We start from the raw sequence: 72,089 nt of genomic DNA on the forward strand, positions 1-72,089 counted from the left end.
AAGCGCTGAAATAAATTTATTGTGGCACTATTCCGACGTAATTTTGCGAGAGAAATCGATTGGGCGCAGTCTCAACACGCTGCGATCAACGCATCGAAAGTTACAGCCAAAAAACAAAAACCTGAATTTTCGACATTTTTCAGCAGGTGCTTTTTTCCTCGTATCTTCTCTCCCGTTGATCCCACGCTCCTTTTGCTGCGTTTTCTGGGTTCCTTGGGGTCCAATTGGTCGGGAAAGAGTCATACGAATCAATTCTGAGACGAAAAATTTTTTGGTCAAAAAAAAGAAAGGTTAACCCCTTTGTATTTTTGGCGAAAATTTTCGCGATTTCCAAAAGTGCTGAAATGAATTAATTGTGGCACTATTCCGACGTAATTTTGCGAGAGAAATCGTTTGGGCGCAGTCCCAACACGCTGCGATCAACGCATCGAAAGTTACAGCCAAAAAACAAAAACCTGAATTTTCGACATTTTTCAGCAGGTGCTTTTTTCCTCGTATCTTCTCTTCCGTTGATTCCACGCTCCTTTTGCTGCGTTTTCTGAGTTCCTTGGGGTCCAATTGGTCGGGAAAGAGTCATACGAATCAATTCTGAGACGAAAAATTTTTTGGTCAAAAAAAAGGAAGGTTAACCCCTTTGTATTTTTGGCGAAAATTTTCGCGATTATCAAAAGTGCTGGAATAAATTATTTGTGGCACTAGTCCGACGTAATTTTGCGAGAGAAATCGATTGGGCGCAGTCCCAATACGCTGCGATCAACGCATCGAAAGTTACAGCCAAAAAACGAAAACCTGAATTTTTGACATTTTTCAGCAGGTGCTTTTTTCCTCGTATCTTCTCTCCTGTTGATCCCACGCTTCTCTTGCTGCGTTTTCTGAGTTCCTTGGGGTCCAATTTGTCGGTAAAGAGTCATACGAATCAATTCTGAGACGAAAAATTTTTTGGTAAAAAAAAAAGGAAGGTTAACCCCTTTGTATTTTTGGCGAAAATTTTCGCGATTTTCAAAAGCGCTGGAATAAATTAATTGTGGCACTATTCCGACGTAATTTTGCGAGAGAAATCGATTGGGCGCAGTCCCAACACGCTGCGATCAACGCATCGAAAGTTACAGCCAAAAAACAAAAACCCGAATTTTCGACATTTTTCAGCAGGTGCTTTTTTCCTCGTATCTTCTCTCCTGTTGATCCCACGCTTCTTTTGCTGCGTTTTCTGAGTTCCGTGGGGTCCAATTGGTCGGGAAAGAGTCATACGAATCAATTCTGAGACGAAAAATTTTTTGATCAAAAAAAAAGGAAGGTTAACCCCTTTGTATTTTTGGCGAAAATTTTCGCGATTTTCAAAAGCGCTGGAATAAATTAATTGTGGCACTATTCCGACGTAATTTTGCGAGAGAAATCGATTGGGCGCAGTCCCAATACGCTGCGATCAACGCATCGAAAGTTACAGCCAAAAAACAAAAACCTGAATTTTCGACATTTTTCAGCAGGTGCTTTTTTCCTCGTATCTTCTCTCCTGTTGATCCCACGCTTCTCTTGCTGCGTTTTCTGAGTTCCTTGGGGTCCAATTTGTCGGGAAAGAGTCATACGAATCAATTCTGAGACGAAAAATTTTTTGGTAAAAAAAAAAGGAAGGTTAACCCCTTTGTATTTTTGGCGAAAATTTTCGCGATTTCCGAAAGCGCTGGAATAAATTAATTGTGGCACTATTCCGACGTAATTTTGCGAGAGAAATCGATTGGGCGCAGTCCCAATACGCTGCGATCAACGCATCGAAAGTTACAGCCAAAAAACAAAAACCTGAATTTTCGACATTTTTCAGCAGGTGCTTTTTTCCTCGTATCTTCTCTCCTGTTGATCCCACGCTTCTCTTGCTGCGTTTTCTGAGTTCCTTGGGGTCCAATTTGTCGGGAAAGAGTCATACGAATCAATTCTGAGACGAAAAATTTTTTGGTAAAAAAAAAAGGAAGGTTAACCCCTTTGTATTTTTGGCGAAAATTTTCGCGATTTCCGAAAGCGCTGGAATAAATTAATTGTGGCACTATTCCGACGTAATTTTGCGAGAGAAATCGATTGGGCGCAGTCCCAACACGCTGCGATCAACGCATCGAAAGTTACAGCCAAAAAACAAAAACCTGAATTTTCGACATTTTTCAGCAGGTGCTTTTTTCCTCGTATCTTCTCTCCCGTTGATCCCACGCTTCTTTTGCTGCGTTTTCTGAGTTCCTTGGGGTCCAATTGGTCGGGAAAGAGTCATACGAATCAATTCTGAGACGAAAAATTTTTTGGTCAAAAAAAAAGGAAGGTTAACCCCTTTGTATTTTTGGCGAAAATTTTCGCGATTTTCAAAAGCGCTGGAATAAATTAATTGTGGCACTATTCCGACGTAATTTTGCGAGAGAAATCGATTGGGCGCAGTCCCAACACGCTGCGATCAACGCATCGAAAGTTACAGCCAAAAAACAAAAACCTGAATTTTCGACATTTTTCAGCAGGTGCTTTTTTCCTCGTATCTTCTCTCCCGTTGATCCCACGCTCCTTTTGCTGCGTTTTCTGAGTTCCTTGGGGTCCAATTGGTCGGGAAAGAGTCATACGAATCAATTCTGAGACGAAAAATTTTTTGGTCAAAAAAAAAAGGAAGGTTAACCCCTTTGTATTTTTGGCGAAAATTTTCGCGATTTTCAAAAGCGCTGGAATAAATTAATTGTGGCACTATTCCGACGTAATTTTGCGAGAGAAATCGATTGGGCGCAGTCCCAATACGCTGCGATCAACGCATCGAAAGTTACAGCCAAAAAACGAAAACCTGAATTTTCGACATTTTTCAGCAGGTGCTTTTTTTGTCGTATCTTCTCTTCCGTTGATCCCACGCTCCTTTTGCTGCGTTTTCTGAGTTCCTTGGGGTCCAATTGGTCGGGAAAGAGTCATACGAATCAATTCTGAGACGAAAAATTTTTTGGTCAAAAAAAAAGGAAGGTTAACCCCTTTGTATTTTTGGCGAAAATTTTCGCGATTTTCAAAAGCGCTGGAATAAATTAATTGTGGCACTATTCCGACGTAATTTTGCGAGAGAAATCGATTGGGCGCAGTCCCAATACGCTGCGATCAACGCATCGAAAGTTACAGCCAAAAAACGAAAACCTGAATTTTCGACATTTTTCAGCAGGTGCTTTTTTCCTCGTATCTTCTCTCCTGTCCATCCCACGCTCCTTTTGCCGTGTTTTCTGAGTTTCAGGGGCTCCAATCAGTCAGGAAAGGGTCATCCAAATCGAATCTGAGACGAAAAACTTTCAGCTCCAAAAATGAGGAAAAAGTAAGGCTAACCCCTTTGCATTTTCGGCGAAAATTTTTCGCGATTCTAAAAAGTGCTGGAATGAATTCTTTCATGTACTATTCCGACGTAAATTAGCGTCAGCCTGATTGCGCGCAGTCCGAATCCTACGTTAGGCTAGTCGCTCAAACTTCCGGATCAAACCTTCTCAATTTTTAAAGGATTTTCAAAAAGGTGTGAATGAAACATCGTAAATTTGTATCCTTCAAGTTTTCACCATTTATTCAATATGACTCATTTTTGTACAAGTGTGCATGTGTCAGTGTGTATTAAATCAACAAGTCCAAACATAGAATCGAAGTGAAAAACAAAAAGGGGTATGAAAGTATGATTCAAACTCACATAAGAAATCTATTTTGGTTTGAGGGAATGAGCATACATCATACAATGTTATCAACAGACTATAAATAATCCTGCGATAGCTGTCAATGTAGGTCCAACACATAGCTGAAGTTTCAGCCGGCGTGTAGCACCCCTGCAGAATTGGATAGATGATGTATGATATTGTAATCTGTCTGTTTCATGTCATCTGTATTAAAATGATTAAGAAGTTAATATACATCATATTCTGTTTGTATCACATTAACTGTTATACGTTTGCTTCTCTAGATCTTATCCATACATTCTGGGGCGTCCAATCAGTCAATGTAGGGCTATGCAAATCAATTCTTGGACAAAAGATTTCTGCTGAAAATAAGTGTGTCTCCGAATTATCTCGAAAATTTTGATGATTTCGAATATTGTTGGAATTAATCCTCTCATGCACTATATCGACGTTCTTTTACGAGCAATATCGATTGCCCACTGTCTCAGAATCACAGCGAGCATCGGATTCCCATGGATTGCCAAAAAACCCTCAACTCCTGTATTGCCTTAGCTGTCTATTTAACGATGTTTTATATATCTTCGTTGGCTTTCCCAGGGTCTACAATTTGTCTTATAAGGCTGATCGTTCAAATCGATTTCCGGAGGACAAATTCTCCCCAAAAATCGCATAAAAATCTTGGCTTATCTGTTTTCGACATCTTTCAAACAATAAAATCGCGAAGAACGTAACGCCAATTAACTCTTGTATTTTTTTAACGTCGAGCAATCTCGACAATCATAGAATTTTCATTCAAATCAAAACAGTTGGTTATTTCTACGGACCTAATTCGCTTCAAGCAGTTACAAAACGCTGTCGACGAAATGATCAAATTAACCCACACACTGGACATCATAGAGTATTTGTCAGGATGCACAAAGTCTTATTCATCACATATTTCCATTCATCATTCATAATCATTTTGTTCAAAGGCAGAAAGGCTTCGAAGTAATTGTTTAATATTGACTTATGATAGGTATCACAGTTTGTCTTCCTTCATTTTCCATTTATCCTTTTGTTACAGACTTAACTACTCACATTCCAAATTCTGCCGCACTTCGATCTTAAGTAACGGTTTTTCCCCCGCAATATTAGCATATTTCTATATCCTGGTGTACGTTTACCAAACACGCGTTGCTGTACTTCAAGTTGTCTGACATCAGGGGGCTTACGTCCGTGCCTTCCTTCAACATGGCGCTATAATCACATCTTCCGAATCCCTACAGCGCCACTAGTCTCAATGCTTGCGGTACTTCGCAGGTTATTGGTCAATCGTGCTTCTGCCCTTACTGAGGCAGGTCACGGAAGGAGGACCTTGACCCCATCCTTGAGCAGGTGCCGCAAGCACAGCAGCCAACCGCCGTAGCTGCGCGCGCACCACGCGAGGGTTCTAATATATTGAGCAAATGTCACGACTGAGCGCGAAGTGAGGCGAATCACGTGTCGAAGGCCGGCTGAACGATCGTAACGAACGGACACGTCCAAATTCAATGAGTCTAGTCGTTTCGAAATGACCGAACTGAATAAAATACTTGAAATGTACTCCTAGTTTCACCAATTACTGTCGCTGTTCATCGATCACCGAATCCAACGTCGAAATGTTTCACGAGGACGCAAAGATTGCCGGCAGCATCAATTCCAGGAACGTTTTTTTTTCCTCGATGATCGTAAGTAATGATGAAATTTACAATATTCCTTTTTCAAAGCGATCTCACGTTCCTTTCCACGTTTTTACAATTCACAAATAATGTCTCTGCGTCTCATTCCACGTAGTTATAACCACGAGCCGTCCAGGTTCTCATCCCGATTTCTGATTTCAAAGTAACATCTGATAATTTATTTAAGTTATGCCACGATTCACGTAGGAAAAAACCTGCTCTTTCAAATTTACCTCTAAACACCTTGAAAACTAGTTTTCAATACGCATGCTGCTAGTTGCAACGGATTGTTAACGTACAGGAGTACGGAGTCCCTAACAAATATTAACTTACTTGTCGACTATTATACCTGTGATAATACCAAAGATAAAAGAAAATTATTGCTTTAACGGTCACAAATTCTACATGAATAAATTTAGTCCGGAGGAGTCGCTGGCACCGTTTGCGACTTGACGTTTTTCCCCCTGGATACGTTAAAGACAAGGCTGCAGAGTCAACATGGATTTAATCAATCGGGCGGCTTCAGGAGACTTTATCAGGGGGTGATACCAGTTATGGTTGGCTCCGCACCAGCAGGTGTGTCAGAAAAGCTCACACTATGTACATGATTTATGAAGAATGTGCATCACCATTCAATGCTTTTTGATTATACCTTGAATCGTTCCTCTTTCAGCCTCCTTATTTTTCATTACTTATGAAGGGATTAAAGAATTTGCACAGCCTAAAATACCTCAAACTTATCACCTCTTCATTCATATGGGTGCTGCTTCTTTGGGTGAAATGGTAAATAGTTCTACATAGTTGTATCATGTAAAATATATAATTTCTTTAAATGGAACTGGTGGCAAGTAACTTCTCTCAGAAAAGTATATCGATTGGCTTTTTAGACTTACCCCCATTTTACTACTTTCATTGTTAAAACTACATTTTTGGAATCCAAATACCTGGCTCTCAAGTTATTACAAAATGATTTTAATTAATCTCGAATCATTTTATCAGTGAAACTTGTGTGTTACAAAATGTAGAAATTAACACACTAGAAAATTTCTAAAGTAGTTGAAGAGACATGACTGAAAGTGAGAAAAATATAGCCTGTTATCAGCCCTAATTGATACTACAAAGAATTTCCTTACATTATTGAGAACAATCTGACTAGGTTGTTATTTTTTTCACTTTAAAAACCAATTCACAAACAGGTTGCATGTCTTGTTCGGGTTCCGGTGGAAGTGATGAAGCAGAGAAAGCAGGCGCTCCTACAAGACAAGGGAAAACTGAAATTACGAACTTTGTATCGTGGTTACGGTAGCACAGTATTAAGAGATTTGCCTTTTGGTTTAATACAAATGCCGCTGTGGGAGTATTTCAAACTATGTTGGAAACGCCAGGCGTGTAGAGATTGCACTCCTCTGGAAGGAGCTATATGCGGTGCTGGGTCTGGTGCGTTGAAAAAAACTCACTCTGTGATTGATCACATTGCTAAATTGCTTCTAAATTACAGTTGCGGTGGCGGCAGTGATAACGACCCCCCTAGATGTTGCGAAAACTAGAATTATGCTTTCCGATACTTCGGCAGAAAAGGATGAAGTAAAAATATCGACCATGCTGAAGGAAGTCTATAGAGAAAAAGGCGCTAAAGGGTGAGTCATTCAAATTGTTTGATGGATAACATAACACAGTTAGTACAATGAGTCAGTAAATGTGAAAAAATAATTAGGGACAAGACATCTGAATAAAATGCAAGTGTAATGTTACCAAAAATTATGTACAAGTTATTATTTTATTAAATATCAGTATTATACATTTTTCTTAATCGAATCGTTCATTCATTCGGATTTTTTTCTTTTTACAGACTGTTCGCAGGTTTCGCGCCAAGAGTATTTGGTTTCACATTAGGAGGCTTTGTGTTTTTTGGAGTTTACGAACAGGTTAAGGCGACTTGTAGCACGATTTTTCCATACACCAGCATTCCTAGTAGCTAAGATTTTGAAAATTTTTATGAAAATATTTTTATCTTCAATCTTTTTATTATCTTCACCGAAGTACCTATCAAACGCTAGTTGTCTCAAGTTAGTATGCTGGAATTTTCAGATACTTTTATAAAATATTATTACTAAATATTTAAATAATTAGAATAATTTTTAAATTAATGCAATGACAATTTTTACTCAAGTTTAAAGTATTTATACCGTTTAGTCAACATTTGCCGAATAATTATCAGATCTCAGTTGCACATATCGTTAATTCTCGAACTTACTGTAAAAATCATTGAATACTCTATTAATACCTGACACATTGAAAATAAATACAATTATTGGTATTGCATTCAATAAAGATTAATAAAGCTATGTCATTAGTAACGATATATTGCTTTGCCTTCTTTGACACCGAACTTACCTACTCGTAATTATTACGTATAAAATAATGCTTTTTCTCAATTATGCTGCGTTACTTTAACACACAAGTATTAATGACATTGTTTTTCCATATTTCGCAATTGGTTTTTCATTAACAATAAAATATAACCTAATCAAAATTCATTAGAACAAAAAGGGTTGAAATTATTATGCCGCAGTCTCATATCACATTAGTGGTATATAATAGTGGTTGACTTGAATTACTTACTATCACCATTATTGGTACTGGCAGGTCTCAGGTTTCTCTCATTAGTCTTGTCGAAGTTTTCTCGCAGATCAAAACTATTGACTAATGAATTTTCATTCACCAGGCTCTGATCAGATAAGTAGGAATTCGTTTTAATTAATAATGACTCTGTCGATGTTGGTTTCTCAGGATTTCCACCTTCCTTTTGATTAGTAACTTTTTTATTTGCGTCTTGCAGAGAGCCATCCGTTTTAGCACACTCTTGTTTATCATCTGTCTGTGCAACTTTGTTCAAGAAAGACTCGATCTTCTCTGCTTCTAAGATCACAGGCAATACATCCGATTTGATTACAATACCCTCATCAATATCTCGTTTTTTTCTGTCTGGACTCTCAAGAATATCTCGCCTGATCTCGAGATTTTCATTTTGTTTTTTTGAGAGCGTTCGTTCTTCGTTTACTCCATTCACCCTAGTTTTCTCACTCATAACTAGAGCAATCGGAACTGGAATTTTCTTTTTATTATCGTACAATGTTTGTACACCACTGTTGGATGGATTTGGTTTACCAGGCTCTATATTCACGACGTTCGTTTCAGGTGAAATGATATTGTCGTGATTTACGTCTGCAGGAATGTTATTTGCGTTACTCGAATTCGGGGTTTGCTTTGTTAATGCACTAAGAATCGGCCCACGCAATTTTTTATCAGTTTCACCTACAACAGTATTGAATAAATCTTTCTCTGCATATTGCTTTCCATCACCATCTACCGCAAATTCTACATTATTAGCTTCAGTATCCCTTAACTTATCCTTCTTTGTATTCTTATTGCTCTGTCCATCAACAGAAACGACCTCCTCTGGCTGTACATTTTTCTCCACATCTTTGATAATTAAATTATTATTTTTAGCACCAATTGGAGTATCAGCATCGATACTCTTGTCAAGCTCTACTTCCTTTTCTTTTTTTTTCATCGCCTCTTTTTCTTTCTTTTCCCTCTCAAGCTCTTGTTTACGTTGATTTAAATTGCCTATAATCTTTTTTTGTTCCTCAAGTAATTGTCTTTGTTCGAGTTTATGCATCTCCAATGTTTTCTTCAACTTTTCAACCTCCGATGGGGCTGCCAATTTCGTGTCCTCTGCCAACTCGGCTTCCTCCTTTTTTATAGCGTCAGAATTAACGTAATTATCGACTTTCTGCACAACAGCGTCTCTATTTTCTTTCATTTCAACATCTCCGATTTTCTTTTCCACACTTGACGCGACCATACCTTTTTTCTCTTTCTTGTCTCTATCCTCAAGATTTTCATTTTTATTCTGATCCAACTTCTCTAACTTTTCAGCCATCTCTTGCAACACGGGAGCAAGCGTGGGAATCAAGTTAATGTCAGGTTTTTTCGTTTCTAAAGTCAATTTCTCATTAACCACAGCTCTTTCAACTGGAATTGGCGGTTCTTGACGTACGTCTTCCTTTGAAACTTTATCTTGAGACTTTTCTGCTTCAAATGGTTTGAATTCAGGTGCTGAAAATATACAAACTAGTAGTTGGTTCTTGACTTTTCTCAGTGATGATAATTCTACTGAATTGTGAGTACTCACCATCAATGATATTTGGAATATCATTTATTTTTGCAATTGGTGGGACGACTTGAACATCCCGATCTTTGATAAAATCAATTGGAATGTTGTTTAATCGGTTGAAGGAATCTACCGGGGTCACGACTTTGATATTAGCAGATTCCTCTATAGCGTAAAGATTCGCATAAGTGCCCAAGATCATTATCCACACGCCTACGAAAAGAATAATCTGAAAGTAATAATAGGTTAGTGTCGTGACGAGATTAGAGCAGATTATAAAAGCAAAAATGGATTGATTTGCAGACAAACCTGAGCCATCAATCTTTCGCTGGTATTTTTACTGCTGATGGAAATGAAGAACGCGGCAGGAAACATGAGACAAATCATCACTCCGATCGTCGATCCCACCAGTCCTAGTACAAATTCAATGTTTGGAATCAAAATTCCGATAACCAGAGAAACTCCAACTATCGTGAAAGTGAGACACTTGAATCGAGCTTCTGGAATGTAGTTGTTTGATGTATCGTGGGATTGAGCCTAAAAATGGGTTCATAGTTGTGAAATTTTGGATTGTGTCATTATTATGTATACATCTAATTCGTTTCAATTTGAGCTTACCCAACGAAATAATAGAGAATTCAGACTCGCTCTGCATGGAAAGATAACAAGTGGAAAACTAAATGCGACTGACAGTACGAAGCCAATTTTTATCACATCTGACGATAAACTCGGTTCAAAACTCATCAATATATTTCCTGAAAATTAAAAGACATATTTTTGAATTGCACATACAAATGATGAATTGGAGAAACGAACCGGCCAAATAAAGAAAAAAAACTGCAAGATAAATTTTTACATTTCTTCTCACCTGTGAACGGAAGAGTGCAGAAAGCCACATACCCAAAAAATCCAACACAAACATAGACAGTGGTGCAGATATTTAGTGCATTGTCTACGACCCGATTCATCTTTTCAAGAGAGACATTTGGAATTGTTTCATAAATCTCAAACAATTGCGTCTGGCAGAATAAAGCCATGGAAAATATTGGTAGACATTGTAAAATGCCGTACGGACGCCAATAAAACACTTTATCGTACCAGTCGGTAGCAAAAATATGCGTCATGGATTCAGTCATCACCTGTATTTGAAAAAAACGAAGTTTAATCAAGTTGAAATTTGCTTAAACTTATTGACTTACGGTCTGTGAAATTTCAATGATTAAACAAAATGAATTCCAAGCATTGAATTACCTTCAAAACAAGGCAGAGGTAGAAGCCAATGGTGACGGTGCAAATGCTTGACAAGCTATCGACGTTTCTGAGCAGTCCAAGAGGTAGGATGATGAAAACACCCATTGTGACTAAAAGACTGGACCTGATATCCTCCGGCGTTTTGTCGATAAGTTTTCCGACGATTTCAGGTCCGAGGTCTCCGACGACAACAAAAAACGCTATGCAGGTGCCCATGAGAAAGCCGATGATGAACAATTCGGCTAGGAATTTTCCGGTCCTACCAAACGCGTGAAAGGCGAGAAACTCGAAGTTCCGCCTGCGCGACATGACTGCGGATTTAACAAGGAAGTGGCAAGCCAACTTGGACAAAATGCTGCTCAAAAATAGCATCAGTACCGCGAGAACGATGCCGCACTGCTTAAAGCAGAACGGCATTGCAAGAACGCTGACGCCGATGACGCTGTTCGCCAGCGTCATTACATGCGATAGGTTAGTCATCATTTTGAGAGCGATCAAGCTCTTTGATGCGAACTTTTAGCTCATAGACTTTCACAAGCCTCGCATCGCCAACAGAAATTGCAAACGAAACGGCGCAGCGAGTGTTGGAATTTTCAGGACATTTAATTACGCCAGCTAATCGCAGTGGCGATTCCTTAATTAAGGGATGCAGAGCGATGCGATGAGACCAGGGGATTGGGTCACAACCTTTCGAACAAAGTTCCACGGCTGTATTATTGTGCAGACAATTTTAAGTGAGGTTAGGAAATTGGTAGCGATAAATGCGGCTTTTTAAGTTACTGTTCGAGCGGACAAACAAGCGAATAAACGCGTGGCAGTACGTCGAAGACACTGAGCCACGTCTGATTATCATTATTAACTTTTTATTGACAAGTAAACACTGTCACACCGTTGCCGTTCCGAAGAGACAAGGATTGTTTATTTATAAGTTAGCCTGTGATTATTAGGAAAGCGCAGCAATTTTCGAACACTTGAATACCGACGTGTTTGATGTGCGTTGCACAATTACAGGCATTTTTTATTCAGCTACACATAAACCATGTAAGTAAAGAAAAACAACTTTCTCCTCACTAGTTTTCCACACGTCACCAAGTGACGGACACGACACATAAGGTTGTTTATCCACGCCACCTCGTGAAATAATTATATTCTCAGAAAAACAATGACACGTGAATCTTGGATAACTCAGTCGGTAACCTTTTACGTTGGCAATGTCTCGGTCGGCAATGGATGGTGATGTTCATTTGAATTGAACAGGGTTGCAAATTTTTTAATGAACAAGTAATGCATCAACCATTACTTTTTCAATTCATAATGGAAATAATTTCTGATCATGTTCAGTGATTGGATTATAAAGAAATTAAGAAAATTAACCATCAGATTTGTCGAATCCTTCCATGTAATAGAAAGATATTCAGTACGGAATACACAGTACCCGTAATCGCCCTTTTGAAACAAGCTCATAGAGAAATGTTCGTCCAGAAATATCCTGAATAGAAACATTTTGGTTCAGTGTAGCCACTAGCATAATTGTAATTTGGTATTCCTCGAACGCTGCAGCCTGATGCAGTAATGTTCTTCCGAATTTATCTTAATCGTTAACATAAAATATGAAACTCATTGTTCTCCAACCATTGCACAAATTCTGATGATCCTTCCTTTGCAGCTTCGAATAATGTCCTCCTGTCAACATCCTGTGCAATGGCGTAAACGGATAGTTTTTTAACCAGGAATTTCGCTAATGCCGATCGTCCTTTCACAGTAGAATACACCCTATTCAAGTAAAAAGCGTGGTATACATTAAATCATCAACGGTTGAAACGGATGGAAACTTGCTATCAATCCGAATTCATTAATGACTTTCGAAAATCATAATGGTGTTGGCATTTTGATATTCAAATAGTTCGCATCGACGCTTGGAAAAGGCGCAGGTCACTACTCGTGATCAAAAGATATTATCAATAATATAATCGTGCAAAAATAACAGCAAAAAAAAAAAACATCAAAAAAACAAAAGTTAATTTTTCTCCCAGTCTAAGCATAGCATATTACATCTCGTGCTAAGCATTAGGATTTTTTTTCGATGACAATCAAAAATATCAATCCGTCAGCAAATGATGTTCAGAATTTTAACTCGTGATTTCTCCATTATGAACTTGTGGATATTTGGTGTGTTGATTTTGAAAAAGTGCATTTCATCACAATTAATTAATGCGAATCGTACGAACTCCTTTCCTGGTGAGCCAATTTGTCGTTCGGAAGTTCTAGTGAATTGAAAATATCAATTACTTGCTTTTGTCAAAGCTAATTGCATACTGAATTACGATGCTCGCTTCTCGAATCGTCGATGTTGAACCCACAAGTTCGTATCAGACTCATTGTCAGTGTGGATTTGAGACTACATCTTTTTGCAGTATCTCAAAACGGGACTGACGCTTGTGTATTAAATGCAAAACCTTAAAGAGTTATAAGAGGAGTCTAAAAATATCTGATTCTTTTGTTTCCGATGCTGGCTTGATTTGAGGTGTCTTTATCTCAAGTGAAAAATATAAATGTTTCGAGAATTTATGCAATTGATTTTATTAAATGAAATCAAACCAAAATGTTTCTCAATTGCAACTCAGCCATTTAATTAAATCCAATGATTACGGACTAACTGAATCAATAATTATCTCACGTTTCATACTTTGTACAATTTTTCTCCCGAATTTTACCGAAGCTTATAAAATGGTACTGATTTGGCTACAGGATAAAAATTCTAGTTTTGCAAGATTACACATCGAATTTATCGGCGAATCCTATATCTCATTAATGTAATGGTCCTCACAAATTTCGACGTTATCGTAACAATTATCTCTGCTGAAAAAATAAAATTATTACCAATTCAATCTTACCAGCAGCGTTGACTAAATATACGTGTCTTCAATCAACGTCAGCAGTATCAAAAGGCGAATGCACCGATTAAAATCCCCGTAACACAGTGAACACGATATTATTGTGTTGGGTTACATGTCGCGGCTTGGGCTTAAAATGGAAACTGAAAGAATGGCGGAAAGACTTGTAGGAGCGAATAGAACGTGCATACTATATATTCAAAAACTGGCTTACAAAGCCGGAATTCTACGAATAGAGTCTAGACAATTTCCACGGATCCAAGTCGGTCTCTATATTATCCCAGCTAAAGCTAAAGCTCGCATCGCGACTCGTCCGCAGTGTCGTATCTATTGTTCCCGGCGCCCCGAACAATCATTGAATCGCCAATTTGACTGCCCAGATTTAGATTGACCGCAACTCGCACCTGTGACGCATATTTCTTCGGTTGAACTCCTCCTTCGTCGAAAATGCCTCCGTCGATTACTTGCAGTATTTTACATACTCTGCGGAATTTCGAATAATCGTGAGAACCTTGCGGCCAGACGAACGAAGTGGAACTCGGATTTGCAGCTCACCAATTTTCACAATAGTTTCTTAAATACTGAGACAAAAGAGCCGCGGTGAAAATATTCTGGAAAAAACGCATCGCGTCGCTAGTTTCCGACGCCGTTGGTGGCCAGACGACGGCTGCGACGACGCTGAGACGTCTGTTTCGGTACACGGCCAAGCCGGCGAGACGCCAAGATCAGCTCAGTCGCTTTCCGGTCGGCATTTTATAAATACTGCAAGCGAGAAGCTAAAGTTGAGAAGAAAGTGAAAATAAAAAAATTACGCGTGATAAATATTTGTGTATTTTGCGTGAAAATTGCGTAACAAATCGTTTCACGCGGCAACTTTGATTTTCGGTCAAAGTTAATTCGCATAGTAGTTCGGGGGCGGTTTTGAAATGGGATGAAATCAATGGAACCCGGGAGTTTTTCTATGCTGTGAATATATGTTCGAGAGAATCTTCGTTTCATAAAAAATCTTCAATGTGATCGTTGTGCAGCTGGAACGTGCTGCGGGTTGATAAATGCAATCAGTTGGTGCGAGGAGGATTAATAATCTGTTTTGAAATTTATTTTATACTCATTTTACGTAGTTTGTTTTGTCCTTGTCAGTATTTTCACTTAGCTAACAATGGTTCGTATGAACTAGATGAAAGTGCAGCAGCTGCAGATTCGAACATCGTTCAACTCTGACGTCATCTTCATCATCGCACGTTTTGAAGAATTGAAATGTTCGTAAGGCAGTTCTATACGGATTTTCATTTCGTCTTAACTCCGTGTACACACGTTTTTTGAACGCAAATCTGACATCTCTGCGAAAATTACCACGTTTTAAGAGTGATAAAAACGCGTGTACTAAATTTCTTTCGTCCTATCGATCCAAGAATAAGGTTTTATTTTTTTAATAACAGAACAATATGCAAATATTAGGTAACTGCTGTAATTGAAATGTAACGGTTTGAAAGGTGAACTTTAACGTGACTGTAACTTGGCACAAGAAAACGAACGAAGAAAAGAATTTTCTTGAACACTCGAAGAGATTAGGCGCTTTATTTGACGTGTTACAATCTTGATATATTTATTCAAACCACGTGAAAAACACGTCAATAATATATTTGACAGAAAAAATACGAAAGAAGCAAGATGAAAATGAAAATTCATTACTCGACTACATCGCAAATCGTTTTGTGATCTACAAGATATATTTGTTTGACATCAGTTCTATTTAAATTAAATCGTATCGGTTTGTTATAAAAATAATATCTGTAAAATATCGTAAGTGCACGCGAAATCACGGATAAATTGTGTATCGCGGTTGGCGGTTTTATTAAAAATAACGTTGTGGTTTTGCGATGTGCTTTACACACGTTTCAGCAAAAATTAAACGATAGATTTCGCAATGCTCATATCGCTCCACATGGTGCTGTAATTATTTTTACATAAACTGTCATTATTCTGTATTTTTATCCAGTGGATTCACTACAATACTTACCAATATGACTCAAAGGGTTAAATATAAATGTACAGCGCAAACTTCATACTCGAGTTATAGCTGCATGACATAGATGAATAATGGGTACATCAGTTACATTCTCTTACATTCAAAAAATTTTCTAAATTTATTTATCCATTCATTCGGTTCACACTTACAACGTGACGAAACTGTAATTCTCAGAATATTAAATTTTTTTCTTCAAATTTTGGATTCGTCAATTCCCATACGATACATCGATACAAAACTTTTTTTTAAACGCAATAATGTACATTCGACAATAACGTGTCTTTTCAATCATCAATTCCTATTTCAGTGAGAATATATTACAATATTGAATTGCCTCAAGTTTCGATCGACGATGTATTTATCATAAACGACTTTTCTGTTCCAGAAATTTTCAATAACATTGTTGCTCATTTTGCAGAGAAACATGATTGAAACTATGACTTATACAGATCAAAAATATGACAAATTCGACGAGTGATCATTGATAAAATTTAAACGTATAAAATATCGAAATTTGTATCGCATCTTTAATAATTGTACGATTCAAAATTGGCACAAGAAGATCGAGTAACGTGATTAAATCTCGTCGATGTGTTTTTCTATTCTCATACTTGGCAGAAATTTGCGTTAAAGATTTTTCGCTGCAGTCCGAAAGTGTGAATCTTCCACTGAATTCGTATGAAAAACAGTGCAGGGCCCTTGAATTATTCAATGTCGCGCAGAAAGAAGCCTGATCGTCAGCATCCAATGCCGACATGCGGCCAAGAGGTTCGATGCTAGTATCGGTACAAGCAAACAATTTGGTACTTTGGCCAAGCGCCGCGAATACTTTCGAAATCTATTGTTTTGCACGATGCGTGACCGCGCAATGATCAGCGGCCTCTGAATTCTTGTAGACGATTACACGACTAGAATAAGTAGCAGCGACGAACAAGCGGCTAATTTCTAAATGCAAAATGTACACTTTTTTTTTCGCGGGGATAATATTTTGATTCGATTTTATTTATTTATTTACTTATTTATTTCCCGGTCGAAAAAAAGAAAATTGCAGCCGTTTAGGAATTTTTATTACCCTATTATTTATTGGCCTTAGTCCAGGTTTATCAGGCGCATGTTTAACACAGGCGTAATGCATGGTCGTATAAACAAATCGCAGCCGTAGATCCTTCCCGAGATTGTTGATATTACACTGCTAGTTATCCATAACTCCGACGATGGTTTAATAAACCGTGTATTATTCATCTCCGCAGAAATACGCAGTGCCTCCAGAGGCCAACCGCTCGAAAATTGGTGAACGAGCTAAAATGAGTTTGATGAAGAAGGCCATCGGGGGATCGATTCACAGGATACGAGAATTTGAACTCGAAAAGGTAGTCAATTTCACGATATTTTATATTTTATAAAAACAAAAAAAATTAAAATAAAATAAGAAACACAACTTGAAAGTCCAAGAAATTATGAATATTCAAAGGAGTGTACGGATTCTAAACAATGTTTGAAGTATGAAATATTAAACAATGCCTGCTCATTTTTCACGGAAAACAGAAATTAGAACTCTTGGAAATATCTTACAGTTAAATTCATTTTATTTAAAGTCACAGCGTGTTTTGAGGTTCCCTGTATTGTATAAAATTAACAATAAGACTAATACAATTCTTTTTGCTTTGAGAACACTCCGGCATTTCACCGATTTCACAATCCACACGTTTTATCAAGCGCAAGAAAAGCTCCGAACTGATAATCATGTCAACTGTTAGACTTACGGTTATTTTTCACTATATAATAATACTCAATTTTCAATGGAACGTCGCGATAATTTTCACGATGACAGAAAAATTAGCATTCACTTGATCTGCAAATAACTTTTAAGTTATCTAGATTTGTTACTGTCCCAAATCGTTTGTAATATTTTTTTTGCATACCGTTAATTTCGTGAAAAAATTATCGAAGTATAGGATCTTTCGAGTTCCCATTTCATAACCGAAATCATCTCGTACCCGAAAGAGAAAATGATTTCTTTCCGAATACTGGCAAACTATCAGATATTTTCATCCATTATGAATAAAAATTGTTTCACCTGTTCTTTAATCTGAGCAAAAATATATTTGAATCGATTCCGTGAAATTGGATCTTCACTAATAAGCAATTTAACTCCTGCTAAGGAAATGTTTTTCTTTACTGGAAAGATTGTTTATTTATGACAAAGCAAATTTTGTTATAGTTGCGAAGAGAGTATCTATCAACTTTACGATCAATTCAAGAGAATTTTTCCGGGTGAATTGATCAAATTTTTAGGGTCTCGTACAATAAATTACACAAAGACTGAATAAGAATCACCAAAAGCACCGGAAACCTTACTGAATACATAGATTAAATTGATTATCAGAATTATTGTTGATTTGAAATGTAATGATGAAATTAGAAATGCACGTTTTAAAAATAAGCTTTAAAAAAAAAAGAAAAAAAAAACGGCGCAAAAATGTAAGCAAAATGTATAAATTGTGTTCGACAACTGGTTTAATTCATTTTGTCTGGTACAACCTCGTCGTTGTCAACAGGACGATTTATAAAAATTATCGTGACTCATAAAGCTTGCAAAATACAACTATAAAAGTTTTCTTAAAAAATAGGAAAATGAAAATTTCATTCAATGTTGACGTGAATTTTTTCACACTGTTAAGAATATCGCGTGCTCTTGTTTGTTGGACGAAGTAAAATATCGGAGGTGCCTTAACAGAGGAAACGAGAGAATATTATTTCCGATTTATTTTCGCTTTACGAGCGGACAATTCATTCCCCCACATCGCGTCGTCTCAGCGATTTTTCGAGACAACTCGAGCTGTGTTTTTGAGTGGGAAAATTATGTCTGTAACCGCGGTGTGGAATTCTTGTTTCATGTAGCTGTCGTGTCGCGGCCGATGAATCAACTTGCCACTTTAAAAAATTCAACGTCCGAACGTAAATATTAAGGATGATAAAATTGCCCAAGTCACTAATCTAATCTGGAGCTTTAAGCTTTTCACGCCGCTTTCCCTCACTTCGTAGACATTTTCCCTCCGCCCGACGCGATCTTCCTGCATTGCTCTTGCTTTACTTACGACGATGCTGCGAGACTTGAGTGTCACAGAAATAGAACCAGAAATAGAGCCCCGCCTGCTGCAGACTTATGGCTGCGGTCTCGTATCGGTCTCAGACTCGCGGTCCTCCTACGTTCGGACTAGCTGGCTCCAACGCATACCAAAAACGTCCTAGGAATACGAGAATCACTGACTCAAACTCCTCTTTTTGGCTCAAGTCGATCCAGTTCATTGGAAGGTTTAACAACGAGTCTAGGCGGCAGTTTCTTCAACGAAAGAACATAACGCCATTTGGTCATCGTTTTTATGTATTTCCCAATTTTTCAGAATCAAATCGAAAATTTATATTGACTGTAGTAATTAAGGATTCAAACTTTCATTAGCATCCAATATATCTTGTTTTTATTATTACACATTGCACGATTTCCTTGAAATTCCAATTATAAGATGTACCAGAAGTATACAGCTTAGTGAAAGAATTATCAAAGTGAGAAACTATATCACAATCCAAAAAAGAAAACTGAATTCCTATGATACGTCTGCGTGTTAATTAAAAAAAAAAAAGAAAAAAGGAAAACAATCAATGTTTATACAGACAAAGTACTAGTTTAGATACCATACGGCACGAAACACGTCTTGCTTCAAAGGATCAGGACGATCAGTTGTAAAATTCGTAGTTAAAACTCTCTAGGCGTCAATTCAGGGGTTTGAAATATTATTACAGATGATATTTGTGATCTTTGAAAATAGGTAGTATAGACGTGTAACTAATCGTCACAACGCCTAGAGAGCTCTGCAGAATTTATTTTCAAACGAAAATAATCACGCGGTGCCGACGGTTTACAATTCCGTCTTTGTAAATTGGACGTCCGCTCGTTTGGGTTCTGATCTATTTTGCTTGAACTTTGATATTTCAAGAAAGTTTGATTAAGACGTGCGAATCAAGGTGACTTGGAAACTCGCAGATTTGATCCTTCCTTCAACGAGATTATTTTTCATCAAACAACAATAAAATTTCCAAAAATCCGTAGCTCTGTGGTGTCAGTTTCCGAATTGCTTGAGCACAGATAAATATTTTCCCGCGTTTTTAGAAAACGGGGTCAAAACTCTCTCGTCGTCCGGAAATCGGTTGCTCGGTTATTACACTGCAGAGTGATGAATAACTTGAACTGAAAGAGTAGCAGACTAATCTGAATCTGCAGACTGTATACTAATGCTGGTTGTGAAATATTGACCACTGACTATCTGCAGTTCAGATATTCTTGCAGATAACCAGGCGGTCGAGATTATGGATCGTGGCCAAACTTTACTCGATTATATCTGCTGCAGAATGGCAAATGTTTTCAGACTTACTGTGTATAATAATCGCGCATATGTAATGCACCTGCTAGTCAGTAAAGCTTGTATTGTCGACGTTCGAATTTATGCAGATCCAAAATCAGTTGGATAAAATAGACTCAACCTTATCGTAGTATTCGGAGAATATTTCAGATTCAAAATGTATTTGAGAAATCGGGAATTCCAATTTTTTCACAAGTCTTTGACTGATTGCATAAGCGCGTTGTTGAACTATTCGAATATACTTGGTGCATATTTCAGTGATTTTGATCCATGCCGTTGTATGTTCTCCATGATTCCAGGTAAACCTTGGGGATGAGTTTGACATACTACAGATCGTCGGTGAGGGTTGGTTCGGAAAGATTCTTCTGACTGAGCATCGAAGTACGCAGACTGAAATGGTGCTAAAAGCACTGCCCAAACCGTACACAAGCATATCGGATTTTTACAGAGAGTTTCACTATGGCCTTCATCTTTCGGCTCACAGAAACATCATTACAACTTACGACGTGGCCTTCGAAACGGCGGGGTTTTTCGTTTTCAGTCAGGAATACGCGCCATTGGGTACCTGAAATAATTAAAACACTTTTTCCAAGCCACGAATCTGGCAACCTCAATACATTTTTTTCCTCCTAGGTGACCTCACATCCAACGTGACGGAAACTGGACTAGGTGAGCTTCACGCGAAGAGGGTGGCGAGGCAACTGGCTGCTGCTATTCACCACATCCACAGTAGAGAACTCGTGCACAGGGACGTCAAGCTGGACAACATCCTTGTGTTCAAAAGTGACTTCTCGCGAATAAAGCTCTGCGATTTTGGTGAGACTCGTAGAGTGAGCACTGTGGTTAGACGGCACAATGAGTGGCTTCCTTACTCACCCCCGGAAGTACTTCAGATCGACACTGACGATGCCTACAAGTGAGCAGTATAATACAGTTTTCAATGTGCATTGGATAGTTATTGGTAACCCAGAATTGGAAGTGATACTGCGAAATGAGCACAAAGAATATTTTCTTTTTCTTTTCTTTCAGGGCTCTAACGGCCCATGATGTCTGGCAGTTTGGAATAGTGATATTCGTATGCCTCACCGGCTGTCTGCCATGGCAGAAAGCAGCTACTGATGATCCGAGGTATGCAAGGTACCTCAATTGGCACTCGGCTACCCTGAACATCGCTAAGAAGCCAAAACTGTTTCAGTTAATCAGCTCGAGAGCGCAGAGGCGAGTATTTGAATGGCCCATATTCACTTTCAAGTACATTATGCCTGATACTGAAACGCTTGACAGTAATTGTCACGTTATTTTTCAGAATGTTCAAAAGACTGTTAGATCCTAAGCAAGAAAAACGTCCAGCTAGTGTATTTGAAGTAAATAAATACCTTGACGACAGATGGCTAGCGAAACTCGGCGCAGAGAAGGCGTTGAATGGTAAGTGTAACATTTTTTGGCCTATATTCCGTAAGGTTAATTAGGCCGCATGAGCTGAAAATCCTTGCAGTCCAGTACACACTTAATACGATGTACGTGGAATTCACTCAAAGACGTGCAAGATTTTTGAAGTTCGTTTTAACCGTGAAACGTCACTGGAAATAGCTTGCAGTTTCTCTGAATTTATGAAATTACGTCAAGTTCTCGAGTCGTAAAGTCAAACGAAAAGTTCGTTGTAGAATGATATGTAGAACTATGAATACTGAGTTTTGTGATCACTGAGAACAGTAAGTCAATAAAAAACATTGTTTGTGAAAACTCGTGACAACATGCATTCATTATACAAGGAAGACTATCGACTACTTGACGGAAGTATTCCTTTGATTGATTGTGATAAATGATACAGTAAACGCATTCATGATTCGTTGTATAAGAGTCTGGTACGAAATAAGTTTACCTCTATGTGTTGGATTACCACAGTATTGATTATGAAACGGTTCGTTGAAAGTTATAATTCCACTTCGGCAGGCGGAGCGGACGAAAGAGACGAGTTGTGTCCGTCAATGTACAGTTTCCACAGTTCGCTAGAAGAGAAAAATCAGTTGTTATTCACCCTGACGCAGTACGGCATTGAGACGACGGTGGACAGATCTCGAAAAAAGGACCGTATTCGGGAATGGATCGAGTCAAGTGCAATAATGGAGGAGAACGAGGAAGAATCTGAGGGTGAGGACGCATCGGATACAGAGGAATTGAACATGCGAGGAAAGCACTTTCCGGAAAGACGAGAGAGCGCCAGAAGCCCGGAACCAGTCCAGCCGAAGGCGAAGCGTTCCAATAGCAAGAGGAACAGCGTGCAGCAGACTAAGCTTCAGGGCTACGCAACACCAAAGCCGATAGAGAGAAAGAATCCATTCGCTCCAAAAGTGGCGAAGGAACGCCAAGCGATAGCAAAAAGCGCAAGCTTTCCAAACGGGGATCCAAGCCTGGCGGTGAAGCTTTCAGGTTCGGACAACTTCGCCCTTCCGGAAGTGACTGACCTCCACAAACCTCCGGCAGAGATCTATTCGAGCTCTGGTATATTTGACCATTATAACGGTAAAATTGGCCACCAAAACCCGATCAATAGTCCCCAAAATGGCGCTGAGAACTCGCGGCAAAGTCCAGCCAAGGTCGTCTCGGCACAGCGGAACAGAACGGCGGCCGGTGAGTCGACCAACGATAACAGATCGTCGCCGGTCGATTCGAAAATCGGCGGAAGATCGGGGAACAATAGCGTCAATGGCAGTCCAAGCAGCTCAACTAACGTCTCGCGTGCCAGTCCAACAGCCTCCGGCGTTTCTCAGACCGTTGTAAATCCCACGAGCATCGCGATGTCGCCCGAAAATGGGGGTCAGACTCTGGAAGCGGAGGGCGCCCCGCTCGAATCAGCTTCGTACAGGTCCCGGAGTCCGCAAGCCCCGGCACGCAAGCACCGCTCTCAAACGGCAACGCTTCCGGTGCTGCAGCCGACCGCCGCAAGTCCAAAATCCGTTCAACCTAGGCGGAGCCAAACTACCGTACTTCCAGCAATACCCAGCGTTGCTCCTCTTCAGCCCGTGAATCCTTTGACAATGTCGATCGCCTCCCAGCTGGTAATGCAGAGCTTCAACTCTCTCCAGGCGATGAACATCGCTTTGCCGGTCATACAGCCCGAGGATCCTCAGTCGGTAACGTCGGACGGTAGGGCCGAGCGGCAGACGGTTGAACAGACCACCAGAACCTACGGCAAAGACGTTTATGAGCACTATGGTATCGCTCAGGGTGTTGTGATGAAGGTTATCTCCGACGCACCCAGACACAGAGGGTCTACTGGCAGCGGGAGTAGATCCGTTAGTAATTAATACCAGCTACGTTGTCCTGGCGGCGAGCCAGGATTTTCGAAATCGGAAATCGGCCATCGGTTTATCTGGAAAATAAGTGTTTCTGCGCAATACTCCCACGGAATGGATATGTTCTCTTCACTGTGATTATTTGACAGTATTTGGAGATAACGGAATTGACTCATTCTTGAATTAGCTTTTGACAAACTACTTAAACTGTTTTTTCAGAACAACAGAAACTGTAGAATAAATTTCCAGTACGTTGAAAATTGAGATAGATATGCAGGCATTTTGTACGTAAACAGATGGTACTTAACAGTTCTGTGTCCATTTGACGCGAATCTTTGCAAACGATTAAAGATCGTTGCATCTCAGCATCGAGGAACGATCTTTACGTAGATGGTATTACGATATAGAAACGAAAGCTTCAATACTCCAGATCAGTAAATTAGTATACAGTACCATTGTGCTACAAGGTAAAATACTCTACTCAGAAAATCCAGTTCTTTGAAGAAACCCTTATTCCAGATGAATCTACCATCTTAATATTGTCTTTGCGGATAATCACAAATGCATCGAGCAGAACGATAATATATATCGATATTATCGAAAACATTGTCACGAAATTTTTACTGTAATATACTCAATGTGCGATGAACATTATATTTCTAAAGGTAACGATCAGACTTATTTGATATTCGAATGAACAATTACTATTTATTACCATATGATTATGGAACGGAATGTACGGTAGAATTATTATATTTCGTGAAGTTAAATATTTGTAATAAAATTCATAAAATGAATTTGTTTCCATATCCATAATTATTCCCTTGTAAAAACATGAATCAGGACTCAGATCCTACCGTGCATCTTTCAGTAAGCTGTTTATTTCTAATAAAGCGAAATGCATCGTCACCACATTAATAACGAAGAGTTCTTCAGTGTCCGATGTCAAACTCGACCCGACAACTGAGGTCCTCTGGCGAGAGGCTGCAGCAGCACCGAGCAATCGGGCAATGGCGTAGGCGGTGATTTAGTGATAAATTCATTTTTATTACATCGTGGGTGGCGGCATTTTCTATTGGCGGGTATCCAGCTCCTCCCACTTAGTAGCGATCATCCGATTCCCCGCGGTTATGCGCGGGTATACATACAGTTTATACACCGCGATGATATCATTCCTTGATTGAACCGGAATGGCATAATATGTACACAAAATAAACCATCCTCCGAATATCAATGAAAAGACCCCTCGTCGTAATTCACCCGGCGACATTGCCAAATGCACCTTTTTCGCAAGTCGCGACGACGAAGTTGAGGTAATTTGAACATCGTGAAAACTCTCTATAACCGCGACGTTCGGTGTTCAGGGGAAAAGTAACGTTTTCTGCAGGCATGACAGCCGAGAATGATACGCTGCGACGAGGCACTTGAGACTTCCCGATTCACAAATCATCGCGTGTAAACGCGGTGGTAGCCTAAGACGACTCCGCCTTGCAACGAGATGTAGATAGGCAATTTGACATTTAGTGCAGTTGATTAGCCTAGCCATCCGGGTATGGATGCAGGCGGATAGTTGACCGTTACGAATGCGGACTTGACTTACGGCTGACCGACTATCTTTGATGAACCGTCGTGCTTCAACCCGTGCGAACGACACACGTTGACGTCTTTCGAACACGTACAAGGTACCTTCGGGTTGTAGGTACGGACGTGAGAACTCTGGTGCATAATATCGGGTGCCTTGGTCGTTTGCTCCGCACAATCCACGCCACAAATCTCGCACACCGTTGCAGCAGAGTCGTATGAAAAGTATTTATTATAATATCTCCGGGGAGTTCGCACGCTAACTTCAAGGAGAAGCATGGCCACATATTGTGATGCCTACTGCCTACCATACCTACGTGCGTGTCGATCATCCGTGGCGAATACCGCAGAATTTATTCTTTTCCAATCGTTGCGGCGGCGGCTCCGTCTCGCCGATATTCCTCTGGGTAGATTCTCGCGTCACTTCGTAGCTGCACAGTTCATTACCTTTCAGGTATATTACCTCCCTATAGGCGGAGAGGTGGGTATAGGTAGGTTCGTGTTTCTGTAACTAGGTATCCACGATTTTACACAATTATGATGTATCTCGGTGAAGCAGTGATGTTTCATATCGAAATTATTCCCCTGGTGGAACAATATTCCTGACTTACAGTGGTCGATAATCAGACGTTGATAGACTTCTCAAAGAGTTTTTCACATCTGTTAAGGAATATTCCGAATAAAGCTCAGTGACTACAAAAAAAAAAAAACTCTGTAAAATATCGGATTATCTCTGAGAATATTCGGATTTCTTTCATGTAATTGCAACATTGTGAGTCGGAAACATTTTCACAGCAAGGTCTCAAAGCTGTATTACTTGTACGGCTGAGAATCACGCTTCGCTCAGCTCTGATGCATGTTCTTCTATCCACGTTCCCAATACCGAGAGACCTTTTTTCTACCCTCTTCCCACCACGCGCTTTTCGTTTCTGATATGAAGAAGACATTCGCACGTGTACTGACACTGATGCGCATTGTGAATGGTAAATGTAGCGAAAGTTCGTATCACCGTTTGAAATTCACGATCTGTAATGTTTGGGTCTTTTCTTCCAACCGGCATCCCATACCATGGGCTGTAAAATTTGGGTTGTATTAATCAACACCAACCTCAACGCGACAATTGTATTACAAGAAAGATGTAAAATCGATACAATTGAGACACCATTCATTAGTTTGTTCGTGTATTGATTGTTTGACGTTCATTCGAGGGAACGACTTTATATCTTAAACTGATGTTAAATCACCGCGGATTGAAAACTTACTTCAAGAGAACTTTAATATGCATTAAATCTGAATCAAACTACGGTTACATTCAACATCGAACTTTGATTAGTAGGGAAAAAATAAGCAAAATAGTTATACAGAGAGATTGAAGTGAAATTGACGGATGCATGTTTCATCATGAATGTTTTACCATCAAATGACGTAGATTTTTGCTGACGATGTTAGAAGTTAAATCGTCGAATGATATGGATAATATTTTGGAGTGAACTGTAGGTGATCTTCTTTACAGTTTCAAAATTCACATATGCTCCACCCTGGAGCAGAGTTCTCGGATCAAAACCTCCGTGGTTAAATTAGTTTTCCAAGGTGATCAAGCACGCGTCGATTGCTCGAGTCTCGTGTTGACGTCGAAACGTCGAAATAATCGACGTCAAGGATCCGTCTGAAAAGTGTATTGCGCATCTACGCATCAATCCGCGGACCATCCGACGCAGTTTAGAGCCTTTCGTCCCGGCTGGGAGTGTCCTGAGTCTGAACCACTGGTTGAACCGTGTCGCAAAGCTCACGTCTACGACGCCGGCGTGCCTCGGAGCACAGAGAGAAGAGTGGGCCGCAGGGAAGGGAGAGGGGCCGTGGGGACCCGAGGCCCAAGGAGGGGGGTGACCGCGGGGCCCGGCATAGAGCGCGGTGGGGGGTGGGAGGCAACGGCATCTCCGAGTCTGAGGTGAGCGTGTGATAAGGACGAGCGGACAAACCGTGCCCACGGAAGGATGGACGGGCCCTGGACCGGCGAACGGAGCGGCTGAGGTAGGGGCTCAGTCTCGCGACCACGTGCTCCACGGACGCACGACGCCGTATTCACGTTCCCCGCGCTCACCCCGTTTCCGGAAAAACGATCGAGATCGTCGCCTCGCCAGGAGCAGTCCGACCTTTCGCAAGCTCTTTATCCAGGTGCCGAAGAAACTGAGTTCACAGTGACGTGCTGCACAACCACCGGCGGATAATCGTTGATTCAAAAGTGACCGAGTTCTGCTTTCCGATCGCACCCGCCAACGTACAAGTGTAAAGTGGAAGCCTTGATTCTTGGGTCTGGCCACGATGCGACTTTGCAAACCTGACCAGACGCCGGGAATCAGCTACGTTTAGCAGTGCGAACGTGTGCGGAGCGACGACCGAGGCGCCGATGGCGTTCTGCTGACTCCTATTACCTACTCGCGTTTAAACCCTGGGACAGAAGTTGCTCGGGAAGATGATCCGCTCGAGGGTTAATCGAGGAACACCGAGCCCCGGGGAATAGGGATACGAATGGACCTGGGGGACCTGCAGCCGGGGGTGGCGGGGGTCAGCGCAGTTCCAGGTAAAGCTGTTCACCCTGTCAGGTGGTGGACGCCATCGGCAACGCTCACTTCCTCCACGATAGCACCGGTTTCATCAGCCTCCGGAAACACTGACGTGGTAAGGAATCATCCAGAATATGTCAATTAGCGAAATGATCGGTACAGTAGCGCGTTAAAAACTGGCCCAAAACTCGTTGCTCGCTACGCTGAGGCTGGATTTTGGCAAAGTGTAGTTGCGATTAGTGTTCCACTTGAATGGATCCACTGTGCAGACTCCGGGTCAAAGCACCGGATCCTTAACATTATTACGACGAGTCACATAATGTCTACTTTGCGGGGTTGATCGCGCAAATGAATGAGCTATTCGTCGCAGGGCGGCTAGAACACGTCGATGAGTCTCGCGTGGTTGGGGGTATATGAGTTTTGCCCGGAGATGCGGACATGAGAGACCAGGACTGCATCAAAGAAACGGGAGATGACGAATAGGAATAAGATGCGGTGAGGATTAGAGTCTGTTGCCGCTGCTGCTGTTGCCTCCGGGGTGACATTCAGCGTCATGTGTTGGACGTTTCAGGTTTTTGCCTTCAAGTCTTCCAACGCTTGCGACTTTGCCCTCCGCGTAGCTGCTTTTGTCGCCACTATGAGTTACTAGGTACGCTGAACGAATGGAGTCTCTTCATTTACGGCAGTGTTGTCTCTTCTCCAGGACTCAATCCATCATCACTCGGTGCACCATGCCGGCACCGATGTCTGGTCTGGTTCGATTTGGTATTAGACTTGTCATTTGGTACCGGAGGTTGGTGCAGAGGATCTTAGAAACGATTACTGACACTCGTTGAGTAGATTATTATAGGTACCGATTTGGAATAAACAGCTGACCAAAATACTTCTTCCTCGTTCTTAGAATCTTTTTATCATACATTATCTGGATTTTTTGTAGCTGCAAACGTTTGTAAACGGAAGCCCGGTACAGCGGCTGTGAGTGACAGCTCGGTGAATATTGCCGATGATTAATTTTTCGTTTCGTAATATAATTATTGCGAGTGCCTTGGAGCGTGCGGTATTAGGTTACGTGGCTCATGAGAGCTGTGAGAAAAAGTTAACAGTAGGACGTATGGGTATATATATATATATATACATGTATATGAAAGGAAATTATAATAGAAGGTAATTGATCAAAAGCTATAAACGTACATAAGTAGTTTCGCGTGTGAGTAAAATGAATAATAATTTTCTCACTCGCTGTCAATCTGCATGTGTGTGGATGCATGTATTTACATGTACGTACTAATGTACCAAAGACCAAATGCTGATTAGCTCGATAGATCGATTGCTAATTAGTGAAGTCTCTGGCTGATGGTACCGAATCTCAATCCGGCGATAATTCAAGTTGCCGAGGGTACAGAATTCCGTTTATAACGTTCTCACGTCGCACGGAGCTTAGAGACCAACGAGACGTTCGGTGTATTGCAAAAGTACCCGTCTTATGACATTGCAAACGAGTAGTTTTACATGTAATTGAAAAATTTCCAATAAGCGTTATTACTCGGTAGATTCAAAACCTCCTTTTCAAAGGTCGTAAATATAAAGTCGAGTTGAGAATGAGCAAATATCGCGCAGAGAGGCTGTACTTTTAGTAAAAGAGGCTTGTGGTTGGTTATATGAGGTCGCTTTACTGCAGTGCATATCGCATTTATACACATTATACCGTCGTCGCGTCGTCGAGAATCGAAGGCTGCTGCAAGCGCGTTGCAATTTGCATGATGCACCTATATCCAAGTGACAGAATATAATTAACGTCTCTTATCGCCGGTCTCGCTTGACCCCCTTCGAAAAAAGAGGGAAAAGAAAAAGAAGAAGCAGAATAAGAGAGAAAAAAAAAAAAAAATGATTGTAAAGCTTTATTCGTCTCCGGTCGAAGGTCGGAAGGCCCAGGCATTCCACCATTGAGAAACAACACCCTGGGCACTCGGCCGGCCATTTGCATATATGCGTATTGAATTTATTTACCGTATTTACAGTCGGCGCACAGTTCGACCGTGGAACTCGGTTTATACCATCTACCTACCCACCTATTATATATTGCACCTATATATATACTTCACTTCGAATATCGTATCGTCTCTTTACCGAGAAATCTTCAGCATGACACTCGTGTTATCCAGGCTTCTATGAATTCTCATTTGCAGATGAATCAGCTCTGCAGGGTCTGCGGAGAACCTGCCGCGGGGTTTCATTTCGGGGCGTTCACCTGCGAAGGTTGCAAGGTGAGTTCTCATCCCTCAGTGAAAAAAAGGGTATTCACACGGAATCCACACGCCTTTATTTATTTATTTATTTTTTTTTTTTCTCCCTTCAATCAATATTTACCGAACAACTAACAAAGTCGTCTTCTCCATCAGTGACACTTTTTTTTTTTTTTTTTTAATGTTCTAAAAATACCGGGAAAAAATTATAATCTAGAAAACAAATTTAGCCGTTGGATACGATCTTCTTTCTTCGTAATCGTCACAACGTAATGATGCAATCGTTTTAATAGGTTTAATGTTTTAAAGTTGCTGGGTGTTTTTTGATTTCTTTCTTATTGTAGTTAAATTTTTGTTTTTTCGTTTACTTGTTTAAATACCACCAAGACCAGTTCTTCAATGCTTAACTTGAAAGTTTTTTTTTTTTTTTTTCCAATCGTGCCTGAAGCTATTTCTCTGTAACACGATGCTCGCTCATTATTCGAGACTAACGATTTTAATAAACGTCGTCGGAAGATGAGGAAGCGTCGTTGCAAAAAAATCTTAACGCTAATATCCACTAAAATAGAAGAAAAAAATACTAAATTGTTATTATCTGGTTACAAATATTGCTGAAGCTGCTACGATCAATTATAGAATTGATGTAATTTGAATATTTTTTTTCTCATTCAAAACGTATAATGGTGCTTGTGATTAACATTGGTATGTCATTGTTTCACTAAATTTAGTATCTGAACTCGACAACGACTGAAATCGATTTGGATTATTATTATTATTCGTTTTGGTACTGTACTTATTTTAACGTTACAAAATAACCTCAAGTTTCTACTTCAGCTGTCTTTGATATAATGCCCAGATTAATTCAAAAGAACATTTGTCGAGGGTAAGGATGAAAGTGTTGGAAGATCAGACGATGAGAGCTTCACAATATCGAATTTTACAAAATGTAAAAAGTTGAGAGTAGAAAAGTAAAGTATAGAAAACCAACAGATAGAATCAATAATACATAATATATTTTGCTATATTCCGATTCGTTCCTACAATTCTATATTTTGGCTTACCATATTTTAACCATTTTATACTTTGATGTTCCAAGTTTTAAAAATTCTGTAACATCCATTCATGAGTTTGTAAATGATCTCCTTCCCGATCCTTCCACATTCTCAACATCACCAATACTTTCAAACATGACCAATATTTTCACAACAAAACAAATTTCGTTTTATAATTGCAGTCATTCTTCGGTCGAACATACAACAACCTGAGCAGCATATCGGAGTGTAAAAACGGTGGAATATGTGTAATAAACAAGAAGAATCGTACAGCGTGCAAGGCGTGTCGTTTGCGGAAGTGTCTAATGGTGGGAATGTCGAAATCGGGTTCTCGATACGGTCGACGATCAAACTGGTTCAAAATCCACTGCCTGTTGCAGGAGCAATCAAACCAAGTACAGACGCGCCTGAAAGCTCCGAAGCTACCGTACAACGAGAAGTCGTTCAGCAGTCAATTGGACGCTGCGAACAACAACACGAGCACTAACAACAACAACAACAACAATAACAACAACAACACGACGAACAACAACTGCAACAATAACAACAACCACAACCACAACAACAACAACAACAACAATAACAACAACTGCAGCAGCAGCACCGTAAACAGCTACATCAACGATCAAAGATTGCCAAAGAGAGACCTCTGCAACGAGGGCCCAACAGCGGCGGCGGCGGCGGCGGCGGGGCCTCAGGACCTCCTCAGGCATCCAGATTGTGCCCAAGTAATGAGGTCCCAAGACCTCATCCGTGCCGAACAGGCCCGTTTCCCGATTTGGCGTGGTCCTCCCTTCTTTCATCCCGCACTTACGACCCACATGCAGCTGCTCAACAGTCCATTCTTCCCGTTCCAGCAACGATTCATGGTTCCCTACGTGAGTCATTTGAGCCCTCCTAATCTACAACCGGTAACAAGTATCCTCTCGAGTTCTTCGAGCGAGAGCTTTAGTCCCAGATCAACGCCGTCGCCGAAACCGTCGGAGCTTTATAGGACCCCACCGTCTAATCTAAGCTCTGCCGCATCCCGCGACAAGAGTATAGCCTTCCTAAGGTCTCTGGGACCTGAGCAGGTGGCGCCGATCGACCTCAGTATGAAATCCCGGGCTGAGTGTACCACGGTAACCGATGCCGCTGGTACCACGGATGATGAGAAAAGCTCCGAGAGCGAGGAGGATGGGGAGGAAATCGCGGAAACGGAAACGGGACCGCCCCTGGACCTCACTAGGAAAACATGACAGTGACGCGCGCGCGCGCGTGTGTGTGTGTATATAAATGTGTGTGTGTGTGTGTGTCTGTCAGGGGCCCGATACTGCAGAGGAATACTATATATATATATATAATTATACGCGAAAGAGGGGATACTGATTTATTTGTATAAACTTTCTCTCCCTTGTACACCGCCCAATATTATGACTTTTTAAATAAACCGATATTTCGACAGTACCGACAATATATTATATTATACTATACATATTAGGCCTACTGTTTTCAGTGCCAGTAAACCACGTGATATTTTGAATATTATACATGTATGTTACTATATTAATACATATGTATGTGAAACTGTACATGTAGAGACAAACTTTTGTACGACACCGATTTACGAAGTCGTATGGATAAATCGTGTGCGATGCGCGTTCGTGTGGCAATATTATGTTATAGTTCGCTGATGGAGTGGCCAGTGGTGTTTCTTTCTCTATTTTCTTAATTTATTTTTTTTTTTTAACACGTTTTTTTTTTCACCGACGGATTTGTTTCTATCTTAATATTTTGTGCTTCGTTTTTATTTACTTGTACAACTTTTTTTTCTCGTCTCTGAGAGATTATTTATGAGCATTTTGCGTATATTATAGATGCTGATTCTTATTTAATTGAATTTCTCCAATAATTATATATCTATCAATTATCAAGATTGCGAGGCCAGTACAAACAAGCGATTATTAGATATAAATAGATAATATACGTATACTTATGTTTATACATTATAGGTATTATAAGATCGTGAAAAATTACGTGTAAATATATATATGGATATATACAATATAAATGTGTGTGTGTGTATGTGTGTGTGTAGTATACATATATATATTATTACATGACGTAATAGGCATCAGTTATATTTGTACTATAGATAAATTGAGAAATAAAAATTATTACACGTATCGATCATTCGCATAAATTGTAATGTACTTATATGTGTTCAAGTTTTTATGTCGGATTTTTTATCTTTTTATTTTGTTTTTAATATTTTATTGTTGGTATTATTTTTTCATTTTTGCAATTAATATCAAACGAGGACGAATCAATGACTTTTACGATTTTTGCCGCGTCCTGTTATAGGCATAATCATTTTTATAATAAAATTCGGGAAGTGGTTAAACTGCTAACCATTTGTCGAAAATATTAAATACAATTCGATTATAAATGAAAATATGTTAGCAAGAAGAAATGATCGGCGCTCATTTCATCAGAGTGGAATAACACGATAAAACCTGTCTTTTGCGGTATTTTCACAATAAGCTGTATACTTAATTTCAGAACAGAACATCTCAAATACTTCAGGCTCATTTTAAATGGTGGTTCAAACCGTTGGCTAAATTCTCAAGTTCATTTTCAATCTGTGGTATATTCATTTGCCGGTTTACGTTCCGCGATAAAATGCTAAGAACGCGTTTTTTTCTTGATCTTATAATTTTGAACTTGTTCTCTAATTCTGGCAGTTTCCTCAGCCGACAGAATGGAATTCAGAATTTTCATTTAAAATCTGACCCCATCAACGTTTTGTATCGTGGAAAACTATTACTAATTTTTTGCCTATCCATTAAAATAGTGTCCTTCAATCGAAGCTCCGTTCGAAAATCAGCATACGTATTTAACCGTCAGCGAAAATCATGCGCATTGCGAAAAGACTGAACAGTAATCAGTGACACAATTACCACAAAGTTTGTTCCCAATAATTGACAGATAGTTACCCAAAAGTGGGATGTTGATCACGCAGCTCATGAATGAGGAGGCAGAGATCTCACTAATTTATCGAGGGACGGAGTTTCTGTCGAGTGCCGATCCAATAACTCTTAATGGGCAATAATAATTAATTCCAAAGCGATCGGGGAACGATAACAGTTAGTCATGCAGTCACCTCAGTCACCAGAAAGATTTACGACATATTCGAGCCAAATCTGGTTCCTCGGTATCCCGCTATTGCGAAATACGGTTAAACTTTGATGAGGCAAAAAGCGCGATTTCTAATCTTATTGTTAGTCCGGTCAAAATAGGTCTGAGTCCAAAATATTCGGGACGTGGCTGCATTTTTGTGTATAGGAGTCTTCGACCCTCAGAAATGTCAAATCTAAAGTCATTTTTGACCGTTTTAGCAAGTGTTTCGAGAAAACAGCAAAATATAATGTTTTTTCCGTTTTCCTCAAAAACTGCTGTCGATAGATGAAAAATGAATTGACCATCGTGTAGAGCAGAAAATTCTGCATCGAATTATGTCTTCGTATATCGGAAACGGAGTCGGATTATCTACCAAATTAACAAATTAAGAAAACAGAAATTCTACTTATCGACGGCGTCTGGGGAATTTTGGTGAAGTAATTTCTTTTTTTCTGAATTTGTTAATCCGACTCCGTTTCCGACACATAAGGACACAATTCTATGTAGAATTTTCCGCTCTACACGATGGTCAAGTCATTTGTCGTCTATCGATAGCAGTTTTTTCGAAAATACGCAAAAAACGTCCAATTTGGATGTTTTGTCGAAACACAGGTTATGCCGCTCAAAAATTACTTCGGACTTGAGTTCCCGAGGATCGAAATCTTCGGTAATCAAAAATGCAACCGTATCCCCAATACTTTTACTTCAGACCTATTTTGACCGGACTATTCTCCAACGATTTTCGTCGATACCTTTCACACTCTCAAGAATTCCCGCATGCGCTGCTTTGGCACAAAGTGGTTGGACCTCTTCGACAAACCTGACTGGCAAACTGTACTGTGTTGATTTAGGTGTGACTCAAAAGAGCACACTCGTTGCTAGATGATCAGAGTACTGATATACTGACTGACAATTCTGGGTCAAACATGTATTTATAACATCGAAGAGGTTCGTTGCTACACCTCAGACGGAGTCACTCATTGGTTGATTCGTCAAGATTTTCAACCACCGAAATATATCGAGTCAGTGATTTTGGTTTCCGGATATGGCTTGGAAAATAAAAATAATTACGATCTTAAGTTCTTAACTCTGCTCATAGATCATCTACGAAAGAGCAGTATCGAGAAAAAATAATCCTTGATTATTTTCATTGGTCATCGTGGCCGGCAAATAATAGTTACGAGTGCAAAATGAAAATTAGTTTTTTAACCATTACCAGAAAATCTAGTATGTGTTACGATTCTTACAAAAATAAATTCATTCTACGGCCTTGTTTGGCTAAAAAAAAAAAACTATGCCGACTATGCAGTAAGTAGATTCAACGTTGATTATCGGCAGAAAATGTAACATTGACAATTGTGATAGAACTAAATGATAATGGCTCGTACAAAATTTTCTTCCCAATCGAACAATAATAATTAGACCGATATTTTAATGATACAAATTTTACTATCGTTTTCTAGTAACTCTGAGAAATCAATCTTTTTTCAGTGACAACCCACGATCGATACTGAATATAATATTACTTCAGAGTTCTTCGAGTCTCGAAGATATCATTATGCGAAGTACGTACGCTTTGGCAAACATGTTATTTGTCGATTGAGATAGCTTTTTGTTAGTTTTCTTCTTTTTCATTCCTTGAGAGAGGTTGCACATCGTTGGTTAACATCGGTAAACGTGGAAAATACAGACTTTGCGAGCAAGTTATTTAACTATTTCCTCACATACTTCACTTTGAAACAAATTGGTTATGTGAACTCAGGCTTCACAGGCTACATTAAAATCAGTAGAGCTTCTTTTATATCAATAATTGACGGTCGGTTTTTTTTTCTTCTTACTTTGCCAATAGACAAACAACATGTCTTGAGCAAAATTTCAAATAATATCTTACGCAAGATTCGTTTCTTGAAACAAGATAGAATATTTTGTGCCGATATTGATTCCAGCTATTGCAGATACATCGATAGATCGATACATTTTACGAAATGGAAATTTTGAAACTGAAGAATTCTAAGTGCACATTCTGAAAGAGGTTATATTATTAAGTGTATGTATATTAGGATGTTTGTTAATAGAGTTGTTTTTTAATTTTCATGTCTGCTTTGTAACCAAAGTATATTTCAAAAAATAATACGCGAGAAACTTTTTTTGCTCCTTGAAATATACCTACAATATAGGAAGATACATATTTTTGTACAGAATTAAACACTCCACACAAAAGCTCCGATGAATAAAATTTGTAAATGAAAGCGTTCGCATGTTAATTAACGTTCAAAGTTTAATTTATATAAAATTATCATTCCATCGAGTATAACTACGAAATAAACAACTGTATCATAAAGTATATTACATTGTATTTGTCATTATTGTCGGTATATTTGCCAACAATTTATGAGATTTCAAATGCAAAAAAAAAAAAAACAAATTTAATTTTCCATATTATTTCCATTATGTATAATATATGCAATGTTTATTGACCGTGAATTTCATTAGAGATGAGAAATAAATATTTCGTGGGTACAGACGGCCAGAAATTATTTATTTTAACGGCTGACGTTTCGGTCAAAGCATGTTATTTCCATAAGATACTTCGCTCACAAATCGGTTTATCTTAGAGTAGATATAGAAAACTGAAATTTTCAGGGAATTTTGTTTTTTATCTATTTTAAACCGTTTCAGCCCTTGGGAGCATAAAAGTTCAAAAATAACCCTGTTAAGGACCTCCCTAATATAAATAAATATATATATATATATATATATATATATATAAACTATCAGAAATTTCACTTGTTACAGTAACTAGAAAAATTCAGTAAAACAGGTATCGTTAAAAAAACTATTTGAATATTGTTGGAATTACGAAAAACGAGATACGCGTAAGCATTTTCCGCTATTGCAGATCCTTTCTTGGTAATTGCAACGCAAAATCAGTTTCCGAGGTTTACTCTACTTTTTTAATTAAATAAGGCAATGGTTACAAGAAAATATAGCAACAGCGATCGTAATGAGAAAGAACAGTAACGGATACTAGACTTTCCGTTAACAGCTGGAATAGTTAATAGTTAAGGACCGAGCGGTAACCAGAATTAACAACTTCTCTCATTGTATATTATAATTTTTTCTTCAACATTTAATCGACTGGTATTCGACCTAAATTTTCGTCATAGTGGTGCATCTTAAAAAAAAAAAAAAAAAAAACACAGGCAACGGTTCCGAAAGTTTGAGACCTGAAAATTCTTCCAAATATTTAAACACAAGAATTTTTGTAAGACACTTAATTATCTCGTTTCTTTTTCCCACGATTTCAGAGAGAGGATCGGTGGCACGTGGCAGTATCGACACATGTCGAGTATAAAGTGTAAACGTGTTTGTCGAAGAGACGCGGTTGCACGGTGAGTGTTTCTCAAAGTTCCTCGTAGTTGTGTGAGGCTTGGTTTGAGGATCGAGCGGCACCTCAGGTTCCCATTCAGCGAGTATTACGGGTGTTGGGTTGTGTGATACGGGACCTTAACCCACCCATCGTGGTTCGACGCTGTCCAAACTTTGGAATGATAAATCATATTCACACCTTTGCATCGCGCGGAATGCCCTCGAAGCTATGGTATAATTCTTGTATGCGTTTCCTCACGGACCCGCGAGTTTTGAGTTACATCTTTTTTACACCGAGGCAGTCCTCCTTCATCCTCTCTCTCTCTCTCTCTCTCTCTCTCTCTCTCTCTTTATTCTCTTGCTGCTGAACGCGTTGCAGCTCTCGTGTGAAAACAAATGGCTCTGCCTTGGGGCGATAACTCACGACCCGCCAACCGTAACTTGCCGCGAGCAAATCACCGTTTCCTTTACTCGCTGAACATCAGCTACAATGTTTATATTTAGGAGTGTCCTTTGTATCTCCCCAAATCCCCGCAAATTCCATTTCCCATTTACAGCACGTTCCATAAGTACATACAATTCGTTATTGATTATAGAAATTTGACAGTTATTTATTTATTTATTTACTTTTCACCCTTTATTAACAACTTCAAACGATCTTCGTTACTTTGTACGACTTCGTAAGCCCCCGAGTGACAATTTTCGTTCAGAATCACCGAATTTTTGTCGTTCTTTCCATTTCGCATCCGCCATATTGGATCCGCCATCTTTTATTTAGAAACGATCAAATTCTGACGTCAGAATCCCAAAAACCCCCATTAACAAAATCAGGTAAAAATATTGAGCGGAGAAATGTGCGACTGAAAGGGTTAATAACCAATTTCTTTTCAATCCTGGAGTCATTAATGTATTCAACAGAGGTTTGTAGCTTTTTTTAAAGTTCACTAAATCCTCTGTGTTCGGAATTGATGTTTCTAAACGGTCATTTTTAAAACACTACAACATTCTTGAAAAAAAAGAAGAGAAAAAAAAATTAAGAACGCAATTGCAGACGCAAATAAATTTTTTACGTTTTCTACTGTATTTCGAATAAAGTCACGGCTTCATTCATTCGTATAACGGATGAGAACGCGCGTCGCCTGAGCGGCTTGAATGAAGTGTTGCTTCATTCAGTCCTACCGGCAAGAGCGAAGGAATTTAAGTTTTCCTTCAGTAAGAAATATCTTCAACGAACGCTGATCAACTGATTGGTATCTGTGGATTAAAACTATTTTACTAAGTTTCTCGTGAAAGTAGAAAAATAGAAAACATTTCCGTTCCTCTTTTTTTTTTTCTTTTTATCACTTTTCATAGCCTCAGTTTAAAATTTTACCCTTTTTCGTATTTCCCATGTACAAAGATTGAAAAACTTTAGCACAATCTCGACCAATTTTTAAGCTATTTCGAGAAAGTGAATTTTATTAATTTTTTAAAATCTTAAGAAGTGGGAGAAAAAGGATTTCAAAAAAGCATAAATAAATGTAACCGATAACATTGTTGAGGTAAGATATTGTCTTATCTAAGAATTTTTTAAACACCTTGAAGTTATAAATTTAATAATCATGTTAAACTGAAGAGATTTCCCGAACAGTTGACATAATTTCGAGTGGCTTTGAAAATGGTGAAGGCATTTGAAAAGAATTTTCGAAAAGCGTGGGCAGAGATCTGTACAAAAATAACTGGTTTTCTAAATACTTATAATAAGAAAAAAAAAATTTCTATCGTTTTCAGTTTGCATAAATTCTTTAAAATTCTATCATTGATTCTACGCCGCAATTACCTAATCAGCGACTTACGTTCATTCATAAATGACGCGGCCAATTGGCGCGACAACACGCGCAACAATGACTGTCCATTACAGTCATTGAACGGCAGCTGACGTAAGAAGCTCGATATTTGAAGTAATATTCGTATGGATGTGGTCTCACTTAAAACACGTGCAAACACATAAGTTCACAATGTTTGCTCCGACATTATGCAGGAGAGCAAGTACATGCGTAGATATTCAGGAATCTCGAGAGCTTTCCTTCTCGGAATCAGTCTCACGTTCAACAATCGCTCATACGATTTATCGGTCATCGGTAAAGCAGATATAATTCAGTAGGTAATGCAGGTACCTACGCATATTTTTTTCTCATCCATTTGTTACGTTGAACAAAGATTTTTTTTTGAAAATTCTGACAAAGATGAAAGGAATTACGCAATTATATCTGTCCACTACTTTTAACTCCAATTTTTAATATCGTATTTTTTGTTTTTTCTTACTTTCCGTGTGAATAGTCGCGGTCCATTTTATGCCTCACGTTCCGGTATTGATTATACAGGCAAAGCCTAGCGGAGCTTGTTTGAGGACTAAAAACGGTCCAGATGAACGTCAGGTCTCAAACAATATTTACACAGAGCTCACATATATATGTGTACCCTGAAGTGGACAGGGTTATACCTACGCAAAAGCTGCGAGACAAATATTACACCAGATTTTTTTACTTATATATAACATGGGAGGAGTTTACGCGTAATATAAGTGGAGTAGATACCGTCCTGTGATATATATATATACATATATACATATATATATATGTGTGTATACACATACATGAAGTAACTAGTTTAAACCGTCTCGAGAAGCAGGAGATAAAGTTTTGCTATCTGTCGAGTTGCTCGTTTGCGTTTATAAGCAGACTTCTTAGTTCCCTGAGATATTCTGGAATTGATGACTTTGCGAAAAATTTTCTTCTCAAAGTAAGGTGCTGCGTTTTCTGCTTATATGAAATTTTTATTTTTTTTAGGTTCGCCATGATCCTTCTGAAATATAATCAACAAATTTTTAATCTTTCTTTCGCTAAAATTTTATCCTTGTAATATATTGCAAATTTTTTTCTTATTTCTTTTTTTTTTTTTTTATCGTCACTCATGCGGCGAACTCTACTTCGTCGAAATTTTTAGAACTTTTCATTTGCTTTCAGAGAAACATTCGTACCAGAGGAATTTTTGCAAAGCGCATAACGTACGGATTCAGTCGATTGTAACTATTTAATATAAAACAACCAAGAATGACGAATAAATTTTTCAAATTATATTACAATGTGTGAAAGAACGAGCGGATTATCTTCTTTTATCAGTAATGCAACTCAGGATTCTTGTTCGGAGATTCGAACTTGATCGTTGTTCTGATTCAAATTCTTAGTTACAGACTCGAAAAAATGAAAAAAAGTCTGTTAAATCGTGAATAAATTTTTATAAAAGTAAGACGTGGATTTTTCTTTTTTACGAATTACTCGCATTTATACGTTGGCTAAACGATGTATGGCTGGTATTCAGAGAAAAATATTGGATAATAAAAATGAATGAATGAAAAAAGGCCATTAAACGAATGAATGAATGGGAAAAAAGTGTCGAAACCGAAGTGTCCGCGGTAGATTCGATAAATTTGAAACGATTTTACAGCTGAGAATGTGGAATGTCAAGACTGGCTCGTCCGCGGCTGAAATTATTGGATTTAGATGGGATCGCGATGAAAATTACGAGCGCGTCAACTCGCGTTGCAATCCCCGCATGGATAAATAACGTAGGTTAAGTATGCGAGAATAAAATATACGTGTAAATGTGTAGAAACATACCTAAATAAAAATATGACGTTGTAGATCCGAAGCAATTATTTTTACACTGTTAATAAAAAATCGAATTGAACAAAAAAATAAATAAATAAAAAGAAACACTAGAGATCGGATATGTGACCCAGGATTCGGGTACTTAACCTCGCCCGAAGGCAATCGTAAATAACAAAATAGAATTTCGAAAGGTCTAATAATGTATAAGAAGAGTCAAGTCCCGAAGCTCGCGTCGCTTCGCTCAAATATATATATAAATTATATTAATCGATTTCACGCGCGCACAGATTCCAAAAGTATCTCTTTGAAATGCTAATCTAAGAAATTTTTTATACGACATATTTATTGTAATGAAGTTCGGGGGCCCGTTTAACGCATCTATGACACAACTGCGATGAATTTCATTTCGAAATGACTCCGATTCCTTCTCGATTTCGACCTCAGGTTACAGAACAATTTATTCCACCTCTTTTTATCCTTTTTCAACACTTCTTGCTTTCTCTCTTTATCCAAGTGTTTCTCTCATTAGATGTTAGATGCTGGAAACTCTAATTCAATTCCTCAATATCGACTTTTTTATCTTTCGTTCCACTATCTATCACTTTTTGTCACGGAGCAACTTGTTGCAAGCTCTGTTGTTACATTGTCTAACACATTGTTTTTCATTTATCTATCCATCTACCTGTCTCTCTATCTCTATCTTCTCGTTTCCATCATTTTTTATTTATCCGCAAGACTTCCAAGACGACCTGCGGATGCCAGACATTCTGTCGCGCATACCGGTAGAAAGGGAAACGATCAATTAACGCAACTATTTTCCTCAAGCTGTTCCGACATTTCGTGATTTCAACGCTTTTGAGATACCACAGAGGCTCTGCTGAATTCAGCAAAAAATTGTGATAAAACTACGCGAAAAGGTAACAATGTAGTGTACTTCAATTACTATCGAAGTTCCAGCACATCGAACGTTGGAAATCTGATTGATTCGTATAAAACTCGTGATCCGGAATATCGAGAAATGTCGATTTTATCAAGATTTCAGCAAAAAATCAAGTAAACGGTTTTTTTTTTTTCAAAAAACGGGAAAATCGTTATGTGGGCTGTTGACAGTAACTAGTTTCTTAATTTCATCCAATATTTATGTTACGAATGGTTCATCTAATATGCCAAAGTAGAAACTTAATTGGTCTCTTAATTTTCGATTTATGAAAAAAATCTTCATTCTCATGTTACCAACTACCTGAAATTCCTCAATAAAAACGGCTCATAGGTTGTAAGAATTGCTCAACGAATAACATCGTCGTATAAATCGGCCCCATTGACGTTTTGAATGGCTCAATTATCCTCGGTTTCACTATTCTGATGAATGGATCGTTCGACTCGATTTATTGAAATTCGGTGTAATTTTCATCCACCGATCGATTAATTCACTTGTGAGAAAAAAATTCTTCTCAACATCTGTAACGCATGTTCTGCAAAATACCGATAGAAATGTCACGAATATAAATATCGGGAATTTCACGCGAACCCGACCAACCATTTTGTTTAAAAAATTTTCTGCGACTGTCTAAACTCTGAAATAGTACCCTGAATTTTTTTCGCATTTCTAATTCGATTGCGCAATTAATTATAAATGTTTCAAGTGATTTTGAAGAGGACCATTTTAAAAATTTTTAATTACTCTCAGAAACTCTATTTTTCATTCCAAACATTTCAAGACCGCATCCATGATGGGCCAATTTTTCACCATTATTTTTTTCACCACTTTATTTTTTTGGTTAGCTAAAACATTGCTCGAAGGATCTGAAAATTTCCAAAAATTCTCAAAACTTTTATCTATCACTTACAACATTTATAGACCGGTTTCATTATGAAGCGATTTTGTTTTTTTTTTTTTTTTTTGTTCATCAACTTTATAATGAAACCGGCGTTGAAATTTTCACAGTCACAAACAAAAGTTTTGGGAATTTTTTGGAAATTCTCAGACCGGTTGTAAACGACGTTTCGATCAATCAAAAAAATTGAAGTGCTAAAAAGAAAAAAAAAACAAGACAATATCAACCCATCGTGGACCCGGTCTTGAAATATTTGTAAAAGAAAATACAGTTTTTGAGAATTTTGAAAAAGATCATTTTCAACGTCACTCTCAGTATTTAAAAATAATTGAACAGTTGACGAAGATGTCTGAAAAAATTCGTGGTACCTTTTCAGAGTTCGGACAGTTGCGAAAATAGTTTAGATGAAAATCAACGTTGGTTCGTTTCGCATGGAATTTCCCATATATTATAGTAACATACGCGGTGCGAAGCGATGTTCTTAATTGAAAGAAAATATACTCTCGGCGGGTATATGTGGGCAGGTATATAATATAACTTCCGGATTCTCGTCACAGAGCTTCGAGAGAGCGAGCAAATATAGGCGCGCGCTGACACGATTTCTTAGTTACTCAGCCGCTGCCCACAAGAATTTACTCCGTGTACGTGGGTCGGTACGTATACCGAGATAAGCGTTTCAGATCCTATTCACCTGCCGACGAGAAGCTGCGACGTCCAGAGTGGATTACTGCTGAAGTTTGCGGTTTACGTATCAACGAATTCTACCGCAGTCGCATATGATATAAAATATACACATATGTATGTGCATATATACATGAACAGGGACTCGCCTCCCCCGGCCTTCCAGATGACCTCAAGATTCTACGTAATGAAAATCAGGTATTTCCGAGTGTGTGTTTTTTTAAGTCAACGTTAGGTCTAAGATTCGAGTAATGAAAGAGGAATTTCACCCGGTGAAAAAGGTCTTTGAGTTATTATTTCATTTTTCTTTGTAGATCGTAGACCGAAAATCTTTTCTTCTTTTCTTACCTCTGATCGTGGTAAATAATTAAAGATTACATCCGGATGCGAAATTCTAGACGAGTTTCTATTTCATCTGACTTTCTAACGAAATAAATTTTAAACCGTGCGAAAAGTAGGCTTCTAACGTTTCCTTCTGACGGTAAACGTAAGAACTTACGATTGGTTGGAAAAAATCAACTCAATTAGGTTTCAATCGTATTTTTGAAAATTTATCGACAAATGATACTCCGTGCGAAAGTGATGATAACTGATCACGAGACCAGGATGACAAATTTAGAATCCATAGTCAGGGCTTGATTTTTGAGCATTTCTTTTTTTTTTCGATTTACTTTCCACGAAGGATTTATTTATCCGTGAGATAAGTAAGTGTGAAATATTTTTACTCCTAAAAAATTATATGACATATTTTCAAGTAATTTTGTCGACAATAACATTCATAGTTTTGTCATGACAAAATGTACATGACATTGCAATTCCGTTTCATCTGTGCTAATCAAAAAATTGTTTGCATAAAAAAATGGCAAAAAAAAAAAAAATATATCCGATAAAATAAAATCAGATGCGATAGCATCGATTTTCCAGACGCGTTTCCGTATCCGAACAGTCGGAGTTATGTGAAATTGTCACCCCTTATTTACCGAGCCGCCCAAAAGTGTTAACCGCGCTAAACAGTTTGGGTAATATTTCCGTTGGTATAATATATATCCGCTTCCCGTTTTGTTTAACGTTACGAAACCTATTAACGACGATTTGTCCTCCCCAACGACTCGAGGAAAGCATCTAATCGCTTTTGAATCTAGGCGGACAAGAAAACTACCGTTTCACTCTCCTCGTCCGCCTTGTTCAAACAGATTATCCTCTTTTCACATTCAAATACTCAAATAACGCACGCGCAAGTACGTATAACGCGACTTGCAGCCTGAATTTTAATCAATTTTTCAAGGTAAAGGAATTCCTCTCGTTTTACTTGCGCCAATCGATACTGCAGCCTGCAGCCATAAGGTCTAACTTTGAGAATTTTTAGGCGTGGCGTCGGAAAAATATTTCTTCGCGTTTAGAAGTGAATCACCACTACGTACTTACTTAATATTCATTATTCACCGGATCGTTCTTACAAATTTTTTGTCTACAAACTATCTCGATTTTAAAATACTTTCCAAAAAAAAGCACCTTTTGTTGTATAAACATTTGAGAAATGTTGATCTACGCAACATACCGTAAAAAAAAAAAAAATTATGTCCGAAGTAAAACTCGTTAGTGATTTTGTGCAAATTTTACAAAACGTTGAACACTGTGTGGATAAAAGCAAAAGTAAGATGTCAGGTTTCACTTCCAGACCATAAAACATCGACGCAATGTCAGAAGATCTAAATTTTTATTCAAATTTCTCAGTTTTTGCTACATTGCATCGAAAAAATTTTTTATTCACTTGGTTACTTTACAGTCGTTGACGATTTGCAGTTTTGACCAATATCGTAAAATACAGCTCCGTTTATAAAATGAACACGAGTTTTATAAATTCACTGGAAAATCTAATTCACGTTACTAATTGAAACTTTTATTTTATTATGGTTACTTGTACTATATTTTTCTGTAACGCCAGGGATAATTTAATGTTGTGTCAACAATACATTCACATTAAAGTCTTATTAAAAAAAAAATCGGCAGCTAAACAGATTCAATGTTGCAATTGATCGAAAACTTAGTTATGCATGTCAATCATAATCACACTAAATAGCTACTCGAATGACAGTTTATTTTCGATTTCGATGATAAATTCAAGGGCGGGTTTGAAATTCTGAATGTGAAAAGTTTCGAAAGGGCCAAATTCCAAATTTTTTGCTGGTGAAACTTGAAGTGAAGAAATAAAACTTTGACGCGACATCAGAGTTTCGAATGGTCCGCAAGCCGGCGCTCAAAGTTCCGAAAGTGCGAAAATAAGAAAATTTAGAATCTGGAACATCGAAATTCCGAATGACTGAAGATTTTCAGTTTTGTGAATTTCTGGCTTGGTGAAATTTCACTACTTTGATTTGGATTTCTTCGTTTTGGATTTTCGATATATTTACTTTCGGAATCCTGTTGATTCTGATTTTCGGTTTTTCTGATTTTTTACATACACTCGTTGAGTAAATTACGCTGTGTGAGTATATTTTAATTTTCAGAATTTTGTTCTATAGAAACTTTATCGTTCGGAATTTATCTGTATTGTAACGTCACTTTTCCGAACTTTGCTCAATCGTAAATTGAATTTTCGGAATCTTGCATTCCCGAACTTTGAGCCGTCGGGTTTCCGACCATTCGAAACTTCGTTATTTCTCAAAGTTTGAGTTTTTTACTTCACGTATCGCCACGGACTAATTCGAAATTAGGCGCTTTCGTAAATTTTCAAATTCGTAACATCAACCACGCCTCTGAATTCAAAAAATTAATACAACGATATGCATTTCAGTAAGATTATCTCTAAACTATATAACTTGACCGTAAAAATTTTTCGTCAATCTTGTCTACCCCAATTATGCTGTACATGAAAAAGAGCTTTCAAAATTTGGGCAGTAAAAAAGTTGTGTCTTAGGCGCGCAGCAGCGCTCGCATAAAGTCCTGCGCGAGTTTCTATCGCCGGCAAAGTATCCTAGGATCCTTCGGATCGCTTCGATCACCTGGCAACGAGTCCCGTCGCTTCTGGTTATCGAATTTGATCGGCGAAGGCAAATTCAACACATCGATAGATTCGTGGCGAATGGCAGAGAGCCGGATAATATTAACCTGCCCGGAGGGATTCTCGCCCACTTAACCCCGTCGAGGAGAGCGTTAAAGGTCGTCGTCGGCGGAAAGGAGGGTCGGACAGGACAGAGAGAATAACTTAGGAGGAAACCGGTGATCGCGGAGTGGAATAAGGGTTTGGTTTAGCCGCGTCCTCGCCTTATCGCGGAAACGACTGGTTATTAATGTTCGCATTTCGCTGCCAATAGTTTACCGACTTCCCGACTCGCTGGCAGAGCCGATCCTACTGTGCATTCGAAGTCCCCATTGGGATGGAAATATTCTTGTCCCATGCCGCGAGCGGAGCCGGGAATCTAAACACCTAGAAGATGGAGTGAGCGGTCTCTGACGTATAACGCGATAAGCGCCAAGCTGCTAGGAAACGCAGAATTTTCGCTGAACTTTGAACCCGTAGAAGCCGATTCGTCGCCGTGAAAAATTAACACTTTTTAAATACTTTTTGCAAACTTGTAAACTGGGAAATACTTGCCTGATTTATGCTGCTTCGGATAGGGATTTTATATGACGCGGCTTACACGCATAATTTCTCCATTCATATCTGACTGTGAATGAAAGTAATAAATCACTCGGTTGGAAGATCGGAAACTTTTCACCATCTCAAAAATCTCGCAAGGTTTTGTCCAAGCTCCGGTATTTCGTTGACCACATTTCATTTAACGTAGATTCATGCAAAATTCGGATAAGCGTATCGTATCGATTTCAAACTTCTGTTAACGATGTTACATTTTTTTTTTTCTACTTTTTAAAGAATTTTAAACGCAGAATCTAAATATCACTCCAAACCTTTCTTAGAATAGTTGGATTTTTTTTCTAGTCAAGTCTACGTCACGAAACAGCGTAGGTTTTTTTTTTTTTTTTTTTCTTCTCTTACAAACTCAACACCAATACACATAGACAACAAAAACAAACAATATAAGTACTACTGATTTGAAAAACCGGCTGAAAAAATTGTAATGGAGGTGTTTTTTTGAATTTTGAGGTAAGATCTTGCGATTTAAAATTTTTAGAATAATACCAAACATGGATTTTTTAAAATAAAAAGAAAAACACGAATTAATGAAAAATGGAATTACTGGCATATTTTAATCATAGCAATTCATTCGAATTTGGTTTTTAATGATTCTGAAAATTGCACAAACGTCGTTTTTTTTTCCACCCGCATGATGAAATTTCCATTCCAACGAAACTTTTCTCCAATTAACCCGTTTCCTGAAATTCTTATACGTCAGCCGGAAATTATTCTTGAGCAATTTTCTCAGCCGATCGTTTTTACTTTATGACCACAACGTGCGACGCGAGGCGATACAAGGTTAAAAGGTTGGTTTTACGACTCAGAACGTATAAAGATGTTTCTGTATATTTCGAAGTTACCATCAGCGTTATAGTCATTCATATTTTTGACCGTTTGGAAGAGATAAAAAAAAAAAAAAAAATTAAAGAAGGATGGAACAAAAAATGTGATAAAAAAAAATTTCCGTAACAGGTTACTTTTCTCCTCTGCTTAAATACCCGGCGTGGCTTCATCCCGAGGAACGGTTATCTAATTAAAGCCTGACCACTCAATCAGCGAGACACTCCGCGTCGTAAATATTTAGTCTGGCTTAAATCTGAAGCCCAGAAAAGGCGGAGTCTTCTTCGCTTATTCTCGGTGTCTTTATTTTTTTTTTCCAGCCACACAGTTTTTCCGTTATACCTTTGAATTCTTGTTTGGCAAAATTTTTCTCCTCTTTCGTGCGTAGTCAAAATCAAAACTCACGCCGACTGCGCAGCTGGTGCTTTGAACAGTTTTCGCAACTTTCCGCATACGTGTAGTTGAAGAGCCTGGCTCATAAATATGAATGTATTATACATACGCTAAACACATACATACAAGCCTCACGCTACGGCGACATGACATTGTGAGTGACAGTCTCGGTCCGGTTGATTTAACAGCCGGCGTGTATAATCATCTCGAGAAATCACTTATCCGCGGCGCAAACTGTCATTACAAGAGGCTTCTTAATCTTAAAGAAAGAAAAGGCGCTCGCACGCAGACGCGCAAGCACGTGGATTTAATCATTCACATCCCGGTGAACCCATATACACGAATATTGAATAACATATACGACCTTAATTCCAACGAGGTTATAGAATCGTTTGAACAAGGCTTAAGAACAAAAAAAAATAAAATAAAAATAAAAACACACACACAAAAAAATAAATAAATAAACAAAATCTGCAAGGCATATCTGCAATGATTCCAAGTCACTGCAGAGATTACATAATCGAATTAATAATCATGATCGTAACGACAACATCTGAGATACGATCGTAGTCGTAATGCTGATAAATTCCGCTGCGCGTTTGCTCAGAGAAGGAGAGAGAAAGAGAGGGAGAGAGAGAGAGAGAGAGAAAAAACTTCATCCCAGAAGCCAGCGGTCGAGGCCGTTGGTTCAGATTAAAGTCTAGACGACCGGATAAGTAAGGATATGTGATTTTGCGCGTCAGGGAGATACGATAAATTCTTGCAATTATCTCTAATTAATATAATAGCGACCTGCTGTTAGCGGGGGGTGACAACCGAGCCGTCCGACTACATTGGATCGCTGCTGAATATTTAGGAACACGATTTCTACTCCCAAGTAGAACGAGTCGTTCGCGGTCGGACAACCGGAACCGTCGCGTCGCACTAAACCTTTGACTTTATTGATATCTGCGGGACAAACACGTTTCAATATCTATAGATCACCTTGGACTTGATAAACTTGAATCATTCAGTTGTCGCCAATTATGCCATTTTACGATCTGTATAATAGAACAACTCAGCTCTTTGGTAGATACGATTTGATAGAATATGCAGTTTCAGAGCGGTATTCGAAAAGGTAATTAAACTTGACGTTGGCGGTATGATTTGATCGAAGATCGGTTGGATTTTTTTTCAAGTTTAGGCAAAATTACTTCGAGTTACGCGCAGCGTCGTGTTGTTAATTCTCTTGGATTCGTATTACAGCTGAACGTGAAAATGCATGAAATGATAATTTGTGAAGAAGATGAATGGCTTAAGAATAACTGAAAAGCAATATTTCGAAGGTATCGTCAACGATTCGACAATTCGTCTCTCGTCTCGCTCGCATGCATGTGGAGCTTTGAATATAGTTACCAAAATTTCCTACAAGTATTTTAAAGTTGAGTAATAATGTCCGATTTAATCATGCGGACATGGAGTCGATACGTTTGATCTATTGTCATAACAGAGAATCGTTTGAAGTCTAGACATCAAGATTAAGTGACAATAAATCCGTATATTAATATTACACTGTATGATTCTTTTACATCATAACCACTCTCTGCCATTATCATTGAACTAGTTGATACACTAGTATTAAAAGTTGGTGTTCCAAACGTCTGTTGGCAATGAATCAACGGTCGCGTAGAATGCGAGTTGTACAATAACGTGCAGAAATGGAAAGCCGAAGAGGATCTAGAAATCCGAATGGCGGGAGCTCGCTAATTGGTAATTGGCTGTATCGAATCGAAGATATACTTTGGACGCGTTGAATGGCCCAGCGTTCACCTGACGCGATTATATCGCCCAGTAATCGATTCAGTCAGTGGGTGGTCCGAGGCTGCATGCCCCGTTCGAACAGAGAGTGGAAGTACCTCGTAGTTTCAATCTGCTCGAGTGAAACTCGACGCGGTCAAGTGACTCGATCAGAGCGTACAACACCGATGTGCAAAATGTACGACCGAGATGTTCACAAATAATGCCAAGGACTGAAGCATCCAAGTTCACCAGGTCAAAACCTGGTGCTGGCAGAAGATTCACCTCACTCTAGATTCGCTTTGATAAGCTACGGCTTGCATGGAGATAAACAAACGACTTACATGAGTGGGAACGCAGACTCCGCCAGTGATATTGGATCTGCCTTGGAACCTCTGGAGGTATCAGTCAAGGAGCGTTCTCGACATCTGGCGCATACTGGTGTATTCTTTGCGTCCGAGAGGTCTGGCACAGTTACACTGTGAACTGCACCTTACTTCACTGACACAACGAAACCACTGGCCATACACACAATTTAAGAGGCACGTTTATCACTGTCAAATGTCACACTACACTAATCGATCCGAAGACCAAGAAAAAGAAAGACTTTACTCAATTGATCAGGCACAGTGTCTGACAATGTCTTGGTATCGAGCTAGTCGTCACCTTGTAACGTCGAAAATAGGTGACGCTGGGCTTTCAATGTTTCTCTCGGGTCTCTCTGATAACAACTGAACAATCTTTGGGCTTCGACTTTTGATCGACACACTTCAGTCAGCGCATGCGCAAACTCTGGCGATACGACCGATCGATCAGCTCGGTTCCAGACACCACGGAGTCCTTCGAACCGTTTGCTACCCACGTTAATATGTTATGACAATGCGCTAATAGCACGTTAAGCGTAATTCTTCTTGCGGCAACCATTGACTTTACAAATCAATGATGCACCAATCATTTGCAGACTCGGTAAACAGCTCGAGTAATATCTGGCCTGAGGTGTCCGAGTACAAGGTATCGGTTTCGGGACCTCAATAAATTCGGCCAATCCTCAGATCGGATTTCCCTACTTGGAATGGAATTGAGACGTTCCATTTTCACCCTTAAAATGAGTAAACAGCCCTGTTTCAATCCGCCGCGCATGATCATTTGAACGCTTTTTTCTCCAGCAAGTTCGAAAGGAAGCGAGCGTTCGGTCTCTGGTCATGAATGATTACGAGATGGGCTGGTCTGACTCGACTGCCGATGGAAGAAGCGATTGGATCAAGATCGCTGGACCGTAGGTGTCTGGATCATGAACGATGTTGGAGATTGTGACCGAAAACATCAAGGATCACGTCGGTTATCCGGATGGATCTTGGCGCTTTCGTGACGCGAGTTTAGCTGCACGCGAGTCGAGGATGTGGCATTGCGGAAAAAGCTCGCACCGATTCCATCTCCTTCGGTCCAAACCAAAGTGTCGACTGGTTTACGCGCCTTCTATTTCCCCTTGAGAGATCCTTACGCCATCAAGTCAACTTGCCTTTACGGTGAATCGCATCTAGAGATAAATCCCGAGGACTGATTTGCATGCGCGAGGTTGCGTGATGAGCTTTTCTCTGTTCTTAATTTTGTTCATCCTTTTTTGCCCCCTTCCCGGCTAGTCGCGCATTTAATAGCAGTGATTCCTTTACAAAATGTTTTTTTTTTTTTCGTACTGCATGCAGCCTAAATAGCGGATGTTATTATACTAAATGAAGATCGAAAGTTAAGATTATGTCAGACGGTAATTTTTCTTTTTTATAACCTGGCGTACAGGCCCGCGGGGATATTCGGTATCGTTTCAACGTTTTACGGATAACACGATCAACGCGTTATAACTTAACTACTTCCATTATCATAATCGTATTTATCTCTCCATTACCGTTGTATGTATACATATATACATATTACACGGCATCATTGTTACGTTGTATCTTTCTCAAAATAACCTGTAGTATGTAACTTTTTTCCCATTTGCGAATTACGTCTCAACTGCCTACAACCACATTATTACACACTCACGTCCATTGGACATAATGAATTATGCATAAATATCGCGGGCGCTGGGAGATATTTTAATGAATGAAATTCATAAATAATAGCCTTATCAATAAATAATAATATTCTTACACATACGAGAGTCCAATACTCGACGATGCTTGCCCATGAACTTTTTAATCGCTAGATACACATGCGGGCTTTGAACGAGCTATAGGAGAAAAAAAATTATAAAAAAAAAAAAAAAAAAAAAAAAACAACAAACCGCCAGATAATCGAATCGATTTTTACGATTGGTATACCTGCCTACGTATGGCTGGACACTTTGAATATCAACAATTTTCGAAATCGCGAAGTATAATTTAGTGCCAGGCAATACTAATTAACGTTTAATCTCTTCCATTTGTGACTAAAATTTAATCTATTGGACCCTGGATAATCAAAAGAGCGTGGACGGATGGATTCGATGTTAGAATGAATCGAATAAGGAAAACTAATAGACGGGAAAAATGATCACAAAATAAAACGCCGCGGGTAATCATTACGAATACCGCAATATTCGGAGTGGAAAACTTCCCCCAGGTGGTATCAAGATGTGATCAGGAACTGTTTACCCACCCGCGAAGATCCCGAGGATTACCAGGTTTTGATATAAACCTAATTATCGTAAATATGTCAGTGGCGAGGGAGGTGCCTTTGGCCTTCCATGTTAACTCGCCACACGATTAACGGTCTCTGGTCGTTACAGGCATGGAACAACTACGGTCCTCAGCTATGAGAGGCTGCTGCTGTTCCTGCTGCTTATACCATCCGTCCATGCGTCGTGATTAGATTGGAATTTAACCACGAGAGTACGCGATTCGACGAGGGAATGAGTCGTCTTCCTCCTCATCATCGCCGCCGTACGTCTTCGTGCTTCCTGGAACGAGAGGAATGAGCGCAAAAAAGTTGTACACCCGACACTCGAAAATTTGTCACTTTTATTGATACGTTAAAAAACATGATCTCACTTTTAATTTTAATTCTTGTATGATGATAACGCAGACAATTTTACAGAATTGGTTTAAAATATCAGACGTTTGATATTTTCCTTATTCTGTGCAAATTTATTGGAGTGATAAATGAAACCGGTTACCGATTCCGACAGAATGATTAATTCCAATTATTTGTCTGCACTTGCGCGAATAAAGAGGGGGAAAAAAAACAACCAGTCGCACTTGAAACTGGTTAAATGGTTTTATTTGTCAAATTATCGACCCGTTCTGTTCATTTTGAAAGTATACATTGACTGATTCATTCATTAACTCCAGTAAGGAATTGAACAGTTTTTGAGGATCTAGAGGAAAGATTAACCGAATTGATTAATGAGTATACGTAAATTGAAAAAATAAAATAAAATAAAATAAAAAAATCCTCAAAATCTCCATTACAAACGCGTTGCAAAATCATGTTGAAGTCTACTCTAGGTGTACGTATAACTAGTTTTTGAAATCGAGTTATGCAAGAAAAAGAAGACATAAGATAAAATAGAGACTTCGCATTTCAGTGCAGATCGCAAATAGTCACACCTAAGAGGCGAAATTTATTCCATAATCAGGAGTTCTCTTCCACCTCTTCTAATATCGCGAGTAAAGGAAGAGGAGGGGAAGAGACAAATGGGCGTGAAAGAAGAGGGGGGGGGGGGGGGGGGGGGTGGAAGAGAGAGAGAAGGGGAGACAAGTACGTGGGAACGGGTTGAGTTAGCGTCTATTTACCCACATGGGTGGGTACATTGCAGGCAAGAAGAAATTAACAAGCATCGAGTGCACACCGCGGCGAACCAATTAGAAGCGAACGCTTAGCAAACCATTCATTATAACGACTGGGCGGACTCGGCAAACGTAGGTAAGCGAAAGCTGTATCGCGTGTCCCGGATTGACTCGAAACGATCTTGGCGACGACGACAACGATTTAGATCCTAAATCAATCCCGGCACGCACGACTTTACCGAACTTGACGATTTCACCCGCCCAACTCTTGCTGAATTGAATACATACACTAATCGCTTTTCCAATACGGTGTTCAAAGGTCTGATTAGCGACGGGAACATCTAAGCAATACTCTGAGTCATCGAATCCATTTGTGACACAGTTGACTCTCAATTAACCAAAAGTGACCCGGTGACAGCCCAGATACAAATCATGACAATGATGTTTAAAACTGTTCAGCACAATTTCGAATTTCAGAGTCACGCACTGTCCTGAAGTTTCTTCATGTGGAAGAAACATGTATGAATCAACGATTGAATTTACTATCTGGCTACCTTTCGCGAAGTGGTACTTCATGCGATCACAATCAGTGAGTGCATCGTGAACGGATGTACCGGGACAATCTCTTGAAACTTGAAAATCAACCGCGCATGCGCCAAATAATTCAATCTCATTGGTCGGCGAAATCTTCTCGCAGCGATATTCTTGTCCGCGATGCAGGCCGGCCAACCTATGCAAAATGTGTAAGTTTGAATTTTCAAAGAGCATAAGCGTTAAATTCCGACCGTTCTTTGAAGAATCAACTTTCCGACCCGACAACAAATGCTTTCCAAACCTTTCCGAGTCGCTGCCTAAATTATTCGAGATTCTAACCTTGAAAATTCGCATCAACCACATCGCCGGTAGCACGGTCTTACATACAGGTCTTGCGACTCTGAGTTTCGACGTGGTCCTCTTAACGTGTCAAGCCGCTAGCGTCGCTGCGATCAAGGGATGCCCGGTGCGACAAGGATGACGATAGTCGCGCTCGCGCGTCACATGGGCGTGGAATCCTAACCCATAAATTTTATTTATATATACAAAGGCTTATTCAAACATTGTAGGTTATGTTGATGCATACCTCGATCGCAGCTCCATCTGGATTTTTCTTCAACAGAGGAGCCACTCTCTACCATTGGAATTCTATTGAGTCGCAAGACCTGTATGTAAGACCGTGGCCGGTAGAAACAGTTTGAAAGCTGAAACTCGGGATGGCCAGCCTGCACGAACAGTCGACAAAACTCGCGCATGCGCGGTTGATTTACAAGTTTCAAAAGATTGTCCCGGTATATTTTCCATAGGCTGTTAAGCAGAAGACGTGGTCTTTGCAGAGTCATTAGCTGTACTTACGATGGGGATGAGAAGGAGATGACGACGACTAGGAAGATGACCAAGATGATAAACACATCATGGAACTGGGAGCGGACACGGAAGCTGTGGCTTCTGCGGCAACGTCCGAGCCATTTGCTCCGGTCTTATACTCCGTGACATCGACGTCTATTCTAGCTGTAGTTTGCACTTGCAGGACGATTCTAACCGAATCTTATTTAAAACGTAGTTGTGAGCACGAATTAACCCTAATTCATCACTCTGGGTGAATTTTACCCTAAATACTTTTCAAACCCCTCGTAGAGTCCCTTGGTCGTGGAAATGGGCCTCACGGCACCATTTATCGTTAGTTCATAGTATAACCTGTACTTCTGTATTTCTTAGATGTTAACGTAGTAAAATCGTGAGGTGAAATTCACTCAGTGTGACCAAAGTGTAGTTTGGAGCGATGAAAATGCGATTTTTCTTTTTGCAATGCTAAGTAATTAAAAAAGTTTCTGTAACGTGAGTTTTAAATTTCAAGTAGAAGATTTTTTTTCACACTGTTTGTATATATTCAACGCTTGTTTATAGATGATCTATAACCTAAGCTCGTGGCTCGTGCGAGATTTAGTATTTGAGGAAAATGTGAACGAGGATTTCGGCGGAGCGGCGTCGAATAACGGAGTGGTCCATGTTATTTTTGTGTCACAATCATTACCACTCCATTCATTTCGATTCTTCGTGCGAAATAAAGGCCTTTTCATCGACACTCTTGGCACTTTCAATCTTCAAAATAAATATACTTCTTTGAACGGACAGTATTGGAATAATTTTTTTATCAGAATATAATGCTTCGGGAATAGACCTTCAAAGGTCTTTTGCCGGTAATCAATTCTGTAAAAAAAAAAAAACAAAAAAACAAATTTTTCGTTACTATAACTTTACCGATGTACACTCAATTTTGGTTAGGAAAATTGAGAGAGCTTTTCTTACGGTACTTAGAAAATATGTATATATTTTGACAAAATTTTTAATGCTCATCGTCGAAGCAGGATATTACTTTTTTGGAGTTGGGGTGAATTTCACCCAATGGGACCGTTATACGATTCTATGGGAGTATGACAAATCAGGGTTAATCACAAGGAATTCGTTGATGATACGAATGCAGATTGCGTTAAGAGGTGGGAGAGAAAATCGAGAACGAGAAATCGCGCTGATTTTGGCGTTCGTGCGAGTAAACGCGCACGTTTCTCCTCCATCATCAAGCTTGCAAGACCAGGAGCCACTCGTACGCGAGTTCTTGACCTCGCCAATTACCGTGGATAGATTGGCATTAATCGTCTGTGCAGAAGGGAGCCTCGTAATTCTTCCCTGTCGTCCACTTATCCTACGATCTTAGGATATTAAAGTTTTGGGGGATGTTCGATACAAATGTACCTGCAAATGTATACTTGTAGAAAATTGCTTTTAAGAATGAAATTTATTACAACTTTTTTTTTCTTAGAATCGGAAACACCGAAATATCGTCAATACTCGGATTGCCAACGAATCTTAAATGTCGAATTGAATACTGAGAACCACAAATCAGGCTATTTTGAATCGAAAACAAAGGGGTAAAATTTTTAACGATAAATTTAGACAGTGATGATTGACGAAAGAAAAAACTCACGCTAAAAATAAGTGCATAGTAGAAACTCAATCGTAGTTTGTTCCAGTGTTTGTTTTGCAATTACACAGTTGAGATTTTTTTTTTAAGGTGTTCCGATACAAAAGAACCAAACTAGTTTTCAATGGCATGACTGTCCCCTCGTTATAACTATGGCGTAATAATCTGTCTGTAAATAAGCCTTGAAAAGGTGACGATGACGCTGCTTCGTAAAGCTGCAGCTTCGATAAAAAAAAGGATCGACGCGACGAACAAACGCGAATCAGCGATGATCGCCGATCGTGGAATAAAAATCCACGCTCACTGTGACTGAATATCTACGACACTGACTACGAATGATTCAATCAACTGTAACATATTGTTTACAGCTTGATAGCGAATAAATGGTGGTACCGGCATGGTTCCAATATCTACGACGAATGATTCGTAGACCCATTCTCAACGCTCCTTTATCCTTGATCCTCGGACAGTTCATCACTCCGAAAATCTCATTCGAGTATCGGAACACCCAGCAGAATTAAAAACGACGAGTTGAGACGAGCTTTTTCTTATAGCTTTGCCGATTCTCAGTGTCCGTCGTGCCGAGAGGATGCGGAGAATCGTTCGAAGAGGTCGCGGACGTGCGAACGACTTCACAAAGTAGCGGACATTACGAGGCGGGTGTGACACGCCATGTCGTATTTCATTTACCGGGTATCACTGCGCGCAGCGCCCTGAGTAAGAAGGACTCAACGGCAAGGATGCAAGGATGCAACGATGGCAGGATCATGCGGCAGGGTTCCCCGTCGTCCAGAGCGGCGAAACCGCGCCGTTAAAGCTTGAACGAATAGCGAGTCGCTATTTCGACATGCTCGGTACGTTGCAGGAGTGCGCGCTTCTTATTCCAAACTCTTTTACAAGGTGACCGACGAATAGGATTTCTCCTCGAGAGGCAATTCAACGCCGCATCTCCGGAGAAATACAACCCGGCTATCCCTGCGCGCATATTATCACACGCGTTTCACCTCGCGCCTCGTACTCTGCAGCATGTCGCATTTTTGAATCACCGTTAAATACGCCGCGTACACGCCCGGTGCATTGTGGGGGACGCTAAACCTTATTAACCGTTCACCGACACAACGCCGAAGCCTTCGCTTCTCGAGACAACTGACTTTTCTCTCCTTTACTTTTTTTTTTTTTTTCTCTCTCTATTTCTCCCTCTCTGTTTCTCTCTCTTCGCACACCTTCCTTATTTTTATTCCGCTTCTTCAGGCTTGTTTCATCTTCGTTTCAGTGCAGGTGCCAGATGGAGGAGTCCTATTCAAGGTTTAAACGCCCCATTCGAAAGCTCGTTCAATATTATAAATGGCGATAAATTGTTGTTTGATACACGCTGAATGCATCGTGTTGGTCTAAGCTCTCCTCCTATCTTTTACCGCGGCTTCTTAAACTCTACGTGAAAGCTCACCGCTCGCAGCATCTTATCGTGTTTTTACTAGTCATCTGTATATTCGTTGCGAAACCAGCTGTAAAACGCGTTGAGAATTCAAACCGCGTTATCTATGAGGTAATCAATTACCACAACCTTAACATCATTCAGACGTGATATTTTCAGACTAAAAAAGCTTGAGCTTTATAAAAACATTTTGAATTTATTTTACAAACCGTTCCCCCATGAAATAATGACATTGCAATTTATATATCCGTTCCTTCTCACGTTCCAATTTTTTTTACACACTAACTCTCGTACTTTATTTAAGCGATTTTTGCAAACGACAGGTTGCCAAAATCATTCCAACGAAATTAATTACACACTTTAAATATTCACATGCAAATCGAGAATTGGTTGAATAAATAACGCGCAGGTTGGCAGGGTCGAGCGAGGTGCAGTAATTTCAATCATTCGAGGATGTGTTGATCGATCGGATCGCGGTAGAGACGAGAAAAAAAAAAAAAAATAAATAAAAAAAAATGAAAAATAAACCAGTGACAATTCTTCACGTAGACCCGTTTTGCGTCGAGGGGGCCCGAAGTGAGATGTCAAAGACAAGGCGTTGCATACAATCCCGGTTGTAAGAAAGAGAAGCTGCGGCACGCGGCGTCGAATAAAGAGGTAAGAATAACGCTTCGCGAGTCGCAAATACGAATTAATGAGCGGCATACGTCATAGCAGGACATTACCCGGGTGATCTAAACCAGATAAAACCCGGGGAATCTATTGTCCAGTCGCAAATACCGGGGACCGGCAAGAAGAGCGACGTTTATTTTACAACCCCCGACTAATTTATAACGTGGCGTACGAGTGCAGCTAGCCGGGTCTCCGTCCTTATATTTTAATCTATAATATTTCAGCGGACAGTTCAGCCGCGGCGGGTCCTTTGTGGTTTGACCCTTTTATCCTTTGTAAAGCTGAACTCTGCCCTCCAGCATCTCGGCATTGCTGTTTCTACTCGCCATTCCCTCCCGCTTCGAGGATGAAAATTTTTGGTCCATCTCAACCACCTATACGGGGATGGCCTGATCAGTCTCGTCCTTGACTGCTAACGAGTCGATTAATCGTGGGACTGCAACCGTGGTCTCGGGTTCTTAAAATATTCTGTTTAGGCGTACGATTTCATGCTTGTGAAATTCAACTCCCGCAGCATCACGAAGATGAAGAAGACGGCGACTTCCTCCTCTTCTCATTCTCTTATATCGTCATCATCATCTTCTTCTTCTTCTTCTTCTTCTTGTGCAGACGACCATGGCGGCGGCTTGGGTAATACAGACAAATCGTAATCCTAGTTTCGAGAAATGAGGTTCGATTAATATCGAGATGATCCCTGTCAAAATATAATTACTACACAACGACGTTATCTAACGCCTGTAATCTTGAATAATATTTATCCGTGATCACGCCGTTCATGCCGTCGCTGCTGCAGTCAGTGGTTTCATCCATGCCTACGCGTAAAGCTACGGAACGCATAACGATTGCGACAGAGTTGTAATCACCGATACCGTGGTGATGCTGTGCCTACACGTAATATTTTCGCGATTTAAACCGTTTTAAATTAAGTACGCTAATCACTTTCAACGCACCCGCAACATCGTCTGTAGACATGCGTGTAATTGTGTCCATTTAAAAAATTTTTTTTTCAATATACGTATTTTTGCAATTTGTTCCTTCGGAATTCTTGTACAACTCTCTCGTGCAAATGCACAGTTACGATAATTAATCTCATTATAATCCGCTGTACCAGAAAAGTGGCGTTAACCGGCTGTCTCAATTTGCGAATTTTAGCAGTAAGATGCAAAAAAGAGACACCGTCTCGAATGCATAAGAGAGACGAATCGGTTCAGAGTCAAATATCATAAATTACTTATGCCTTGAAATAAATTGGTGCGGGTAAAATCGTAGAAACCGATTTATTTCACTAGACAATATAACAGATCAGTCGATATTTCAATGACGTATAATTTTGTAAGATTCAAGTGGGTAAACGGAATAAATTATATCGATGAAAAATAATCACAAGCAATGCAGATAAAATATGTAAATCAATAAATCTTGGCTATTTTTGAAAGCTGTCCAGTGACTTGTTCTTAGCGCAGAGACTCATCGGCGAAAATATATCACAGAGAGATTTTTTGTGCAACCGAATGATGTTCATCCGTATGAACTACATACGGTAAAACTGGTTTTATTTTGCATCGATAAAATATCAGGCTAGATTCATTTTTCGAACATTGTGGCTTGCATGATGACTTAAGTGTTCCGAAAGGAAACGCAATTTATTATATCAATTGAAACATATACTCGACGCAAAATTATTCATCCAAATTGAAATTTTCGGTTCATTCCATTAGTACTGTACATGTTTTGAATTAAATGTACACAAGGTACGACTTTGGTTATTGACTGGGACAATTCTTGCCACCCGAAAATTCAGAATTCATCTACTTTGAAATTGTCTATTTTCATATTTCAAAGAAATAAATCATTCTCCGGCTTGCTATTTTTATGTTATTGTAGCAATAGAAACGGAGTATTTGGTATCCATAAGAATAGCTTGATAATCAATTTTGAGAATTTTGGTTTATATACGTACAATCGGTAAGAATATCGGCGAAAACCGTACCGTGCGAAAGATAGCAGGAAGCAAGAGTTCGGAAGAGATTATTTCGAACAATGGTGAAGGCGGATGAAACCGTACCGGATGAAAAGAAATCGAAAAAAAAGAAACGAAAAAATCGGTCCCTGAACGAACGTAGCAAACGACGACCACGTATATAAATATCGCGTCACGGTATAACCGGGAAAGAGAGTTGGCGCAGTTAGCGTGATTATCCGACGCCTTCGCCTCCGCGATCGGCATCGCGATCGGTGCATTATCTTCCTTAAGGAGACGCGCTCCGTGGCTGACCGGCCGCGTCGCGTTCCGTTACTATCTCGTGGGGTCGTAACGGCCACGAATCTTGGTACATAATAGTAGAAAATGACCTGTTATTGGTAGCGATAGTCGGGCGGTTGGCCATGCCATGCGACCACCGATCCTCGTGAATACCGCGTCACTTTTTACCCACACACTCGGAGGACGAGTCCTCGGACTCGCAGGTACGCGATGAGGCCAGATGCACACCTGCCCAATGTCATTCGCAGTTAGTTCGACTCGCGGCTCGCTGGCCTCGGGGTCACGTAGAGTGCCGGACGGGTACGTAACGATCGGTTCCAACTCCGAGCTCGGCGTTCCGGTCCGACCACCGACACCTAGGCAGCTCGATTCCGCTCTGCTAACGATAATGGTCCCCAATCTTGAATTTGGAACGGCTACGTTCGACTCAACGCGTAATCGTTAAGGTTCGAGGTGAATCGAACGGACGCTTCGTTTTCCCAATGTTCTTGAATGGAAAGGTGCGCACTGTTGCTCTATGGATGAGTGCCAGGGTACATTTCTATTCCAACGATCTCCTTCCAAAGTAAAACCAGAACCTGACGCTTCTTCGCCCGTTGCTTGTTGTTGCTGAGATAATTTGTGGCTAGGGGTTAATCAGACTATGGTGAATGGGTGGTGAGAAATCCCTTGAACTCGCCCAAAAGTCACGCGAAGCTTGAAGTCAGTTGAGTCCAGGTGAAGTTATTCGAAGTCAATATAATTCATTTTCAGTCGTTTGAATTCATGAAGTCTCCAAGTGTAGAAGGCACTCAATTCGTTTCTCAAATTCTTCTTGGGTCTGTGCGATACTCAATTAGCTTTAAATGAAACATTTGAATCAGTTTGGTAAGAATGTTCTTCCTTCCTATAAGACTGATTCATGGATTCTCAATCACAGTGTGAACTTTTATAGACTATAATTTTGTGTTAATCCAACACCATTTGATATCAATTTAACACTATCGTCTATCCAATTTCCGAATCGACCACAAAAATTCTTGTCTGGTAGTCTACACAGGTCGATTTCTAGAAGCATCAGAGTTACCTGCTGTTATCCAGAAATTCGGCAGTTCGAAAATATTCACCTCGACTGAGATAAAAGAGAACGTACGGGGCTATTTTCGCCTACCATACTCGAACATCTAGCCCGACAAATTGTAACATTGGAAGCGTAGGAACTGTGTTGGTCAGTGATTTAGAAACTCCTTGAGTACAGCATTAGCTGCACCTCGGGTGTAGCGAGGATTGTCGGGACGTCTAATTACCATACCCGACGTCCACTTGCGGTAATATATGGTCACCCGTGCGGCAATGCCAACCGACGAGTCGTTAATAAGTAGTTATTTATACTCACGGAGGCGAAAAAAATCGCGAGAAAACCGGGTGGCGTGACGAGGGTCGGGTCGAGGTTCAGGATGGCTGAGGAGAGGGGAAACGGAAAATTCTCGCGTGCAGGGATGTGGGTCGATTTCCGAATGGTCAAAGTTCACTCCAAGTGTCACTGTGAATTCCGAATATGCTCAAAACTCTTCGTGGTCAAGAAATTTCTAACGACCACAACTCCGAATGATCGAAACTCCGAATGACATCAAACTCCACAGAAGGAGTATTTAACACTTCATGGTATACGCGAAGGTGGGTAACGATCGAAGTTTTGGCTAATCAGAACTTTGACCTATTCGAAGTTTGGACTACTCGGTGTTTCGACCATTCCAGATTTTAACTGTTCGAAGTTCTAACCATTTGGAAATTTGACAGTTGATCTGAGTTTTGAACCATTGGAGTTCGAAAGATTCGGAATTTTGACTGTTCCGATTTTTGACTTCTCGGAATTTTGACAATTTTTAGTTTTGACTATTCGTAATTTTTGTCAAGTAGGATTTTGACCATCAGACTTTTGACCATTCAAAAAATTGACCATTTGTAGTTCTGACCAAATGTGGTTTTGACCATTCAGAATTTAGACCGTTCGAACTTTCATACATTCGGAACCTTGACAATTCTCAGTTTTGATCATTCGGAACTTTGATAAATTTTACCCTTGACCAATCGGAATTTCGATAATTTGGAACTTTGACGGCATCAAAAAATCTTCGACTCAATTGCCTTCGGTGTATTGTCGCGCGTTTATCGCAGCAGCGGCGGCACGTGATACTTGGCCTCAGTTTTATGATTATCACGCGCCAGGCGTCGTCGAATGGGCCTGAGACCCCTTTATCGCGCCCGCACGGGCTCATTGACCATTCCCATGTTAATACACGGTTATGCGTAAAGTATGAAGGCGCGAGGCCAGTTTGCATAGAAACTGACGGCATTAAGGCCGGACCACCGACGTCGCGACGGACTAACCAGCCCCTGATTTCCCCCTCAATCTTGTCTTTCACCTCTTTCAGCACCGCCTAACTTACGGGGGAGGCGCAACAGCCGTTCAAACGACATCGGGATCAAATCCTAGCCAGATTCGTTCCGCATACGACCGACAAACTCAAGCAACGCTACGCTAGTCGAGAGAAATTGAAGATAGCCGGGATGGAAAGTACAAGATTCGTTTCTGCTTCCAAATATCCACTCATATTACTGCATGAAAATCAAATTTATAACTCATACTCTTTCCATTGAAAAGAAATTAAGGTCGGAGAAAAATTTTTAAACGTGCAGATAATGCCAAGACCTTGTTTTATATCTAAAAATTGAAAAAAAAAACTGTTCTTCATATTATTATCACTAACTTGTATCATTGTGCTAACGACATGTTCTCGATCACTGAAATCTACGGAAACACGTTGATACTTTTTTGAAGTACAATAAATAAAAAAATTATTTATCAAGTCATAAAATGGTATTGGAATTGAATTTCTTTGGCTTACTCATTACAATAATTGCTAAGTAAGCTAAATTCAGCGGTGTTTTAATTTTATTGTTGATTTATTTCTAAACATGTTTGTCTGGCTAGATTTCAACGATTGTTTCAGCCAGGACTAACGGATAAAAATTTTTTGTTTCTCGTTTCATTTTCATCGAAACACGATTTTCTGACTCTAGCCTCAAGGGGTTGCAATTTCACCCCCTGAATAATGTCAATCTTTCAAATACACGCCATGATCGGCTTTGCGGTACAAGAAACGATTTGAATTTTTTTTTTTTTAATATCAGCGACACGTTCCGAAATCGACTGTATACATATAATAACGAGTCACGAGCCCGTCTACGATTAACGAAAACAGAAGAAACTAATCGTAGAAAAAAAATTGATGAGACGTAGTCAAGAGAGTTGAATTCGAATTGCGGCGCGCACGTGCGGAGATGAAAATCATGCGAGAACGATGAAATTCTGTACCTTGAGAGTAAGAAGATGAAAAAAAAAAAAAAAAATGAATTACTGACCGCGGAGAGAATTCGTTTATATAAATCGAGACGGTATCCAATAACATATCCCTGATGAGTATAACCCGCGTTATACCGACCATACTTGGAGTGTTTAAACGATCGTAATTTCTGCCGATATAACCGCGTCTCTCGTCTCACTGTATGCTAATAACGATTATTATTCAAGACTGCAATATATATATATATATATATACATATACGAGGATCGATGTCCTGCGGGGTCTAAAAATTTCCTCTTCCTGGGACCGGCGGCGGTGCGATGAAAAACTTTGGAGTTCGTTCTTCCGCGGCATTATATATCCGGTCCTCGACTCGCGGCCTCTTATATTGGGTGCGGATTAGTCGTGGGTCGTCCATTATCGCGACGGGATGGAAAACCGGGTCCATGGACGTGGGGGAGACTGTAGGAGGGGGGAAAACGGAGGAACGGTTTTGTACCAGAAGAAGATGATCGAGCCGCGGGAGACGGTTTCCGAAGGAACGGGAAGTCGGACGGAGTAGCGCCCACACTCGGATTCTAAAAACTCAAAGAGGTTTAATCTCTTCCACTCTCTCTCCAACTTCTTCTCTCTTATTCCATGGCGTTCGCGCCGTGATCTCGGTTTATTTATTCTTGTAATTTACTCCCACGCCCCTGGTACCGCACCGCGGCGGGCAATTTACTTTACGAGGAATCATATCTGGAAGTGCTTAGCCCTACATCCTTGCCCGCTTAGGAGTTCACGCTCTCGTAGCCATGAAAATAAAATCCCCCTTCGCCCCGACCTCAGCCGGTTTACCTGATCGCGACAAGTTTTATACCCGACGCGACGTAGGTTGGTATATATATTGCACCTTCAACAAGCCACTTTATTCCGGAGACAAACGACCGCGGGGTCGAGGGTTATCATTCCGGGGTCACGTGACTCGGAAATAGGTACTCGGTTAACGCGGTGTTAGGAAATTTTTAACTAAACACAATCTATGTTCGAGTTATACGTTACATTCCTGTTAATTACGGTCATTTTAACATTTAAATTGTCATATAAACGTTTAATTGCAAGAAAATCTAGTAACAGTGATCGTAATGAGAAAGAATAGCAACGGATACTAGACTTTCCGGTAACGGCTTGAAAACTAATTTTCATTTTCTACCTAGAACTGCAATTTCTGATTGTAGTAAAAAACGAAAATAGTCACCGACTGAGCGGTAACCAGAACTAAACAATTTCTATAAGTGTTTTCAATAAAAACGCAAAATTGATTATTAAATTTTGCTCGAACTTCTTCTCCAAGGTATCAAATATCCGTGATCCTACCATCGAAGTTCATCTCGCCGCAAAGCAAAGTGTACGTAGGTATATACCAAAGGAGAAGCGAAGAGAAACACACACGGCTGTCTTGCAAAAGATCGAAAGATCCAGAGGCGCGTACCTACGCCTTAATGTATCCCAAGAGTGCGGTATTAGAATCTGAGGTTTATAATCCTAACGGTGCGTTAAGGTCACGTATAGACAGGTATGTACGTAGGTACATAGTGGAGTGGTGGGTAACGCAAGTACACATTATACTGTGGATGAGAGTACGTGTTTGGGCTAGAAAAAAGGATTTGCTTTGGTGATGCGCGAGGTTCGAAAGATGGCAGGCAAACACGAAGCTGGGTTTCACATTAATTAAGATTTCCTGTTTACTCTGGTGTACCGACCTTCTCTCTAAAGAGGTCGAACGTGTTAAGGAGCGCTAAGGAAGGCTAAGGAAGGCGTGTCGCCGGTGAATTAAAAAAAGCTTCAATGCATCCTCAGCTCTAAGTGGCTACGACATTCACAAGGCCCTCTCGCTAATTTTCCGCCATAAAGGACGCGGATTCGAATAAATAACAGACCGACAGTGGGACCCGTGTGCCTTACTCGAGGTGCAAAGTGAGCTGATGTGAGCCTCCCGGCTTCAATGCAAATTTGCACGCCTATATACTTGCGTGTAAACGATAATTTATTTCACGCCCATTAACCGGCGATATTTAATTAACCTTTTTACCCTTAACTTAATACCATTAATACCGCTCATCTGGTACAATCAGTCCCTTTTTACCGAATTATCATTCGTACCTGTTTCAATGTAGCATTTCGACATTTTCAGATTCTATGGACTCGAGGTCCCGGTCAAATCTTACCACATTTTACGAAACAACGGAAAACCTTCGCAACGATTTGCCGATTGCGATGAGGATTCGAAATTTTCACTTAGCAGTTTCGTCACATTCAGAAAAAATTAATGACAACTTCAAACCGGTTCATCAAATATCCAAGAATTCTACATGGAAACTTCAAAATACTCAGGATTCCATAAAATCACAAATGTATCGTGGATTCAATGATCCCTCAAAAACTTGTAACACTTTCATAGAATTTCGCTAATTATATTCACGACAATTCGTATATTGCACTAAATATTTCACCCTCAATATGTCGTGTTGCTTATTCGCTAAAGCACGACAATCAATAATGGAGGAACAATATTAATTCTCCACTTCAGTTGACTGTGAATAAATTGTCGACTCCTTTTTTCCTCTCTCCATCGAAGAGACGAGCGCACTTATACATCTACACATGTATAATGCAACGTAATTTTAGCGGAATATGAGAAGCAAAAAGAGTGGATGTTGTTCATTTTTATTTTGTCAAAGTATCGCGCTAAACCGCGCGAAAACAAGCCGGTTATACGCGAGGCCATTAATTCTGGGTGAGTAAGAGCCCCGAAGACTTGATGGTCCAATTATCGCCACGTATTTATTGTATTTGTTCATTAATTTGCGTCCAGGTTCGCTCACGTCCGGTCGCGTGCGCGCTTTTAACGAGCTTCGGTACTCGCTCTTATACCCCGAAGGGCAGAGATCAATCAAACTTACGGACTGCTTCGACGATGCCTTACTTACAGCCTGAGCTTGCCTCTACTAGACGCTCGATATGCTTATACTCGCATGAATTACTCTACACGGCTTGTTCAGATCCAACGTGATTTTACACTGAGAAACATTTCATTTGTTACGGTAACTAGAACAATTCAGTAAAACATGTATCGTTAAAAAAGCTGACATGATTTTACAAGCTCATAATGTATTCAAATTTATCACATCATGAAAAACGAAAGGGTAGTTTGTATCAATTTTTTCTGTCAACATCACTCTTTTCATACCGATAAAGGCAACTTTGTGTAAATTGTAGATCTAACAATAAGTGTCATCATGTAATCATCTATTCAGGGACATGTAAAAATTGTCGATCAATTGAACAACATTTAAATAACAACTGAAAGAAACGTTTCAATTTTTTACCAGTGGATATGAACGTCACTCCAATTTAAATGACGATCCAAAAATATTGTAACGATTAGAGATGACAAATGGATCTTAAGTTGAATGTGGAAATACTAATCTGCTCAAAAGTGAGTGGCATTGATACAACAGAGTAAAAATGAATGATCGAACGAAAAATACGAGAAAAAAAAGTGTTGCAAATGAAACGAGTCTCTATTGTTTAATAAGGTTCAAAGTTTCATAGAAGGCAGAGTTAGTATTCGGTGTGGGCATAAAGTGGCATCAGCTGTGCAGCCCGCTCGAAAGATTGCACAACGATATAAGAGCTGGGCCATCCTCCATAAAGCAATAATCACTTCAAGTATAATTAAAACGAATAAACAACAAGGCGTTGAATAAATTGCCGATGACGGGTGTGCGTGGAGCGCGTGCCAAACAAATTAGTCGATCGATTCGTTAACAGACGCTGTGAGAAACCTGCGATCTATGAACCGTAGGTAGGTAGGAATGAAGGTATTACACATGTGGTTACAATTTATAGACAAATCCATCGATCTATTGATTCTCCAAAGTCGGAGAACAAAAAAATTTCGAACAAAACAGCAAAAGAATAAGAAACTTAGTGAACTGAGGGACAAAAAAAAACAAAAAATTGATGAAATTAGGGTGGGGGAGCTGACACTTGATCCTCCTCCCCCGTCGTAATTTCTTTCCATCTCAACTTCCCCAGCATCGCAGGTAAATTAATTAGCCGGACCATTACTAATTGGCAATAAAGGCTTATAACGGCGCGGCAGTGCTACAGCGGATAGTAAATACATCGGAATGTGAAAGACTTGAATGACTTTCTTCGCTCATTGCCCTGCGCAAGACGCTCGCTTGGGTTAAACGCGCGAACTAGCGACGAAGCGCAGAGTCTGGTCTGCGCGCGCGCGCGCGCATGCGCATTTCGTTCCAACGGAATTGCGCCACAAATCCGAACTCCAGTCGCCTATTAAAGAGGACATCATTTACTCCGTACTTTTTTCCTTTTCCCCACCCTTTTCAAAAGCGATAATAAGTAGCGGTCGCTTAGTGTAGTCATCGAGCTGTACAATAAATTTCACTCAATCCTTCTCACGTCTAGACGCATCGGCACGGTAAGTTCCTCCTCGAAGGTCTCGCGGGAAACAATTGTACGAGTTTCTAAGCATCCACGCATGTATTTCGCAGAAATTTTTCGTACTACGTCGAAGTTCGATGGCGAAATGAAGACTGATTCGTACGGTTCAGTTACCTCTTGGAATTAATAATTCGGAAGTTTTCCACCAGAGGACTGACACGCCTCCTGCAGAGATTCGTGGTCGCTTAAGACGTTTACGAGCCGCCCTGCGAGCCTCGAGTTTTGTAGCTTTACGACTGGTTCTCGTGGTTCATGGCTCGCGAGCTAAGACAATCAGGCTCTGAACCGTCGAGTCGAGGCAGTTTTGTCTCTTTGAAAGGGCCTTAAGGACGTCCCACGGTGCCCTCGGAGATGAGGTGACAGGTGGCGCCGTACCTAAATTATTAAGGCTACGACACGTTCTGTGTGTGTATGCAGTGCTCGGAGACTAATCGTGTCGCGTCGTTTCGTATTGCTGCAGTTCGGCTTCAGGGAGCTTTGCTAGTCGGATTGTGGATAGATTTATTAACGGGGGTATGCGAGAATCCTGCAGGAAGGGTAACTGGATCTGGAGACTTTTTTATTACCGACTTGAATGTTTCTTTGGAATGTTGGTACTCGAGCTGTATCAATTTAGGAATCATCAGACAGCAACGTCAGATGTTCGTGCAGTTATTTTTTTATTTTTTTATTTCTTATTGTTATTTGTTTTTTTTTTTATGTGACAAGATTGTTGGAGGTTGTTCGGCATAAAGTCTGCTGCACAGATTTTTGTACACAGGATGAATTTCACTAAAGAACTTTATGATGTTGAACGTTGTAAGTGGGGCTCGTGCAATCTTAACTATAAGATTTTATATCCTCTGATAGTGGCTTTTAGAGGTTTTGTAGGATTTCACCAGATTTGACTGGAAATCGATTGGTTTAGAACTTTATGAAATATTGAAGAGTTGGATTAATTTTTAATGGTTTCACTAGACTCTGAATACTTCGGTTAATATTACACAAAATTTAATGACGTTTCAAAGATTTTATGAGGGTTCATTTATAGGATCGCAGAACTATGAAGGATCTTGCAGGATTATATTTCACTCACTGAACTTCTGGAACTTGAAATACTTTGTCAGATTTTACGGAGTTGTGTATCTTAATACCAACTTTGGTATATTGTACAAAATTCCGCATAACTTTAAAGGACCACACGAGATATAAGACAATTTTAATATATTCAGTTTCGCGGTAACTTTAGTAATAACTTTACGGTGATTCACTAATTTTGAAAGACTTCGTTGAACTTATATAAGTGCCACTTGTGAATACTTTGTCACATTTTTTGCGATATCGCCGTATTTCAAATCTTTCATAACAATTTCAAGGTGATCACGATTTCAATAGATCAGCAATATATCACATACGGGTTTCATTGAAGGATATCATTAGAATTGATAATTTCGTATAGATTTCATAGATTTTTGTAAACATTTCCAAAAGTTGTGCGAAATTTTACGAGATCTCAGAGCTTTCATCAGGATGCCATGGAATTTGAAGTGCTTTGACAGATTTTTCGCGACCTTACCGTAGTTTCAATATTTCATAACGATTTCAATAGACCAACAACATTTTACATACGGGTTTCTTCGAAAGATTTCATAGATTTTTGCAATCATTTTGAAAAACTATGTGAAATTTGACGAGATCTCAGAGCTTTCATCAGGACATCTTAGAATTCGAAGTACTTTTTTTTCACCCATCCAAATCATCACTTATGCGCTCTGGTTTCAAAGACTCAATATTGCTAAACTTTCCAACTAAAAATCAGCCGATTGTGTCATGTGAAGTTTTAGGATCATTCACAACGTAGATGCAAGTAATCTACCACTGACAAAAATTACTGTCCTACGGTGTATCGTGGTTTCATTTTTCCCGACATTCCAAAGTTGAATTTCTCAACCTCGCAGCTCGACTTGACTCGACACACAAAATTTTGACACGCTCTTGGCCACGTTTCTCCATATTCCTCGTCAATGTTTCTACTTCCTGGACCTTTCCGACTCTACGGTTCCAAAGCTGGCAAAGAGGGTCGTAGCAACACGTTGACTTGCCGTTCGGTTCTCTCGGTGTGCAGAGATACATCCTGCGACTCAGGCGAGGTTACGCGGGGTCGAAGGGTCGCGGCTTGTAGGAAAGAGCGCGTGCCGGACGAAGAGGGCGTATCTCGTGTCCGAGACGAAGAGATTCCTGTCCTATGGATGATTCCCGTCCGTATCCTAAGCACGGACGATGGTGGCATGAGTCGTGATCAGGTTGACTTGAGAGGTCTGCACGACGCGCACTCTGCACTATCTTCAAGTAGCGCCGATGACACAAATGCGCCTGTATAACAGACCGTTTCTTTGCCTCATGAGAAGTCAGAAATGAGCGTGACGCGAATGTTCACCGGTATGTATGAACGGAATTTAATATCTATGTTTGAGGTAGAGGCGTCCTCGGGAAATCCCACGGTAGAGTGAAAAACCAATCCCCGAAACCAGATTCGACAAACAAGTTGTCTACAACGTCAGGTTACGCGATATGAATTGCATACATCATCATCGTCGCGCGCATGAGTTTCGTAATTCGGGTTTGAAATTTACAAAAATTCTGTATAATGCTGTTTGCGCAAGACATTTGTAAATCGGAATATGGAATAAGGCAAAGGTGACATGTCGGCCGATGGGGCGCGGCTTACATGTACGTGTAGGTATAACAGACTACCGGTGGTACACTAAAAATGGACTATAAGCTGGTAATGTATCGTAGTTGACGTCATTGCGTGATGTCAGTCCGGCTGGCGCCATTTTGAATCAATAACACTTGAATATCGTTGGCGAATGTAAAACAGCGCTACTTGCGCGCGTTTACTCGAG

The 72,089-nt window shown here is 39.7% G+C and overlaps 3 protein-coding genes across 3 annotated transcripts; 2 read left to right on the forward strand and 1 right to left on the reverse strand.

The window, feature by feature from the left end:
* The first annotated feature begins 4,961 nt into the window (after nucleotides 1-4,961).
* On the forward strand, nucleotides 4,962-7,337 carry LOC124299836 (S-adenosylmethionine mitochondrial carrier protein-like). The gene is made up of 6 exons (XM_046753226.1): nucleotides 4,962-5,356; nucleotides 5,767-5,923; nucleotides 6,021-6,130; nucleotides 6,544-6,784; nucleotides 6,846-6,984; nucleotides 7,197-7,337. Exons 1-6 carry the CDS (start codon nucleotides 5,288-5,290, stop codon nucleotides 7,324-7,326), a joined length of 846 nt encoding a protein of 281 aa, XP_046609182.1. The 5' UTR covers nucleotides 4,962-5,287; the 3' UTR covers nucleotides 7,327-7,337.
* Nucleotides 7,091-13,766, reverse strand: LOC124299835 (putative sodium-coupled neutral amino acid transporter 10). The gene is made up of 7 exons (XM_046753225.1): nucleotides 13,670-13,766; nucleotides 10,776-12,548; nucleotides 10,393-10,663; nucleotides 10,143-10,279; nucleotides 9,834-10,061; nucleotides 9,546-9,753; nucleotides 7,091-9,469 (listed from the first exon to the last, which is right to left on the reverse strand). The coding sequence occupies exons 2-7, from the start codon at nucleotides 11,256-11,258 to the stop codon at nucleotides 7,962-7,964; spliced, it is 2,835 nt and encodes a 944-aa protein (XP_046609181.1). The 5' UTR covers nucleotides 11,259-12,548; nucleotides 13,670-13,766; the 3' UTR covers nucleotides 7,091-7,961.
* Nucleotides 13,767-14,337: 571 nt separating this feature from the next.
* Nucleotides 14,338-33,000, forward strand: LOC124301032 (uncharacterized). Its single transcript, XM_046755669.1, has 11 exons — nucleotides 14,338-14,928; nucleotides 16,949-17,068; nucleotides 20,416-20,677; nucleotides 20,750-21,032; nucleotides 21,146-21,334; nucleotides 21,423-21,541; nucleotides 22,070-23,421; nucleotides 23,632-23,660; nucleotides 27,492-27,672; nucleotides 29,744-29,821; nucleotides 31,035-33,000. Exons 2-11 carry the CDS (start codon nucleotides 17,003-17,005, stop codon nucleotides 32,088-32,090), a joined length of 3,615 nt encoding a protein of 1,204 aa, XP_046611625.1. The 5' UTR covers nucleotides 14,338-14,928; nucleotides 16,949-17,002; the 3' UTR covers nucleotides 32,091-33,000.
* The last annotated feature ends 39,089 nt before the right edge of the window (nucleotides 33,001-72,089 follow it).

The sequence above is a fragment of the Neodiprion virginianus genome, chromosome 3 (assembly GCF_021901495.1).
Source record: "Neodiprion virginianus isolate iyNeoVirg1 chromosome 3, iyNeoVirg1.1, whole genome shotgun sequence".
Lineage (NCBI taxonomy): Eukaryota > Metazoa > Arthropoda > Insecta > Hymenoptera > Diprionidae > Neodiprion > Neodiprion virginianus.

Bases quoted from the DNA above. Each gene is read 5' to 3' on its own strand.
- LOC124299836 (XM_046753226.1), top strand. From the start codon at position 5,288: ATGTTTCACGAGGACGCAAAGATTGCCGGCAGCATCAATTCCAGGAAC. The intron at 5,924-6,020 runs GTGTGTCAGAAA...TTCCTCTTTCAG, and splicing joins GGTTGGCTCCGCACCAGCAG to CCTCCTTATTTTTCATTACT. The intron at 6,131-6,543 runs GTAAATAGTTCT...ATTCACAAACAG, and splicing joins CTGCTTCTTTGGGTGAAATG to GTTGCATGTCTTGTTCGGGT.
- LOC124301032 (XM_046755669.1), top strand. From the start codon at position 17,003: ATGAGTTTGATGAAGAAGGCCATCGGGGGATCGATTCACAGGATACGA. The intron at 21,033-21,145 runs GTGAGCAGTATA...CTTTTCTTTCAG, and splicing joins GACACTGACGATGCCTACAA to GGCTCTAACGGCCCATGATG. The intron at 29,822-31,034 runs GTGAGTTCTCAT...TTATAATTGCAG, and splicing joins TCACCTGCGAAGGTTGCAAG to TCATTCTTCGGTCGAACATA.
- LOC124299835 (XM_046753225.1), bottom strand. From the start codon at position 11,258: ATGATGACTAACCTATCGCATGTAATGACGCTGGCGAACAGCGTCATC. The intron at 10,664-10,775 runs GTAATTCAATGC...TTTCAAATACAG, and splicing joins ACCTCTGCCTTGTTTTGAAG to GTGATGACTGAATCCATGAC. The intron at 10,280-10,392 runs GTGAGAAGAAAT...TTTAATTTTCAG, and splicing joins CTGCACTCTTCCGTTCACAG to GAAATATATTGATGAGTTTT.